Below are 72,089 nucleotides of genomic sequence, written 5' to 3' on the forward strand. Positions count from 1 at the left end.
TGCAATATATGAATTTCTCAAAAGGTAATAAAATCTGCCCCATTGTGGTTTAAAGAGACAGACCATACTGTACTTTAAGACTTACAGTTTATGAGTAGTTAACAATTAACAAATATTAAAGGATTTTTTTTCATTCTTAGTTTTATTTTAGGATATGTAAAAGTATAGTATTTTTTTTTAATTTTCAAACTTAAAATGCCCATTATAAATAGATTTTTTTTATTGTGTGATGGTATTGGGGGACATGTATCTTTATTTTTGCTTGCTTTTCTTTCTTTTTCTGTTTTTGTGACTTTTCACTGCAACTTTTGCTCTCGTTTTCAATTACATGTGCAGTGTGCCTTGTGTGTCTTTATTTTTCAAGTATGACTTTTCACTTGTGTATCACTTTTTTGATAATTGTTTCAACTTTTTAGGTGCAGAGGAGGGATTCTTTTTCTTGGACCCTGTTTTAACATGTAAATTGGAGTTAGTTCACATGCTTTAAGGCTTTGTTGACACAAGGCTTTTACATTGTGTTTTTAAACATTAAATGCATTAAATGGCAATTTTACATTTTACTATGCATTTGGCTGGTTAGAGAGTGTTTTTCGTTATTGCTGGAAGTGTAATCAGCTGTAAAAATGTTAACACAGGTGCTTACACTTCCAATGCATGTTAACATGGAAAATGCATGTGTTTCTGTGATGCTTTGAAAACGCAATGGGGCAGATTTATCAAGCTGTCTGAAAGTCAGAATATTTCTATTTCTATTTGGTTGCCATGCAACTAGACAGCTTGATAAATCTGCCCCAATGTGTGACTGCACCCTCATATGTCGTCATCTCCCTGGGGTGTGACTAGAGTGCTTAAAAATGCAGGCCTTGGCCTCAAATCCAAAATTTAAAGTAGTGTCCTCCCCATCACATGTCTTGTATACAGGTACGTTTGCAACAAAAAGTCTTTTTAAAAAAAGGCACAAAAAAGATCTTCCAAATGTCTCAATTATACACCAAAAAAAAAAAAATAACGTACATGTCCCCCATTTGGTTATATTGTATATTTTGTCTCAGACAAAATGGAGGTTTTGGTGATGTTTTACTATTTGATTTGGATACATGTGTACAGTGGCGTAACTAGGAGAGGCTGGGCCCCATAGCAGATTTCTGCATGGGGCCCCCCCTTCCCCCCCAAAAAAATAGACATATGTAGGCTGCATTCACATAAACGTGTACACGCCAGGCTAGAGCCTGGCAGGCACACATCAGATGCGCTTGGTCGGTGATCACGGCTCACCCCTCCCCTCTCCATAGAGTATAGAGCCGCATGGTCATTCATGCGGCCACGGCTCGAAACAGTGAGTACTCGTTGTGCTCACTGTACCGAGCCGAGGCACTATAGTCGCCTATGAGGGATGTATATCCGTCAGCAAATTGCAGCCAGATATACGTCCCCCATACGTTCTTGTGAATTGCCCCTACACAGACATATTTCTACAATTACACAAATTTATACACACCTTTATATACTTATATACACACACATAAAGTTCTACACGTGTATAGTTGCACCCATATACATACAAGTATACACACACATTTGTGCACTAATACAGAGTGTATACAAACTCACAGTATATACACTGACCATATATACACATGCAGTATAAAAAGACCAAATACACACATACTGCATATACATACAGAATATACACACATACAACAAATACACACACATTCAGTATATACAGCATATACATACATACTATATGCACAGCATATACAAAAACACACATACATATACATATATTTATATATATACACACAATAAATACAGCATTTGCATCTATGCATATATACACGCTATATTAATATAAACAATATACACAGTATATACATATATACAATATACACAGTATGTACATATATACAATATACACAGTATGTACATATATACAATATACACAGTATGTACATATATACAATATACACAGTATACACATATATACAATATACACAGTATACACATATATACAATATACACAGTATGTACATATATACAATATACACAGTATGTACATATATACCATATACACAGTATGTACATATATACCATATACACAGTATACACATATATACCATATACACAGTATACACATATATACCATATACACAGTATACACATATATACCATATACACAGTATGTACATATATACAATATACACAGTATACACATATATACAATATACACAGTATACACATATATACAATATACACAGTATACACATATATACAATATACACAGTATACACAAATATACACAATATACACAGTATATACACAATATATACATATATACAATATACACAGTATATACATATATATATACACACAATATACACAGTATATACACAATATACAGAGTATATACATATATACAATATACAGGGAATATACATATATACAATATACACAGTATATACATAAATACAATATACACAGTATATGCATATATACAATATACACAGTATATACATATATATATACAATATACACAGCATATACATATATATATACAATATACACAGCATATACATATATATTTATACAATATACATATACAGACCGATAAATACATATGTATTTACTTACCTTTTAGGATGTGTAGGTGACCACCCGGCCGTGGCGTCAGGCGGTTGTTCCGGCGGGTGTTCGGGCAGGAGGGGGGGGGGGTTATGGTTGTGCGCTCGGGCGGGGGAGGGGGTGCGTTCGCCGGGCGGGAGGGAGAGGGCGATGCGTTCGCTGGGGCGGGAGGGAGAGGGCGATGCATTCGCTGGGGCGGGAGGGAGAGGGCGATGCGTTGGCTGGAGCGGGAGGGAGAGGGGGGTGCGTTCGCTGGGGCGGGGGGCGTGGTCATCAACTGTGCCTCGCTATGCAGGGGGTAGGCGGGCCGCGGTTACCTGTGCCGGCGGACGGGGAAGGGACTGGGCGATCCAGGAGTGGAGGGTGGGCCAGGAGAGAGGTGGGCGGTAGCCGGAACACAGAGGGAGGGGCCCGGGGACACGATGTGCCAGGCACCTGGCAGTGCACTGCCGGACCACTTGGCAAAGCACTGACCACAGGGTCCGTGCATCCCCGGGCCCCTGAACCTCATGGGCCCCGTAGCAGCTGCTACGGCTGCTACGGCGGTAGTTACGCCACTGCATGTGTATTTCTCTGTATTTATATTAATATTCTGTGTGTGCGTTTTATACTTTATATGTCATGAAAGACCCCTGGGGTACATTCTTACAGTTTTTTCTTTCTTTACAAGTTTTCCGCTGTAACTGGGGCATCTAAATGAGCCCCAGTTACTTGAGGGGGGGGGGGGGGGTGACAGCCTGTATTGGCATGTATATTGAGCAGAGCTGTACTGTGTCAGATAAGACAATCAGCTTTGATTAACACTTTCAGACTTGGTTATCATGTGACATCAGGGTAGACAAAGGCAGTTTCAATGGCGCCTCCACTATTCACTATATAGATCCAAATAGGCAGTCGGATGAGAGTTAATACAGTTATTACAGTTGGTAATGGAGAAAGAATGGAAGGGAGAATGATGGGAGGGTATGGGATGTCAGCATCGGCTGGAAAATGGAACCAAATGTAATTGGAGAGGCTCAGGTGTCAGGGTCAGGAACTAAGGGGACTCTTGGAGCCATGTAGAGAAGGAAGGGGAATTCCTAAACTGTATCCATTTGGATCGTATTGTGGTACGTATACAGCTGGTTACTGTCTAGAGTTCTAAGTTCCTCCATACGGCGGATACAGTCTACTTTCTGTACCCACATTAACTTTGTGGTTGGAATCCTGGTTTTCTAAAGCCTGGGGATCACCAGACTCGTAGCCACCAAGAAATGTTGGAGCAGACCTCTTGTGATGTCTCTAAGGTGGCCTCGGAACAGTAATGCAACGACTTGGGACAAATCCCTGGTAGCATTGCATACATCTCTATAGAGGTTACAGCTAGCAGTCCAGATGGTGGCAATCCCATAAGACCTGAAGCATAGAACCCCAGACCAACATCACCAACAGATAGAAGATACAGAGGGACACATTCGATTCAATCCAACAGGGGTCCTATACCAGCAGGTGAGGATTTTCCTGGATCTTGCCAGACACTGATATTTTATGAGTTAGAACAAGGGATTCATCCCAAAGCTCTTTCATGAGACTCTCTCCCAATTCTTCCTCCCATGCTCACATATAAGGTAATGACATCCTCCCCATTACACCCCGAGAGCATCCACCCCAAGAGGTGGGACCAACCATCTCATACACTTTTAACAGTTTTAAGAGTAGACTTATTCTAATATGATCGGACCCTATTACATTTTCTGCTTTGGGAAATTATAATACAATTTGCACATTGCAAAAATAAGTCGATCTGAGAGTTCATAGAAGCTTTAACCTTCTGTAATAGAATTCTATAATAAGTAGAGAAGAATCATACGATAGAAAACAAATGAGATCAGCAATAATTAGTCATTGTAATACGGGAAGAATCTTCACGGCAAATATCATTTGATTTGGCTGTTCTTGCGAGAGGAAAGAGCCAAGATAGATGAAACACTAAATCTAAATTTACAACCAAACGCTTTGACACGGTTACTACTTAACAATATGAATAGTCTAAACAGGAAAACAAACGAATTAATACAAACAGCATTCAATGCCACCAGGATGCGAGATGCAGATTCATGGGAACATTTGCAAATTGATTTTAATCATATTATGAGTAAAGGATCTGTTTTCGTCGGAGGGGATGTCGGAGCTTGACTGCATTAAACATTGAAATGTATTGCTATATCAATGTCATAAAAATGTCACCACTATATAAGTGAGGCAAATCATGAATACAGCCCTGATGTAACAGACAATGAGAGAAATACTCCTCATTATATTGTTTTTCTATCTGTACAAGTAAATATGGGTTATTATATGTCAGTTTTCTAAAACATACGGCCATAGAAAGGGAAATCTACAAAGAAGAGTCTTTGGGGCACATTTACTAAGGGTCCGCGGAGAGCTTTTCCATCGGGTTTCCCGACTATTTCCGATTTGCGCCATATTTAACAGGGGTTTTTGGCGCATGCAAACGGATTTTGGATCATTTGTGACAACTTTCATGTGACACAAATCGGGGGGCGTGACTGCCAGACAACCCGACTGATTCGGACTAAGCGTGGGATTTAAAATTCCAATTGTGCCCCAAGCCATGCACTCACATACACAGAGAACAAGAAGGTGAACTCCGGTGGACCTCAGCGGGGAAGCGACACATGCAGGATATCGGGCGCACGATCTTGGTGAATCGCGCTGGACTTCACCCTTGTGGGACAGTCCGGATCGAGGATCACGACAGGACCGGGTAAGTAAATGTGCCCCTTTATCTTTTAGAGAACAGTTAACCCCTTGCTGCAAACCAACGTAATAGTACATCATCGTGCGCCAAGTTGTGTATTGATAGGCCCACTGGTTGAGTTCACTCCATACAGACCGGGTGTATATTCCACACCTGCCTAGAACCTTTTCACAGTATTGTAAGTGGCTTTATTTCAAGTAATTCACTGGGGGATGTATAGCTGTTTTTGTCTATATACGGCATTGTTTTGGTGCAGTTGTGTGCAGTCTATTGGGTCATAATGAACGTAGGACAATTCATAGTCACGTTGACATAGACCCTGCTTACACCTAATTCATTATCTGCATAGGAGAGTTTTCACATTAGGACATATTTCATGGACTACAGCTTTCCATTTGGGCACAAGTTTTGGTGCAGATTGATGCCAGTTCCCACCCTGGTCTATGTGCTGTTACTTTTTAGGTGACTGTCGCAAGCAAGCATAGTATAAGACACTGTCAGCAGATTTATCAAGGGTTAAATCCACTTTAATAAATCTGAGCACTAGCGCTCCAAAGACACACATAGAACCCAAGGAGCAGGTCTAATGATGTATTACTCCCTCTGGATGTATGATGGACAGTCATATTTAGCCATTCTCAATCGTAGCTGAAAATTATTGTAAGGGTTCTTACTTGTTGGAGAAATAAGCGCAGCCGGCAAATTTTCATGTATGAAAAGTAGCCAGCTGTAGCGAGTGTGACGGCGTGGGTACAGGAACGTCCCACGCCGGCCCACTCCCCCATCGATCAAGCCCCTTTCATGTCCCTTCATGCCCCCTGGCGTCCATATGGTGGAAAGGGGAAAAAAATTGCAAGTGCTAACAATAAGCTAGCAATTGCAATTATTTTAGAGCTTCTATGCTGTTCTCCTGCTGCCTGATATTTACTCCCCTTTGTCTCTTTTTGTTTTAGAGGAAATCTACCATCAAAATCCATGATATACCAGGGACCCTTACTCATCCAGGCATCATGACTGTGGTAATTTACTTATATTTATTATCCATGACCATCTTCCTTCCTAAAATCAAAGTTTAAAATTATGCTAATGAGTCACAAGGGCTCTGGGGGTGTTACCAGAGTCCTCCCCATGCTCTGGCTTTATAGGCTGATACACTGTCTGAACCTCCCCCTGCTCTCTCAGCACTATATGCTTCCTCTGCCTGCTGTAACTCCACATGGTGGGATGAGTAAGTGCTACTGCACGATGCTTGTAAAGCTGCAGCAAATATTTGGCTGATTGGCATAATTTTAAAAATTGATTTTTGAAGGAATGTGCCCATGGATAACAAATATAAAAAAGATCATCACGGTCACAGTGCCTGGACCTATGAGTAAGTGTCCCTGGTTTATCCTGATGGATTTTGATGGTAGATTCCTTATGGTAGGTTTCCTTTAACACACTAATTTCCTGTTTGACAGGAAGTACAATGAGAAAAAGAATTAATATGGAAACATTTAATCTAATCTCAAGTTGGAAATCTATAGAGCAAGAAGTGGCCTTCTCCCTTGTACTCCTAGAACAGGTGTCTGGAACAAGTAATGAAGATGAAGACATCAGAAATAGTTACCAGAATGGATAATAAATCCAAATATCCCTCACGGATTGTTAAAATCTTGTAAATATATGAGTTTATGCACCTGTCCACTTATATATAACGCGTGTCCATGCGTTACAAGCCGTAATAGCTTTCCCACACTAGAAGGTGAGCGTGTGCCACCAGGCTACACGCGCTACTGAATCAATGGCATGTATCGCTGAGCGGAACAGGCGCCTGACATTGCTATTCATTCCAATACCAATAAATGTGCACAATTGTTGACTAATAAAGTGCAAGAAATGAACAATAAAATGTCTGGTCTCTGCCATCACTAAAATTTGGACACTGTGTTACGCGGTTCGGCACTTGGTTGGACAGGACCACATGGTTACGACAGCTGGTGTCAGTCATGCACAGCCAGTCAGACGTCAGAGGCAAGTGTTATTTCGGATGGCTGTCCTGACCAGCACCTGGTATCTGCAGTGGTATGAGGGGAATGTCAAACAACTGTATGATATAGACTGTGCAAATCATTTATTAAAACATGTACCAAGGTTAACGGGGGAGGGTAGACAGAATAATATAGAAATGACCAGATTTGTAAATGTAGAACTTTTATAGAAACAGTTGCTGATGTTCTAGAAAAACTGAGGACTGGAAACTGCTTGAAACTACTGATCAATAGGAGAGGAGTCCGATATACAAGTTCCAGAGAAGCTTGAATGGAGCTATGGTCATGGGCCCAGACACTCCTTTAGATCCCGATCAGGGCTAGATTAAGACTTCCATTGCCCCCCCCCACATGTCTAATTATATTATAATGTACCAGCTACAAGGGAAAGAAGAGGCAGTTCCTGACCACGGCCTTTATTTCAGCAATTGATAGTGAGTAGAGTGTTCAGCCATTCTGCATATATCACTAGGTGAGCCGACCTTATTGCAAAGTTCATTAGAAGTCTGGGTTCGGGTCCGGCTCAACCCCTCCCACTGGTAATTGCCACGATCAGTGCTGGCACTGATTGTGGGCATTAACTGTTTAAATGCCACAATGCGTCAATTTTTGAATGGATCAGCCCTCCCCTATGATGTCATGTGGAGCGCCCATCTTCCACATAATGGCAAAGTGTGGCATGCTGACACGATAGACTTTGCCAGCACTGATGTCAGGCATTACTGGAGGGTGTGTTCTTGGTTCAGTAAAGAAACCCATGCCCAAACAGGATTTTTAAGTTCGAGTCTGGCTGAACTTGGCTAGTAGAGACAGCAGAGACTATACTGATCCCTGGTATCGTCTCCTTACACGTCAGAGGTGGGATAGAGATGGCAAAGTGCTCTAGCCTGAATAACTCACTAAACAACTCATACAACTGTAATATAACTGATGTGACTGTACTAGGAATTGCACCTTGACCATGTGACCAATGAAGCTCGATATTATTTTGGTTAGCAATAAAACTCTAAGTCACTTAAAATTCCCCTTAACTATGTGTTTCTACTTGTGTCGTAAAAAGGGTGTAAACGGGCGTGGCAGCTGGCAGAGTGGTCCAGTACAGGTTGTTCCTCTATTAGGTAGTAGAAAGGCACAAAAGACAAGACATAGCTCTTATAAAATAGTATTATCTGAATAAATGGTTGGTGCTCAAAAAAAAAAAAGGAGAGCGGCTCCCAAGATTAGACACAATTCTAATTTTCGCCAATCCATTATATTCTGCCTTTGAGGTTGATCATAAGGTCACAATGACCGAACTGGTCTTGATCCCCCACTAAATCTCCCTCTGTGACACTTAAAATGGCATTTGGGATTCTAAATATTGATGAGAGTACAACGACTAACCCCCAGATCTGAAACTATAACAGGAGGCAGACAGGACCCTTCTCTGCGTAGTGGCTGTATTAAGTCATTGCACCTTTGATCCCGTATTAATGCATAAAATCTGATCTGCAGTAATCCGGTCTGACCACAACAATAAGAACACCCCATTGAATAGTTGAGAATAAGTTTCTTATTTTTTATCAAATTTTTGTTAACTTTTTATATGATACATTAAACTGAGGTATTATTTACCTGCTAAGGATTACATAGGAGCTAATACTTTGTAGTACACCTAACCGTAGCTTTAAGACACACATACATTAAATTAGATTTAGCTCCCACAAGGGATCAATCTTTACACAGTCAGCGTGTGCTCTGGATTTTTGTATACAAGCACTGAACCTTGTACACAAAGCGCTCAGTCCATCTCCTGTACCCCAGCTCACTGCCCCACACATATGGGGCCAAGTCTCTTGACTTAGAACATCTGCTCCTTTTGTTCCCTGGCACAGTTATTCCGTGTTTTCTTGAAATAATTCTTCAGAGTATTGACGTATTGATCCGCTGTTCATACACAAACTGTAAACATGGCACTCCGGAAGAGAGGGAACGCTGGAGCTACCATTCTTAACCGTTGCTGTGCTGGAGAAATATAACTTTAGTCCCATACAAAGGATTTAGACTTCATGCACAAAACACAGACGTTCTACGTACTTCAGAAAACTATTGCTTTTGTTAGTAAATGTGTTTTTGTTACTCATGGAAATACTATGGTCAATATAAGTCTATAATGGTGGGGATTGTTAATTTTGATTTTTTTTTTTGTCTTTTGGCCAACTAAATTGCTACTTCTTGAAAACAATTAATTCTTAAACACAATAATTTTGTCACGGAGTCACAGGTGCTCCCACGATATTGCGGGTCGCTGGCTCACCCATGCCCCTCCTTGTTCGCAAGCGCGGTGCTCACGCTGCTCACCTCTCCGTGTGTCCCTGTCTCCTAGGGTGCGTGCACGTCAGCCTCAGGAAATTTAAAGGGCCAGCGCACAGTTAATTGGCACTGACCATTTCCCAGAATCCTATTTAAATCTGCCTCTCCCATAACACCCTGCCGGATCTTTGAGCCTATGCCATTGAGAAAGCTCCTCTGCGACATTCCTGAGTATTCCTGCACTCCTGTTCCTGAGTTCCCATGTTCCTGGGTTCCTGTGTTCCCGTTTTCCTGTGTTCCTGCGTTCCTGTTCCTGCGTACACACGTTCCTGCATTCCTGTGTTCCTTAGTTCCTGCTCCCGTGCCCCCGTGTGTTCCAGTCCGTTTCTGTGTTCCTGTTCCCCATCTGCCTGGACCTCCCGTTGCTGACCTCGGATTGGACTTAACCTTGCATCTCTGCCGTCTCGACCCTGTGTCTGAACCTCACCACGAGACTTGCAAAGGTACCTGCAAAGGTACCTCGACCTCGGCTGCCACCCCGGGCTAGTCACACCTGTGAAACAACCTGGTGGTACCCTGTCGCAGCAAGTCCAACCCGCTTTGCAGCGGACTCTGGGACCACTTAGATTCTAGTCCCAGGTGTCGGCTAGTACCACCTCCTGCAGTGGTCCAGAGGATCCACTTATTCTGAATCCAGACAAACTTACTGTTTGTAAAAAAGATAATCCGAGCTTGGTTGGCCCAGTAAAGAATTAAGGATCCTCTTCTGAACCCAGGCTTAAACATAATAATATTGGCTCAGAGTTTCAACTTATAAAACTAATTTTAGGGCTACTAGTATCTACATTTAAACGGTTGATGGACATAGCGACCCAAAAACTATTTCATCTGGTGGGCTAAACGCAGTCTGTTCATATCATTGGACTTCTGTGACAGCTTACATGATTGCAGATTTACCGATCCTCATTCTTCTATCCAAGCAATCAGATATGTATCCTGTAACCTGTGTATAGGAGATAGATGTAGTAAACGGGTATTCTGGAAAATCAAGTGTGGGCTAAGGTGCCAAAAAAAAAAAAAAGTGTATTTACCATCCATCTCCTGGATACCGGGTTATGATAGTCTTTTTGTTTCCAGCACTGATGGATTGGCCATGGCTTGATATAAGAGTACAGTGTCGGACTGGCCCACCAGAGTACCAGAGGATCCTCCGGTGGGCCCTGGCTCAACCCAATACTGAACCCCAGAGGTCCATAAGAAAACAACACAATTTGAAGGGTGCTAGAGAATATTTCCTGGGGGATAATGAAGAGTGGGCCCCCAGACACTGTAAGAGTGGGCCCCCCGACACTGTAAGAGTAAGTAACGTCTCATGGTCTGAGGAGGTTGCCGATTGGCAGAATCAGGCGCTTTGACTGGAAGCAACATGGTAACTGAAAGCCGGAGCAGCTTAAGAACACTTTTTTTTTTAATGCCACACGGCCCTGTGCCCCAATGCTTTTTGCAGGATCCTTTTTTATTTACAGACCTGTTTAAGGTCCAGTGTATTCTGAATTTATTTGCAGCTTTCCAATGCATCCTAGAAAATATTAAATGGAATCTGTCATTCAAATTATCCCCACCAACTTTACCCTGTGATGTATAATGCATTTCCTCCTGGTTGCCGGTTGCATTGCCAAAGCTTCCTTCGAATTCTATCCATTATATTTTTCAATGTCGAGATCTTGTACATGTACAGTGTGCCTGTGACCTTGGAGCCGGCACTGCGCGCACGATGCACACATGGCGCCACTGTGTATCTCGCCATTGAAGAAGACTGTACGAAAGTGTGTTATGCCGCACAGGCTGGCAGACATCATGCTTGGAGTGGGCAGAGCATACAATGGTCAAGAGATGAGGCTGCAGACTGCCTAGACTCCCACCTCCTTGACTGCATTTTATGTGAGAATAAAAGATGATTGTTCAGAAACCCAGCTTGAAGAAATGTGCAACAAGGACCTCGGGAAGGGGGGGGGGGATCCATTATATATCACAAGGTACTGTTGGTTGGCTTAGAGGGTATAAGGGGGATGACAGGTTTCCTTTAAATGTTGCTATTAGGAACTAAGAACAATCTTTCCTACAAAAAAAAAAAAAAAACCTTTTGTGCCTCAATAAATAGTAAAAAAAAGAAAAAGCAAAAATCGTTGATTTTAGAAAGTATATAAAAAACTGAAAGAAAACAAATATGGCTGTATCCTATATTTAAAATTAACTTTAGTTTGAACATTCACAATTTTGGACATTTATATTAACTTTATTACATAAAATTACTAAAAGCACCTACCTTCTTCCCAGGTTGTACATGTACTAGTCTCTTCAGCCCCAATCATGTGTAGAAAAAGCAAGTTTTTTTCATGGCTACTTTTGTACACCAAGGACAAAAATTTCCAAATTAGAGCACCTATAATTCCTCGGGTCCCAGAAGTCTTGATCATAAATAAGATCTTTTAGCAACTGACTTCCTAGTCAGTTATAAAGCCAAGGTGCTTTTGTATGACGGGTTTTTTGTTTTGTTTTTTTATTTCCTGTTTTGCAATAGTCAGTAATAATGTTATAATACCCCAGCACTGTCTATCATTATGAATATCATTTATTTATAGAGCATCATTACTTCCAAGGTGCAGTACATTCAATTAATTGCTCTGCGTACATTAAGTGGAAGGAGGACTGTGCCTGTGAGGGCTCATAGGCTCAATTTATGAAACACTGTATATAAATCAATCTAGCGGGGGTTGTATATGTTAGTTTATTCGAGGGGCATAGTACAGCTTGTAATAAGGTGGTCTTAATTATTCCACAGTGTATGTTTTATATTCACAGAACAGGGTAGTCAGTTGTGTTGTTAGGGGTATATAATATTTAGGAGCACAGTGTTGTTATACAGGTGTCATTATACTCTGAGTGACTGAGTAGATTTCTTTTAGGGGAGAAGTTTGGATATGTGCTACACAGAGCAGAAGACATCTGGGGAAAATTGAGCAGCCACAAGTCATGTCTGGGAGAAGTCATAAGGAAGGTTTGTTCCTGATGGAGAAGATCGTCACCTATAAGCTTCTAGATAACACTTCTGTCGGAGACAGATCAAAACTGTAGTCACTGACTCACCTTATAGTGTGTGAACAAACTACAGAGTGTCAGTAAATCTGTTGTTGACAAAGAGTAGGGGTATTATCAATAGTAAAGGAAAGGTGGTTAGTATTTTTTGAACACAGTGTGGGCACTTTTTAAGATGATACAGCAGGGGCTCATTGTTATAGCAGGGACTTAGGGATAGGACTTAGGGATGTATGTATATACTGTATGTAAGCTCAAGAGAGTTGTTAGTCATCATCTGCCACTACTGGTAGCCCTAAATACCACAGCTCCAGCTGACACCAAGGGACCAATAGGCATAAGCTGCCATATTTCCAAAATTTAACCCCTTTTATTAAAAAAAATCAACTATATGAAAATATGAAATTTAAAAAAAAATTTGGTATAGTTAGAATATGTTTGTGTTTGTCATCTACTTCATGTATTGAATTAAAAAAGAAAACAAAAAACTTTTTAATAGATTGAACATGAAGGTAAAACAATGGAAAAGTATACAATAAATCCATTTAAGAATTATTTCCGTCATTCCCTACCGCTGTCCATGAATGCTACCATTTTATATTGTGTTGTTCGAAAAGGCTATTTTGTTTTTCTTTGTATAAGGTGAAAAAACGAGTTGAAATGTCAGGCACCAAAAATCCAATAATATAAGATATATAATGCAATTTATTTAAAACGCCAAACATTTAGTCTGTAAACACCGGAGAGTCAAAGAAAAGTGATGTTTTTACCGTAATTGTACCACCGAAATGACATTACCCATAGAGAACGCTGATTGCTGTTTTTGACAGCATTTGTCAGGAGAGGTTTGAAACACAGGATATTCGGAGATGCAGAGAAAGCATCTAATTGGCTGTGAAAAGACCTTTTGAGACCTGTTTTCAAAATGTTAAATTTAATGGCAAAACTGGCCACCTACTGTGAACTTAAAAATAAAAAAATAAATGAAATAAGAAAAGGGAAGAATTTAGGAAAAATACTTGTGGTAAAATTATCTATATATAAGGCTACATTCAGACGGCCGTGTGGGGAACATATATATGGTCGACATATATATGGCCGATATACGTACCCGATAGACGGCAATGGGTGCCTGGTACCCTACAGGAGCGGTACGCCATATTTCCCTATGGAGAGGGGTGGGGGTGAGCAGCGCCTTCTTCTCTCCGCACGCTGCTGTGTGCCCACCGAGCTATGGTACGGCGGGCAGCGGCAGTGTGGATGTAGCCTAACAGTGGGGAATTACATAGGCCATGGGTCTCCTCAGTACAGTACAGCATATTTGCAAGTCCCGTAGTAGGGCAGTAAAACAAAAGTCAAATAAAGCTTAACAAAATTTTCAAAAGTATTTAATTAAAAGTAAACTAAATCACCAACTTTCCCTTATTAGTACATTTATTACATTAAAAAATCTAAAAGAAAATTTAAAAAGACTCACAAAAAGGGGCAAGAATAGTATGCTACTATTTTTCCTATATAGTGAATATAGTATTAAAATATTTCCATAAAAACAATGCCAAAACAGTAATGTTGTGCTTTTTAGTCTACCAAAACGTTAGATATAAAGTACTTTTCATATACAAAACAAAAATATGTTCTTAGCAAAACTAAATGTCCCCCTACAAATAAGTTTTTCCGCAAAAAAAGTTTTGTGGAAAAGTAATTGTTAGCGTGTTAATTATGTATAATGGTGAAAGGCACATTTCTTGTTTTATTCTTAAACAAGGTTGGTCACTCTTTTACAGAAGTTGCCCATGTGCCTTTACTTTTTTTTAATAATAATCTCTGAATGTTCATCACTTGATTCAGCAGTCCTTTCAATTACTTTAGTGCTGTCTGCAAACTCTTTGTGGATCTTTGTTTACATGTCGGCACACTGATGAACAGAAGGAGCTGTAGCAGGAGCTTATGACTCATCCTGCTCCCTCCTCCTCCCCTCTTCCTGTTTCTGGTAGAGAAAGAGGAACAGTGGGTGACACCATTAGGGTGGACTGAAGGAGTCAGAAACAAGAAGTTCTGTATAATTGCAGCATGATGAGAACAGGGAAAGACATAAGCTCTTAAAGGAGGTAGATGTACATATACATGCAGAGGCGTGTCTAATGGAATATATTTATTAAAAAGTGGCCAACCCCTTTAAAGCCTAAACAGGTCGGATCATTAAGGGGTTTGGGGCAGACACATCTATACCTTTGAGTAAATAGCATTTTTTGCACTCCGAAGAGGCAAAAACCATATTTTATTAATTTTTATAACGGACATTTATCAATTTCTATAGAGATCCTATTCCTCCATATTTATGTTTCTAATGTCAATTTCTAATTTCAATTTCTAATAGCCACAGATTGTTTAGAAACCTGAAATGCTAAATGTACTGTGTTTTTTTGAACTTGCATCACTTGCAGTGACCCCTCTGATAAAACAAAAAATGGTCTCATTAGATGAAAAAGCAAGACAACTCCTTGACTATGGCTGGCATTAGACCATAACCCATGCAATGTAACATATCAGCCGAAGCTGCATTACCATAGGCTGCAAGCGATTGCAGCGGTTTTCTGGGTTACCATAAATCTACCATTTTGATCTTCATATAGAAGAAAATTCTGTTGTCCTTCATGACGACTGATCCTGAGATTTAGAATTCTGCACCCCGCTTTAGCCACGTTCATTACAGACTGGTAAAAAGCCAAATTCTTCGTTGCTACAACATATCTGCTTCAAGTCCCATGTGATGCCTCCGACTTTTCTTTTTATACTGTTTACAGTTTTATTTCATTTTGCTTTACTAATAGGAATCATAAATCCTGCCTTGATATGTGTGAAGCGGTTATCATAACTTATTCTCACATCGGGTAGCATTCTGCACAAGCACATGCCAAGTTTTATAAGGAAGGAGGACTATGGGCTTATTCACAACATCCTGTTTTGTGTGTTACACTTACATCTATGATTTCCATACCTTTTAATGTCTATGTGCCCAATCAACATGCAGTATTTTTTTATGTTTTATGACCACAGACTTCAATAGAAGCCAATGGAACCAGAAAAAAAACACATCAAATTACTGAATTCCCTAGATGATGCTGGGGAACCATGGGACATGTTTATCCCATGTTGGAGCTAAGTGTGTAAAATGCTGCCCCCGTCGTGCAATGGATTTATCATGAGGCTCTGGCCTTGCAGTGCTGGGGTCCCAGGTTCACGTCCCATGCAGGTCAACATCTGCAAAGAGTTTGTATGTTCTCTCCATGTTTGTGTGGGTTTCCTCCGGGTCCTCCAGTTTCCTCCCATACTCCAAAACATGGTGGTAGGTGGATTAGATTGTGAGCCCCATTGGGGACAGGGACTGGTTTGGCAACATCTGTGCAGCGCTGCATAATCTGTGTGCGCTTTATAAATAAAGGAATTACTATTTATTATTATTATGGTGGTCATCAGCACAGAGAAACAATGTGCTGCAACAGCGGAGCACTTCTATGTTAGGTCTGATCTGACGTTCTGTCTGCTCACCGTTCAGGTCGGACGTACCAGCCATCACACGATGCAAGTGTGATACGAGATGGACACATCACACTCACTAGTGTGTTAGGAACCTTACCTTCACCAGCTAACTCCTTGCAGTGTTGTGGTCACGTGGACTTCTATAACCGCCTATAAACTTTTGGACATAAGTTATGATGGAGTGTGGCTTACAGAGTGGCAACTAACCCATGCTGCCTGTCTGGAGTAGCGTACCTGTGGAGATGACCAGAGGCCAAATTGCTGCCACAGAGACTATCCTGCCCAAAGTTGCAAATGTCAGGGTCATGTTTCCCCAGTCTCTTTTTCCATAACTGAACATGTGACTTTACAATTGACATTATGCAGAGTGTGGAAGAAAAATATTTCCCTATATTATAGCCTCCTGTCTGACCTGATCAGACACATTGTCAGTTCTCTATCGATGCACTCTGCTGTAAATCTCATGATGTCTCCACACTCTCAGTTTCATTTTGCCATCTGCACCTTTTCTATCGTCTCTGTATGTGCCCTTCACATCATAACGGTGTGACAGGAGCCTGTCGTATCACTAGTTGTGATAGGAGTTTGTGTTGTCCAGGCATTTTCATTGTATAGAAAACAAGTCATAATCTCGTTCGGCTGCGTGAATAAATTAATTGTAGCCAGGTCGACCCCAATATCATTCAGACTGCCAGTGACGTCACCCTGCAGTCTGTAAATCTCGTAGCAGCACTCTGTCTCTCATGGAAAGTCTCTGCCTGTACAGGGCACAGGGTTTACATACACTTTTATTTAGCTTCTAAACAGTCTACTAGTATCTGACACATAGGAAAAGAGATGAGAGATGATGGAATCCATGAGATGCATATAGCACACAATGACACTCTCAGCTCTGCTCACTCACCTATAACACACATTGTCAGCTCCATTATATATGCCTCCCTCCTGGATAAAAACATCATCTGTCGAGAGTAGCATAAGTCTCTTCACACTGCTGCTTGCTGTCAGGAAGTGCCTGTGTCTGAGCTGGTCTTGTAATGCAGGGAGGGGCAGGAGGCAGAGAGCACTGTGGTGTGCAGACAAGAGAAGCTATTCATGAGAAGAATCCAACCATAGTCAGAAGATTTACGGATCCAAGGGCAACCAAAATTGTATATACCATGTCTGATTGAGTCAGGTTAGAATTATATCCGTGAAATGCTGTATTTTTGTTAATAACAGTGAATTAGAGAATGTGTTATTTTGTTATCCTGTGTATATTTAAGAATCTTGTCTTCATTATTATGCCTTAAAGGAGTTTTTGCACTTAGCTATTTAGGGCAAAATTCAAAATACAACTCAATGGGGCAGATTAACTTACCGCGGAGCGTTGTCTGATGTGGGGTCTGCCGGGATTCACTAAGATCGTGCGCCCGATATCCAGTAGGTGCGCCGAGGTCCGCCGGAGTTTACCTGCTTCTTCCCGGTGCATGTGAGTGCTTGATCTTGCGACACATTTCGTTTTTTATATTCCGTGACTTTTCAGAATCCGTCAGGTTGTCCGTCGGCCACGCTCCCCGATTTCTGTCGCGTGAAAGCCGACGCGATTGTGCCAGAATCCGATCGCGTGCGCCAAAATCCCAGGGGAATTCGGCCCAAAACTGAAACATTTGGGAAAGTGCGGCCATGGAGCCCTTAGTAAATGAGCCCCAATGTTTACAGAACAGAGAATGAAAGGTCAAAATAAAAGATTAAAAATGTTTAAAAAGAATAGAAACAAGAGAAATGAGCCCATTACCAAATCCATGTGTTCAGGTCCAGCAAGAAAATATTGATTCAAAATAATGTCATGAAAACATTGGAACTCCGGAGATGTATATGTGTTAGATTTCTGCAATGTCACATCTAGTTTACACTCAATTACAAAGGTAAAAACACTCTCAGTAAAATATCCCCACACTGTGAATGTGACTATACAGCATATGGTATGAGGAAGAGGCGGAATGATACAGATGTAGGGATAATAGAACCCTATGGCTGATCAGTGTTGTAACGGAGCGAGGTCACATCGCCAGAATACTTACTATGCTGGACTTTGGGAAATTCATAGAATTTTTGTGATTCTATACAAACCGATTGCCAGCAGTAGATGTGTTTGCACATTCCATGGGCACAAAATGGCATTTTGCTTTTAACTGTCCATTATACCAATTTACAAACACTCCTCTTGTATTTCAATGTCAACAGCTAAGAGTCATGGAGGGGGTTTGTTAGGAATTGTCAAGTCCAGTTCATCTATCTGCCTGATGTTTTAATTAGACAAACAATATTCAGCATTAATAACTGGTTAATTTTTTTTACATAACCATCCTTTCCAGAAAGATGTCATATTGTTTTTTTTGAACATGGCTCCAGTACTAGGTTTTAGCTGTCCATTATCAAAGATATATCCAATAATAGACCATTTACCCCTTAGATGCCATGGCAGAAATTTTATTACATTATCTGAGGGGTTACTTTAATTTTTTAGTTCCAGTTATAAAGCGGCTTTCCTGCATGGTGATCATGACAGCCATTTGGATGCAGACCCCATGACCATTCTGATATTCATCCACTATCCTCAAAATACAAAAAAAAATTCAGGAGAACAATTAATTCCATGCTCCACCAAATCATGAAAAAGAATCCTAAAGTTTACAATCCAAGTTGCTTATCACAAAGTTAAGGGCATGAACTTCTAGACGAAGATCAAGGTTGACCTCTTATAATGTCCAGTGTAGGGTATTTTTATTAGACTAGATGATAATTGACGACCAAATCATGGCTGCTTCCATAAAAGACAATTTAATTGACAATAAGCATTTGCAGTAAGGATCTGGACTATCATGATGCAGACAGATAAATGCTCTTCGGTAGCAAGAGACTAAAACTGGCGCGGTTGCAAAATCAATGGGCCTTCTAGTAGCCGAGCCCCAACCAATCAGAGTTTATGACCTTTACGTCCTATTGACATTTGCAATATAAATAGTATAAGATGACAGTATCCGATTCAGGAGAAGCTTCATTAGTCCAACATCTTCATATACTGCAACGTTTCATCTGGAGAAGCAATGAGCCTTCTACCAGGAACTAGCAGTGCGGATGTGCAGAAATCTAAACATAGGAAAACTAGAAAATCAGTGAATCACACCTCAAATATCCAGGAGAAGAATTAATTTGTAAGTAATAATATCGGAGGCACAGCTAGTGGAAGGCAGAGGATGATAATTGGTGGTTTCACTTTCTAGGGGCACTTGGCTGCCCATCTTGAAGCCTTAAAGGTGAAACATTATATCTCCTCCGTTCTTCCCTTTTTACCCTAAATAATTCTCCTTAGACTTTTTTCACACTTTTTGGCTTTTTGCACATGAAAAGTTAAGGAGTGTATTTTAATATTTAAGCTTACATTTTTGTGCCATGCTCCTATTTTGAAAATGTCATGTTTTGGAAATACTGTACCTAAAAGGGTTTTCTTGAACCTTAATGTTAATGACTTGTGCTTAAAGAGACATTGGGACAGATTTACTTACTTGATTCACTAACATTGTGCGTCCGAGTTCCTGCATGTGTCGTTCCTGCGCCGAGGTCCGCCGGAGTTCACCTGCTTCTTCCTGGTGCATGTAAGTGCTGATCTTGCGACACAAATCCTTTTTTAAATTCCGCAGTTTGTCTGAATCCGTCCGGTTGTCCGACGGCCACGCCTCCCCATTTCTGTCGCGTGCAAGCTGGCACCGATGCGACACAATCCGATCGCGTGCGCCAAAATCCTGGGGCAATTTGGTGCAAAATGGAAATATTCGGGAAACCCGATGAAAGTGTGGCGTTCGGACCCTTACTAAATGAGCCCCATTATCCCTAGGACTACTCATGGAGGTTGTGGCAGGAGCAAGGAAAAAGTGAAAAAGTTTTACCCAACCTGGTTTCCATGAATGGCTGGAGTTTATACAACGTGCCGGGGGAAGCTAGTGCAAGTCCAGTAGGGATTAAATTTATAAATAGTTTAATCCCTACATCGTGCAGAGCCATACTTATGACAGTAAGTAGCCTGGCATGTTAGCTTCATAGATTCACTTGAGTAGCAATAGGTTGCTGAAAGGTCATGTGACTAATGTGACAACACAACCCCTTATTTTAACACAAATTCAGGTGAATAATTGGGGAACTGTATGTCTAACATTCAAAAGATTTTGGAGGAACTTTCTCAAGTGTGACTCTATTGAGTCCAGAGATATTTTTTTTATTCCATACATTTTTTTCTTGGCTTAAGTCCCCCAAGATATGCAGGATAATAGGACTTGTCTTTCAAAAAACTAGTCATCTCACTGTTATGTCATTTCAATACATTGTCGTCAGATGTCTATCCTTTATGCAGTTACATGTGGCCATCCCCTTGTTGTGTTGTGCATTGCAGCCCATTACAGATTTGGTTTGCATGTAGCCATGAAGTATTTAATTGGTTTCATGAGTCCTTAAACCAGCATGTTGTCTAGCAGCTTTATACCTTCCAGATCATGTTCCTTTCAAGCCCCCCTTTGTTCCATTATCCACAAAATCAACTTTAAAGGGAAAATGTCACCAGGAGACCCATTTTTAGCACTCCCCCAGTCCCCACAGAGCATAGTACATACACTGCCAAAGTGTTTTTGTATAAAAAATAGGTTTTACAGAAAAAAAGATATGTTATATTGTACCTGTCATTAGCATCTGCTGTGTGACTAGGCAGTTGCCAATTAGGAGGGGCTGGAAATGAGCAGATCCCCCCACCCTTGGGAAACATGTGACCTTTTGAAATGTATGAATAACTCCCCTCACTCGGGATTGGCTGTAGAGGAGCAGGGGGCGTCGCTAAGCCCAGTGATGGGTGTTTTCATATATTTGAAAAGGTCACATGGAGAAGCAATTTCCCAAGGGTGGGGGGGAACTGCTCCTTTCCAGCCCCTCCCAATAGGCAACTGCCTAGTCACACAGCAGATGCTAATGAGAGGTGCAATATAACATATCTTTTTTTCTGTAAAACCAATTTTTAATACAAAAACACTTTGGCAGCGTATGTACTATCCTCTGTGGGGACTGGGGGAGTGCTAAAAATGGGTCTCCTGGTGACAGGTTCCCTTTAAATCAAGATTTAAATTGGTTGTATGAAGTGAACAAGGTGGAGAGTTTAACACTGAAGTCAAGCTCTCCTTACCTCCTCAACTGCAATTGACATCATGCACAGGACTTCTGGAGATTCGGTTAATGATTTAATGAAGGTGGCATTCTGAGAAAAAAGAGTTTGAATTCAGTGTTAAAATATTTGCCTCCTTGACTTTATACAACCAATTTATACTCACTTCAAAGTTGATTTCACCACACTGGACAATAAAAGAAACTTGATCTGGAAGCTGTTCAGCTGCTTGACAACAAACCGGTAGTGGCTTATCAGGTCAATTTCTGCTGTCAGGTTCCCTTTAAAGGGTTTTTTTCAGTTCATTTATAATATTATTTATACTAATGACTAAGTTCAATACTCGAGACCTCTACCATTTAGCTGTCTTGAGAACTGGAAACAACAGAAAGAATGAGCAAGAAGCACAGCTAAGTAGTGGCCCGCCATCATGTTGATTCAACTGGAAAGAGGGGAAAGGGGAGATTGTCAGACCCCCACCATGGATAGGTCATCATTATATAGCTGGGCTACAAGTATTACAACAAAGGTTGTTTTACCCTTCACTAACATAGATGACCTGAATAACATTCTGCGTTATGAAGTTAAACCAAATATAACTTCTGATTGCAAAAAGAAAATAAAGTAGAGCTGAATTTTGCAAAATTTGTGTTCACTCAATGGGTGTAGCCATCAAAGTTGCTGTGTAGCCTCTGTCTAAATAAGTTGGAAATCCCCTCTAATCTATGTGAGCGTCTGATGAGTGGACACATCTGTACCTACATGTATATCTTGGTACAATTTTCTTGGCCTACGAAGTTGTTGTGACCCACAAATGATCCCGACCTAACATTTTTATTTGACTGACATATCTTGGCTGCCATAACAATCATTCCTTGTGTCAAATCAAATTCCGCACAATATTTCATCTAAATAATTCCACAGTTTTATCCTCAGTTATCTCAATCCGACAATCTATTTATAGTTATGAAATGACACGTGTCGTACATCGAGAACGTATGAATCTCTGTTTCTGGAAGATGAAGCTTGTTGTGTGCATTACCAGAAATCTTTTCTTAAACCTCTTTTTTAATATATATTTTATTAGGAGATATTACTATATTTCCGATGAGTAAGGGGAAAGCTGGGTGACCAAGATATTGTAAATGATTGAAACTGAAATATTTTATCGTCAATGCTCTACTCCCATTCCTATTCCTCAGGAGAACATCCATAGCTATAAACACCATGGGGTGTAGAGTTTTTTTAAGTGAGCTTCCAAAGAGATTGTAAAAACCCAAATAACTCAAAATATGTCCTGCATTGGCATTTCATGCTTAATAATCATTAGAAATATAGAGAATTTCTATCATAGTTATCACAATGGGAAGGTGGTTTCTCATCTTAGACAACATTACAGGTAAATAAGTTCTACTCTAGAATGGAAACCATGAACATGGCATTTTACAGGCCTCGAATCAAATTCAAATATTTGCTAATTCTCTTTGGACAAATGTTTTAACATCTTGGCTAGCTAATACTTTAATTTATTCCATAGCATTGGGTGGGGAAATGAGCGAGGGCTAGAGGGGGTTCTATACCAATTTCCAGGGCAATCGGAGCAACATCAGTTTAGACCGATTCCGTTGTGACTTGAACTAAGTCTATTTAAAAGAGTTTGTTACTGAATTTTGAATGATTTGCTTATCTCTACCAGCTAGCCTGTATGTCTGTGTTAGATCCCGAAAAAAGTCTTGAAAACTAATAAATACCGGATAATATCCTCAGAAAATCTTTTGGGGATGCTGCGAATGGTGATCGCAGATTTTTATTGGTAACAAAACAACGACAAAAAAGTGATGACCCTAATAAACCAAGGGTGATTGGTGCATTCAATGAAGCGCAAGTGGAAATTCGGAATATGCTAACACACCACTGGGACATCATCATTTAGGATGATGATCTAAGGGAATTGCTGGTACCTAGACCCCTTACTACTTTATGGAAAGGGAGAGGCCTCAGAGTCCGCTTGTTGAAGGGACCCCCTCCTCCGGCCACATCGCTATCTAACAGACCACAGGGCACTTTCCAGTGTAGTTCATTTGTGGCATGTGACCAGGTATGGGTCACAAAAGAGTTTGTGGGTATGGCTAAAGGTGAGCTCATAAAGATTTGTGACTTCATCAATTGTAAAACTAGTGGTGTTGTGCATTTGCCAAGATGTGATTCAGATGTAGAACACTATAATGACATAAAACCACAAAAAGAACACAATCATTTCCAAATATGCACATGAGTGTCACGGGAGAAACCCCAATGCAATGTGGGAATATAAATTTCTCCCCCACCTATAAGAGGAGGGAATTGGAAAAGATGTTACAGGTCACTGGATTTATAGATTTAAGTTGGTGGCCCCCAAGGAACTTAATCAAATGTTAAGTTATGTTGGTTCCTATAGAGTTGGTGTTAACTACAAGGGAATAGTGGTATATGCATTTTCAAATCTTTTCATGTTGTCTTATGTCATCGAGTATACTGTATATGACCTAGGCAGTCTATATGGGTTTTGGAACAGCCTTTGGGATACTTTACTATTTTGAATATGCAACGTACAGGCAGCCTATATGGCTGGACTATGTCATATAGGGGTGTGCTTTATACATACATTAAACTGAGCCTCTAGGCATTACCACTTACCCAGTTAGTGGAAACTGCGATCAGGTGACTGCTTTGTACAATGTCACCACAACATCATAGTTTAGTAAAGCTCGCTGGGGAGGCATTGCTAGATCCTCATAGTTACATGATCTCACATCCGCCCAAAGTCACAGAACACTGCAAATTTACTTCCGGCTCTGGCTCAGAGATGTTTACTCCATCCCAGAAGTTTGCAAACAACGTACCCATAGAGCTTTGCCTACATACCACAGATGAATGTTTTCTATTAGAACCATGTCCTTCTAAAGACTAAAATGTGGAAAGAAAAATATACATCTATATAGCGGTAGGCATAACACATTCATTGTCAAATTGTTTCTTTTACGTATGGCCCATTTTCCGCCCTTTACTTATGTAGTGGTATAACTTCAAGACACTCATCCATTACAGCTATCTCCCTGATCTAGACTAGATCTAGAATTGTGCACTCAACCCGGACACTTATCTCCAATCCAGTGCATAAGTCTTTAGTGCCACCTTATCCCTCAAACAAAGGAGAAAATGCTAATTACCTGTCTTTTTAGTGGCACCTAAAAACTCTACCCTGTCCATCAATGCCCGACCCATTACCAGGCCTACTATGTCATTTAGCTAGACCAAAGATATTCCGATTTCTATCTTTGGGGTATTGATTTTTAGCTTTGATGTGTCAGAATCCCTAAAAACAATACCCTGAAATGTATGTATGATTACTGCTCTGCCTTGCGTCTATGTGTTACTGAGAGATCGGCTTTGTTAGAGTGAGGAATAGAGTAACTCTGCTGTAGCTTAACTCATAACCTTCTCTCATAAGTGTTGGGGGAAAAGTGAATATTATTTAAACTGGTCTCCTGTTCCCTCAAGTGGCAGGCAGCAGAAAATGCACAGTCACTTAATAAGTGCTGGTGACAAGGGTTACCAGCGCACAATACACGTACCGACAATACAGAAACACAGGCAACGGCAATGACTGCATTAGTGAAACATGGAGATCTTAGTACAACAAGGTAAAGGTGACCTGATATTGTGATTTCTTTTATGACTGTCCACATTTGTCCAAACCTTCATAGGTGTCCAGTAAATCATGTAACTGTGTTATGCTATTTTAGAGTTATTTATGATCTATGGGATTCATCCATCCATGGTGTTCTACTAAAAGGGGTATTATGTCATTGACCAATTAGTATTGCTGGCCTAATGTAAGATTTACTACAATTTACTACTAGAATACTTTTGTGCTGTTTATAATGGGAAACACGATGAGTAGCAGGAGATATTGCATTTAATTGATATAATGAGAAATTGACTATAATGGAATTCAGTCTAAGGTACTGTAAGGGTGGACATGTCTATAGGGACAGGTGAAGAAAATAACAATGATTATCTGGTGAACACTGAGTAAATAGTTTGTTTGGAGTTTTTGGGTTAGAAGCAGGAAAGTGAGCAAAACTAAAGATCTTAGCATCCATGACAATGGACAATTTATGATGACTAGTTGACCTTGCTCAATGAGCACCATAGCTCACTGGAATGTGTGGAGAATGAAGGCTAACCTGTATTGTTTGGTGGCTAAATGACTATTTCAGTGGTTCCCTCGAAGGACAGATCTTCCAGGTATGCTATTTTTGAATCAACCAAAATTAACCAAAGTATGACAACTGGTGAACCAGTGACACCATCATGGGCACCAAAACTCAGTGGTGGATGTGGAGAATGAAGGCAAACCTGTCTTTATTTGATGCCTAGTTGACTACATCATAGGTTATCCTCTATGGCAGGTCTTGTGGTATATAAGTGGTATGCTTTTTTTGGAAACAAAGATTGCTCGGAATCAATCAAAACCATCCAAAATAGGGCAGTCGGTGAATTAGTGACACCACAATGGGCACCAAAACTGCTGGAGAATGTGGAGAAGGAAGGTAAACCAATTATGCAATTATGTATCAGAGGTTTTCCTGAATGGCAGGCACTGAGGGATGTTACTGGCATGTTGTTTGTGGAACCAACTCAAAAATATTGAGGAAATGACAACCGTTAACTAGTGACACCATCATGGGCACCAAAGCGTATTTGTCCATGTAGAGAAAGAAGACAAATTCATCTAATTTGAAAGCTAGTTGACTGCATCAGATGTTCTCCTAAATGTCTCTAGGGACTTTCCTGGTGTTTTTTTTTGGAACCAACCAAAACTCATCCAAAAAACTATTATTTGAGCATCTTCACCTTACCTCTTGACATATCTAGATATGTTTGACATGTCTTTAATACTATCAGTATTTCAGTGTCAACTTAGGTCGCCATCTTTGATTTAAGTTGCCATATTGAATCTAGCTTCTTTTATAGGATTACTAGCAATTAACTAGCTTTACTTAAGTTTTGATGAATACAGGGTTAAAATAGAGTGATGTCACATGAAGAACTACAGATATTGATAAGAGAATGTTACTAAAGGGTGGCGTGGTAATGATAGGAGAGAGTGTCACAGGAGATGATGTATGCAGAATAATTATGGTGCTTTGAGCAGATATTGATGATGTATGAAGAAAAAGTGGTCTCAGTGCATCTGGCCAAACCACGCAGCTTATGACGCATGTTCCTTGCTTTTCACATCTTGGAGTCAGGGGAATGTTTGAGTGGGCCAACCATTTGGGCAGCATGTCTAACCGAATAAACTGATAACTCCTTGCATAAATTATGCAGAACTTAATAATACTATAAAAGGGGGCTTTAGAACATGTGGGGCTTTAGAACATGGGACCCATGGGCTACCAAAGTGTGTTCCTGACATCGCTGTGCCATATGTATGTCTCGGCCGTGTTGTGTTCAGCCATATGCATGCTGGGTAGGTGAACTAACTGCTATTAGAGAGCAGTATGTAGTCATGTCAGAGTAATTGAATCTGAAGGATATAAAATACATTTTAGATAGTCTAGACATGATATATGGAGTGAGTAATCTTAATTCAGGTAAAGTTAACAAGTTGTATTACTTTCTTTTGGGTGGAAATTTGGGTGCCCAATCAGTGATGTGTACTCCCTGACCCATCTTTGATTGGCAAAGCATATTTCCTAATGGGTCGTAGCTTTTTCGAAGGCAGTAGACAGACCTATGTTATATGAGGCCTGCTAAATTTAGTTGGATACTTCCAGGTGTAGCGGATGAACATGAATGTAGGTTTTTATATTACAAAATAGTGACACGGCAGTGATGGCTTCGGTTTTGATTTACCAAGTAACTTGCAGTCTTGCATAATGGGCACAAGAAAGAAGTAATTACTTCTAAAGACTGCATAATGCCTAAGCATTAAAAGAGCTTGGATGTATAAATGATAAGACTAATAAAATAGATGAAGTATTTACTACCATGAAACACAAATAATTGACCTGCATTGATAAAACATTGATGGGATCGCTGTCTGACTGCTAAAGTAATATACATCATCTTATAACATTAGGAGGTAGTGCATGATCCCAGTTAAAAATGCTAAGACCTTTACAATTCAATGTTCTATAGTGTATTCTTTATTCCGGGAGTAGAACGGCACATGTAGAATTCAGCAAAATTCTGAATTTAATTCTTGTGCTAGGGGTGAATTGTGTAAGAGGTCATATAACCAATATGTAGGGGAGACTCATCATAGCTTCCTTGCCAGTTCTCTGGCAGATTGGCAGTATTGGCCATTCTCCACATCTCACGCCACGATGGGCTTGTCGGGAAGAGAGCGACCGGGAAAAGGGGCAGGTGGAGCACTGGGCGGGCGTAAATCCCCCCGTACGTAACATTTACTATAGTCTCCGCCAGACAAAACATGGAAAGTATAGTGAAAAACTCCTCCAAATTCGATCTGGTCTACAGGACAGTACTGGCAGAGTTTTTGGACATTTTGATTAAGCGGCCGGAGCCGTGGATGCCATGCTTAAGGAATCCCTCCCAATTTTTGGGGGGGAAAATCTCAGTATGTGAAAGATAGCAGTGCAATCACACTGAAGGAAGAGAGGGACAATAAATGAATTTCAGATATTGTAATAATGAAAATATATATTCACCAAATTATATTCACCAAAAAAATTCCCAAATCTTAGGCTGCTATAACTATATAGTTAATTCTGCAAGTGCCAAACTGGTGCGAGATAATAGCCAGGCTTTGTGCAATGACTAAAAGGGAATCTAATACATCCCCAGGCATAATAACCTGTTGGCAAATGTTGTAGAGAAATCTATCACAATTGAAAAATTCTTTAATTATTTCTGTCCATAATGCACTTCTAAGAAATTCCCATTATAATCTGTATGCTAAGAGCCAGTTGGTGAACCCAGGTCATGTCCACAGCGCTGCTAATGCTGCCAGGACCAACACCCACTCCATCAGATACACTGGAGATGTGTGATGAGCAAGAGGTGACGCTGGAAGAAGAGAGAATTGATTTAGATGGGAATAACAGAGTAATGGCTGCCAAGGACATGATCTTGGAGAACTAACTGCCTCATTATCATATGGAATTTCTCAGAAATCACACATTTCTCAGAAATGGACAGAAGTTATAAAGTTTCACATCAGTGAAGCTGTAAAACTGCCTGTAGTTAAATGTCCCTAACTGAGCTCTTACTGCTCTATAACATACTGCATATACAAAGGACACAATCTACAATATTTTCAGTTCCTCTTGCTCTAAAACATACTGGGGCACATTAACTTACCCATCCTGTTGCGATCCCCGCTGTGCATTGTCCGACGATCATGGACTCCGGCGCGATTCACTAAGATCGTGAGCCCAACATCCTGCATGTGTCGCTTTCCCGCTCAGGTCCGCCAGAGTTCACCTTCTTCTTCCTGGTGCATGTAAATGCATTGTCTTGCAACACAATTTAAATGTTAAATCACACGCTCAGTCCGAATCTGTCGGATCGCCCTCCAATTTCTGTTGCATTAAAGCCGGCAGCGATGCGCCAAAATCTGACCGCGTATGACAGAATACCCTTATAAATGTCCCGGCAGAAATGCGGCCATGGGACCCTTAGTAAATAAGCCCCACTACTTGCAGATGGGACACCATGTGCAATCTGCTCAGGTCCTCCTGCTCTATAAACATATTGGGGGTCATTTACTAAGGGCCCGATTCACGTTTTCCCGACGTGTTACCCGAATATTTCCGATTTGCGCCGATTTCCCCTGAATTGCCCCGGGATTTTGGCGCACGCGATCAATTTGATGCCGCATCGGGGCCGGCATGCGCGCGACGGAAATCGGGGGGCGTGGCCGAACAAAAACCCGACGTATTCGGAAAAACCGCCGCATTTAAAAACCGAAAAAGTGTCGCTTGGGGACCGATTACCTTCACCTGGTCCGAGGTGGTGCATTCCGGCGCGATGAGATGACTTTCAGCGCAGCAGCGCCACCTGGTGGACGGCAGAAGAACTACCTTCTTAAATCCCGTCCGGACCCGAATCCAGAGCAGAGAACGCGCCGCTGGATCGCGAATGGGCCGGGTAAGTAAATCTGCCCCAATGAGTGAGAAACAAGATGTTGTGCATGTATGCAGAGGTCAGCATGTAGAGTACTGGGAAAGACTGAAGCTCTCAAAGTAGGCAAATATACAGGTACAAATACTGTACATGATGAGATATGTCTAATGGAAGAGATTTATTGAATGTGTCCAACTCCTTGAAGAATTCACCCTAATAGTACAGAGATCTGCCAGCAGAGCAGCACTGTGGGGCACCCGGCTATGGTTCTCCTGGAAAACACTTGACTGAAGGACCACCCTGCAGGGCAGGAGTGGGAAGGAGCCCCAGTGTTAGTGTTCAGGCTCAGTGATTGATCACCCATGTATAATAGGTGCTGTCAAATACTTACAATATCCCATCACTTAAATAGATAGTAAAACCTCAGCCTCACCTTGTTATAAAGCATTAACAAGGCCCGGATTACATTGTCAAGCTACATAAATAGAGTTAAATATATCCATCTTTACCGCAGCATTGACATTGTGCTTCTCCGTTTTTGTTTGCATGCATTTGCACATCAGTCGCAGCAGTTAAGCACCGGTCTGTACATTGGATTACGTTAGGAGATGCCAATCAAATCCTTTGTATTCTTTCGTTAGATACCATATGCCAGTGATAATAAATGGAAAACGCAAGTCAAATTGGTAATTGCATACAGAATATTCAACAGTTTTTACCTTCTCCTCCATCCCGCAGCATTATTATCTCTACAGGTGGTCTCCTACCTGTATATATGTAGGATTTCTCTATGCCTTTTAACTCTAGATTTATATTATAAAATTCCCTTTCCTAACCCGGCAGCGTGCGATTGTCTGTGTAACTTGCACACATTAATGTCCGCCTTCCCTCGCAGCTGATTCATCCCCCCCAGCCGCCTCGCGCACTGCTGCAATTAATTCTCCCATGAAAGATTTACTTAAAAATGAAATTTCACAAGCGTAATGCCGCCATTCTTCTCATGAACCCGCTTGTGATACGCTACTAATTACACGTTAAATCTTCAAGCTTAAATCTGCAATTCCGTTTTTCCAAAGAAAATCAAATCCATTTAACTTTCGGCACCCGTTCGCTGCCAAAGGAGAGAAGCTGCTTAGCATTTCATTTCCTGTGGAACCAATGGGAAAGCCGATGCCGTATTTTTCGTAAACGGGAGAGAGGGTGAAGATGATTGTGAAGAAGTCACTGAATGGAAGACTGTACAGTGAAGTATTAATACAGAGGGAAGGATGATACATTGTGCGGAGCTAAAGACAGAGAAACAAAGAATAAATTGAGTTTTTAGAGGATTTTGAAAGAGCCTTGGGAGCAGAAGATGCTCGGGGAGTGTACAGTGCCATAATGTGACAGAGAGAAGGGACTGGAGTGTTAGCAAGAACAGGCGGAAATGTCTGCAGAGGGAGGTGTAAGTGGAAGATAGAGAATTGTAGAATGGTTGGAGAATTTTAACACATAAAACAAACAAAAAACAAACAAAAAAAATTATATATATATAATCATACATCTCCCTGGTTCCCCAAACCAGCAGTCATTTAAAAACGTGTCGGAGAACCTACATTCCACCACTTTGTGATGTCCTGATTGATGGTTCCCAGAACCTCCATTGAATGCCTTGTGGCCAAATCAGCATTGATCTCAAGTGGCACAAAAAGTCTGCCAGTATAAAAAAGCACTATGGGAGACATTTAACATACACTGGTGTTCCTGTGCTGGTGCTGTCGGATACATCCAGAGACCCTGGCAGAGTATTTTTTTGAGCCAGGTCCTACCAGGTGTAGAAATGTGCAATTAATTAACAACCATCCGTTATTTGTATTGAGTGTGCAGGCCCACTCTGCACCGTCCGCAGCCCTCTTAAACTCCATGCACGCCTACTTGACGTGCAGATGGCATGAAGGGGGAAATAATAGCAATTGCTGGTGGTTTACTAGCAACTGCTATTTTACAGCTTCTTACGCCAGTTTTCTGGCGTAGAAGCCTGGATAAAATGTCACCCCATGCAACTTATATCTTCAAGAAGTGATTTTGCATTGGATGCCCTAGGCCTCAAAGCATATTGGCCCCCAAGTATAATGTATTGTTTATGTTATTGGTCCCTTCCTTTCTGGGAAAAGATACAGGCAGTCCCCGGGTTATGTACAAGATAGTTTCTTTAGTACTTAAGTACTACTTAAGTCCTACTCAGTAGGTATTTGAGTTACATTTTTAGGTCCCAACAGGTATATTTTATCATTGTAACTTCACAAAATATATTTGTATCCCAGTGACAATTGGGTTTAAAAAAAAATTTCTGTCATGGGAACAGGGATTATGAATACAGCTTCATTACAGCCAACTTACAGTTGATCATTGCAGTCTGGGACTAAAGTAAAGCATCCAAAGACATCACCAGAGGTCACAGTGGGCAGAGAGGTCTGTCTGTAACTAGGGGTCATCTGTAAGTCAGGTGCAGCCTGTACTGGTCCCTAAGCCAGCTCTGCACTTCCTCATTTAAAGTGTAGTGGAATAACCAATTCCAAAACTGTTATTATTTTGATCCGTGGATCAAAAAATATTCCCTTGGCCGCCATTTGGACATAACATAGCATTGTGGAAGTGTTTAACTTATGATGTGAAAGTTTTTCTTGTAGGCAAAAGATAAATGTATGTAGAGTTGAGTAGATATGTTGAAACTAAGTTTGACGGACCTTAATTATTACTTATAATTGAAAAATTTGTGACTATTGCTTTTATTTTGGATCTTTTGGTGCTTATTATAATAGCATTGAAAGTTGTATTGTGGAAATAATTAATATTACGTAATGACTAGAGATGAGCGAACACTAAAATGCTCGGGTACTCGTTATTCGAGACGAACTTTTCCCGATGCTCGAGTGCTCGTCTCGAATAACGAACCCCATTGAAGTCAATGGGAGACTCGAGCATTTTTCAAGGGGACCAAGGCTCTGCACAGGGAAGCTTGGCCAAACACCTGGGAACCTCAGAAAAGGATGGAAACACCACGGAAATGGACAGGAAACAGCAGGGGCAGCATGCATGGATGCCTCTGAGGCTGCTTAATCGCACCATTATGCCAAAATTATGGGCAACAGCATGGCCATGACAGAGTGACAGAATGAAGCTAGATAGCATGTAAAACATCCAATAATTGACCCTGACACTATAGGGGACGGCATGCAGAGGCAGAGGCAGCGGCAGCAGGCTAGAGAGTGGCATGGCGACATACCCTAATTGGACTCAGGCTTCAAACCAATGGGTGTCAGAGAGGAACCAAAGGAGGTGAGCAAGAAGCGCTCAAATAATATCGGTACATGATAAAAGTTTGCCAGTATATTTTGTGGATTACACAGCAGGGTGGCGACAAAGTTAACATGGAAGCCATGAAAACAACCCAAAATTCTGCCTGACACAGCTCGTTTGATAAGGGGACCATGTATGCTTACAGTTCATGCCAGTCGCTGCACTGGCTGCCAGTCTCCTTTCGAATACAGTTTAAAATAATAATAACCCTCATCCATAAAGCTCTGTATAATGCTGCACCCCCCTACCTCTCCTCTCTTATCTCAGTCTATCGCCCAACCCGTGCTCTTAGATCCGCCAGTGATCTTAGATTAACCTCTACCCTAGTGCGGACCTCCCACTCGCGTCTCCAAGACTTCTCTAGAGCTGCACCAATTCTATGGAATGCTCTGCTCCGGACTATCAGACTAATACCTAACCTCCAAAGTTTCAAACGTGCTCTTAAAACCCATTTCTTTAGGCAAGCCTATAACACTCATTAACTGCATGAAGTTTTAACTCTTCTACTAACCCGTCCTGTGTCGTCCTCCCATCTGTTATCCAGCAACCAACAGGCACCAGACTTCTCTGCAGTCCCATTCACCCTGGACCTGGTATATAAGATGACGGCTGAGTGGTTCAAGCGACAGCAATTCCATTTATTATATTTTTTTCTATTCCCTAAGAAGAATGGCTTGACCATTAAATATTCTTTTACCTCGTGTTACCCCATCATCTTCATAAACCGTAAGCTCTGGCGAGCAGGGACCTCACTCCTGTTGTTCCATACAAATGTTGTGCTCTGTTACATTACATTTGTATTTGTTTCCTATGATTTGTAAAGCGCTACAGAATATGATGACGCTATATAAATAAAGATTATTATTATTATTATTATGGAGGCAGTGAACTAGTAGTAGATTAAAGGTGCTGCAACTATGTTAGTTGGATCTTGGGATGGAGCTGGCGCTCTGCAGCCAGGCGAGCTTTTGCCAATCCAAGCCCCTGTCTCTAGGCTACTCCCCAAACAGCACTTCTAAGAACCTTTCGTATAAGATCAAGTGTAGTAGCGTTCTTATAAGTTTAGGATATGGCGGGTGAGGGGAATGTAAACAGATGCGCAAGAAGCGCTGAAATAATATCCCTAAATGGTAAAAGTTTGCAAGTATATTTTGTGGATTACACAGCAGGGTGGCGACAAAGTTAACAACTTTGATGTGGAATGCCCTGTAATAGCTCTTGGGCGGTGTGCCTTTTATCGCCTAGGCTCAGCAGTTTCAGCACCGCCTGCTGTCGCTTAGCGACGGCACTGCTGCTGTGCCTAGAGCTACCGACTGATGGCGCCATGCCCACGGATGGTAATTCGGAGGAGGAGGAGGTGGAGGAGGGGTGGGAGGAGGTATAGTAGGCCTTTGAGACCTGGACCGAGGTAGGCCCCGCAATTCTCTGCGTTGGCAGTATATGACCAGCCCCAGGGTCAGACTCGGTCCCAGCCTGCACCAAGTTAAGTGTAGTAGCGTTCTTATAAGTTTGGGATATGGCGGGTGAGGGGAATGTAAACAGATGCGCAAGAAGCGCATGATGCGCATGGAGCTGGCGCTCCGCTGCCAGGCGAGCTTTCGCCAATTCAAGCCCCTGTCTCTAGGCTACTCCCCAAACAGCACTTCTAAGAACCTTTTGTATAAGATCAAGTGTAGTACCGTTCTTATAAGTTTAGGATATGCCGGGTGAGGGGAATGTAAACAGATGCGCAAGAAGCGCTGAAATAATATCCCTAAATGGTAAAAGTTTGCCAGTATATTTTGTGGATAACACAGCAGGGTGGCGACAAAGTTAACAACTTTGATGTGGAATCCATGAAAACAACCCAAATTTCTGCCTGACACACCTCGTTTGATAAAGGGACGATGTATGGAGGCAGCTATATGGACGACTTTTGGAGGTAGCAATGGAGACAACGTGTGGAGGCTGCTATGGAGACAATTTAATTTGGATAGTGCCTGTATGTGGCAGTCCCAAACATTTTTCAAACCAGAGGAGCAGGTAGGTGGCCCTGCAGTAAAATGGAATAGATTGAGTGCCTGTATGTGGCAGTCCCAAAAATGTTTCAAACCAGAGGAGCAGGTAGGTGGCCCTCCAGTAAAATGGAATAGATTGAGTGCCTGTATGTGGCAGTCCCAAAAATGTTTCAAACCAGAGGAGCAGGTAGGTGGCCCTGCAGTAAAATGGAATAGATTGAGTGCCTGTATGTGGCAGTCCCAAACATTTTTCAAACCAGAGGAGCAGGTAGGTGGCCCTCCAGTAAAATGGAATAGATTGAGTGCCTGTATGTGGCAGTCCCAAAAATGTTTCAAACCAGAGGAGCAGGTAGGTGGCCCTGCAGTAAAATGGAATAGATTGAGTGCCTGTATGTGGCAGTCCCAAACATTTTTCAAACCAGAGGAGCAGGTAGGTGGCCCTCCAGTAAAATGGAATAGATTGAGTGCCTGTATGTGGCAGTCCCAAAAATGTTTCAAACCAGAGGAGCAGGTAGGTGGCCCTGCAGTAAAATGGAATAGATTGAGTGCCTGTATGTGGCACTCACAAAAATTGTTTCAAACAGAGGACCGGGTAGGTGGCCCTCCAGAAAAATTAAATGCATGAAGTACTATAGCAAGAGCCAGTGGGCCCTGTCAAAAAATAGCCATTTTCCTCTGCTTTACTGTACAAAGAGGAGGAGAAGGAGGAAAATGAGGAGGAGGAGGAGTGGATCAATTATTCAGGTTGAGCTTCCTTCACCTGGTGGAGATTGGAAATTCTGAGAAATCCAGCCTTTATTCATTTTAATAAGCGTCAGCCTGTCAGCGCTGTCAGTCGACAGGCGTGTACGCTTATCGGTGATGATGCCACCAGCTGCACTGAAAACCCGCTCGGACAAGACGCTAGCGGCAGGGCAGGCAAGAACCTCCAAGGCGTACAGCGCCAGTTCGTGCCACATGTCCAGCTTTGAAACCCAGTAGTTGTAGGGAGCTGTGTGATCATTTAGGACGATGGTATGGTCAGCTACGTACTCCCTCACCATCTTTCTGTAAAGATCAGCCCTACTCTGCCGAGACTGGGGACAGGTGACAGTGTCTTGCTGGGGTGACATAAAGCTGGCAAAAGCCTTGTAAAGCGTACCCTTGCCAGTGCTGGACAAGCTGCCTGCTCGCCTACTCTCCCTCGCTACTTGTCCCGCAGAACTACGCACTCTGCCGCTAGCGCTGTCAGAAGGGAAATACTGTTTCAGCTTGTGCACCAGGGCCTGCTGGTATTCATGCATTCTCACACTCCTTTCCTCTGCAGGGATGAGAGTGGAAAGATTTTGCTTGTACCGTGGGTCCAGGAGAGTGAACACCCAGTAATCGGTGCTGGAATAAATTCTTTGAACGCGAGGGTCACGGGATAGGCAGCCTAGCATGAAATCTGCCATATGCGCCAGAGTACCAACGCGTAAGAATTCACTCCCCTCACTGGCCTGACTGTCCATTTCCTCCTCCTCCAACTCCTCCAACTCCTCTTCTTCTGCCCATACACGCTGAACAGTAAAGGACTCAACAATGGTCCCCTCTTGTGTCTCGCCAACATTCTCCTCCTCTTCCTCCTCATCCTCCTCCACCTCCACCTCCTCCGATATGCGCTGAGAAACAGACCTGAGGGTGCTTTGGCTATCAACAAGGGAATATTCTTCCCCTGTCTCTTGTGACGAGCGCAAAGCTTCCGACTTCATGCTGACCAGAGAGTTTTTCAACAGGCCAAGCAGCGGGATGGTGAGGCTGATGATGGCGGCATCGCCACTGACCATCTGTGTTGACTCCTCAAAGTTACTCAGCACCTGACAGATATCAGACATCCACGTCCACTCCTCATTGTAGACTTGAGGAAGCTGACTGACCTGACTACCAGTTCTGGTGGAAGTTGACATCTGGCAGTCTACAATCGCTCTGCGCTGCTGGTAAACTCTGGATAACATGGTCAGTGTTGAATTCCACCTCGTGGGCACGTCGCACAACAGTCGGTGAGCGGGCAGTTGGAGGCGGCGCTGCGCTGCCCTGAGAGTGGCAGCATCTGGGCTGGACTTCCTGAAATGCGCACAGATGCGGCGCACCTTCGTGAGCAAATCAGACAGATTGGGGTATGTCTTGAGGAAACGCTGAACTATCAGATTTAACACATGGGCCAGGCATGGCACATGTGTCAGTCTGCCGAGTTGCAGAGCCGCCACCAGGTTACGGCCGTTGTCACACACAACCATTCCCGGCTTGAGGTTCAGCGGTGCCAGCCACAGATCAGTCTGCGCCGTGATGCCCTGTAATAGCTCTTGGGCGGTGTGCCTTTTGTCGTCTAGGCTCAGCAGTTTGAGCACCGCCTGCTGTCGCTTAGCGACGGCACTGCTGCTGTGCCTAGAGCTACCGACTGATGGCGCCGTGCCCACGGATGGTAGTTCGGAGGAGGAGGTGGAGGAGGGGTGGGAGGAGGAGGAGGCATAGTAGGCCTGAAACACCTGGACCGAGGTAGGCCCCGCAATCCTCGGCGTCGGCAGTATATGAGCAGCCCCAGGGTCAGACTCGGTCCCAGCCTCCACCAAGTTAACCCAATGTGCCGTCAGAGATATATAGTGGCCCTGCCCGGCAGCACTCGTCCACGTGTCCGTGGTCAGGTGGACCTTGTCAGAAACGGCGTTGGTCAGGGCACGGATTATGTTGTCTGACACGTGCTGGTGCAGGGCTGGGACAGCACATCGGGAAAAGTAGTGGCGGCTGGGGACCGAATACCGAGGGGCGGCCGCCGCCATGAGGCTGCGAAAGGCCTCGGTCTCTACTAGCCTATAGGGCAGCATCTCCAGGCTTAGCAATCTGGAAATGTGCACATTAAGGGCTTGGGCGTGCGGGTGGGTTGCACTATATTTGCGTTTCCGCTCCAGCGTCTGGGGTATGGAGAGCTGAACGCTGGTGGATGCTGTGGAGGATCGTGGAGGCGACGATGGGGTTTTTGTGGCAGGGTCCTGGGCAGGGGGCTGACTAGCAGCTGACACAGGGGAAGGAGCAGTGGTGTGCACGGCCGGAGGTGAACGGGCTTGTTGCCACTGAGTGGGGTGTTTAGCATTCATATGCCTGCGCATACTGGTGGTAGTTAAGCTAGTAGTGGTGGAACCCCTGCTGAGCCTGGTTTGGCAAATGTTGCACACCACAGTCCGTCGGTCATCCGGTGTTTCCTTAAAGAACCTCCAGACTTCTGAAGATCTAGCCCTCGCCGCAAGAGCCCTCGCCACGGGAGCTTCACTAGTTGACACATTTGGCGCTGATGCACCAGCTCTGGCCCTGCCTCTCCGTCTGGCCCCACCACTGCCTCTTCCAACCTGTTCTGGTCGAGGACTCTCCTCCGTCTCAGAAGCACTGTGTTCACCCGGCCTCTCAACCCAGCTTGGGTCTGTCACCTCATCATCCTCCGATCCCTCAGTCTGCTCCCCCCTCGGACTTCCTGCCCTGACAACAACTTCCCCACTGTCTGACAACCGTGTCTCCTCATCGTCGGACACCTCTTTACACACTTCCACTACGTCAAGAAGGTCATCATCACCCACAGACTGTGACTGGTGGAAAACCTGGGCATCGGAAAATAGCTCAGCAGCAACCGGACAAGTGGTTTGTGACTGTGGGAAGGGTCCAGAAAACAGTTCCTCAGAGTATGCCGGTTCAAATGCCAAATTTTCCTGGGAGGGGGCTGGAGGAGTGGCGATTTCGGTGACATGGGTGGACTGCGTGGAAGACTGACTGGCGGTGGACAAATTGCTCGAAGCATTGTCAGCAATCCACGACATCACCTGTTCGCACTGTTCTGGCCTCAACAGTGCTCTACCACGAGTCCCAGTAACTTCAGACATGAACCTAGGGAGTGTAGCTCTGCGGCGTTCCCCTGCTCCCTCATCAGCGGGTGGTGTCTCACCCCGCCCAGGACCACGGCCTCTGACCCCTGCAGTAGTTGGACGCCCACGTCCCCGCCCTCGTCCTCTACCCCTAGCCCTCGGGTTAAACATTTTTAAAATGAGAGTTATAACTTTATTTTTTTTTTAATTTTTTTTTGTTTTTATTTGTGTTTTTTGTTTTTTTTTGTGTTTTTTGTTTTTTTTTGAGTTTTTAAAACCAAACAATGCTATCCTATTGCTATGGCTATTTTCTAGCCAAGTATCAAAGCACACTACTATGCCAGATGAGATGACACTGAGTTAGTGCCTAATTGAAATCCAACCCCTACTAAATTTTCCCACTTCGGTCTATGCTATGGATATGTGCGTCACTAAGCGCAGAACACAGCGGTCGCAAGTCTCACTACAAATTGCTCAGAATTGGCTAGTACATGCACTGCAGAAAGTACAGCCACCAGCAGATCAACCAGAAATCAAATATATAGAACGCTACTGTAGGCGTAAGTAAGCTCTTTGTATTCTCCTATGGCTATTTTCTAGCCAAGTATCAAAGCACACTACTATGCCAGATGAGATGACACTGAGTTAGTGCCTAATTGAAATCCAACCCCTACTAAATTTTCCCACTTCGGTCTTTGCTATGGATATGTGCGTCACTAAGCGCAGAACACAGCGGTCGCAAGTCTCACTACAAATTGCTCAGAATTGGCTAGTACATGCACTGCAGAAAGTACAGCCACCAGCAGATCAACCAGAAATCAAATATATAGAACGCTACTGTATGCGTAAGTAAGCTCTTTGTATTCTCCTATGGCTATTTTCTAGCCAAGTATCAAAGCACACTACTATGCCAGATGAGATGACACTGAGTTAGTGCCTAATTGAAATCCAACCCCTACTAAATTTTCCCACTTCGGTCTTTGCTATGGATATGTGCGTCACTAAGCGCAGAACACAGCGGTCGCAAGTCTCACTACAAATTGCTCAGAATTGGCTAGTACATGCACTGCAGAAAGTACAGCCACCAGCAGATCAACCAGAAATCAAATATATAGAACGCTACTGTATGCGTAAGTAAGCTCTTTGTATTCTCCTATGGCTATTTTCTAGCCAAGTATCAAAGCACACTACTATGCCAGATGAGATGACACTGAGTTAGTGCCTAATTGAAATCCAACCCCTACTAAATTTTCCCACTTCGGTCTTTGCTATGGATATGTGCGTCACTAAGCGCAGAACACAGCGGTCGCAAGTCTCACTACAAATTGCTCAGAATTGGCTAGTACATGCACCGCAGAAAGTACAGCCACCAGCAGATCAACCAGAAATCAAATATATAGAACGCTACTGTATGCGTAAGTAAGCTCTTTGTATTCTCCTATGGCTATTTTCTAGCCAAGTATCAAAGCACACTACTATGCCAGATGAGATGACACTGAGTTAGTGCCTAATTGAAATCCAACCCCTACTAAATTTTCCCACTTCGGTCTTTGCTATGGATATGTGCGTCACTAAGCGCAGAACACAGCGGTCGCAAGTCTCACTACAAATTGCTCAGAATTGGCTAGTACATGCACTGCAGAAAGTACAGCCACCAGCAGATCAACCAGAAATCAAATATATAGAACGCTACTGTATGCGTAAGTAAGCTCTTTGTATTCTCCTATGGCTATTTTCTAGCCAAGTATCAAAGCACACTACTATGCCAGATGAGATGACACTGAGTTAGTGCCTAATTGAAATCCAACCCCTACTAAATTTTCCCACTTCGGTCTTTGCTATGGATATGTGCGTCACTAAGCGCAGAACACAGCGGTCGCAAGTCTCACTACAAATTGCTCAGAATTGGCTAGTACATGCACTGCAGAAAGTACAGCCACCAGCAGATCAACCAGAAATCAAATATATAGAACGCTACTGTATGCGTAAGTAAGCTCTTTGTATTCTCCTATGGCTATTTTCTAGCCAAGTATCAAAGCACACTACTATGCCAGATGAGATGACACTGAGTTAGTGCCTAATTGAAATCCAACCCCTACTAAATTTTCCCACTTCGGTCTTTGCTATGGATATGTGTGCCACTAAGAGCTAAACACAACGGTAGCAAGTCCCCCTGCTAATTCCTCACAAAATGGTACTAGATGCAAATTAAAATAAAAAAAGTAGAACGTTATTGTAGCCCTAAGAAGGGCTGTTGGGTTCTTTGAGAATCACTCCTGCCTAACAGTAAGCTAATAGAACACCCTAACGCTTTCCCTGACCAGCAGCAGCTCTCTCCCTAGCGGCATCCAGACACAGAATGATCCGAGCAGCGCGGGCAGCGGCTAGTCTATCCCAGGGTCACCTGATCTGGCCAGCCAACCACTGCTATCGACGTGTAAGGGTACCACGTCATGCTGGGTGGAGTGCAGAGTCTCCTGGCTTGTGATTGGCTCTGTTTCTGGCCGCCAAAAAGCAAAACGGCGGGAGCTGCCATTTTCTCGAGCGGGCGAAGTATTCGTCCGAGCAACGAGCAGTTTCGAGTACCCTAATGCTCGACCGAGCATCAAGCTCGGACGAGCATGTTCGCTCATCTCTAGTAATGACCCTTAATACTTAATAATTCTATTCATGTTAATGGAACCAAGTTACAGCCAGATCATGTGTCCAATGACTCATGTGACATCTAAAAAAAAACAAAAATAGTGTTCAATGTTCAGTGTTCAACGGGTTTGGCCACTTATGGCAATCTTTTCCAGTCTAAGTATAAGACCCTAATGGGTTCACACATACTTACCTTGGTAAAGTTTGTTAGAAGCTTGCGGGAGCTGTGGGTCTTATAAAACCGCAAAAGTAGGACTCAGCACTTCCTGTGTCAACCTGTTTCCTTTTGGACTCCTGTAGATGAAGGGTACTGGGCAGTCAATACTGTATGCACCCTGTGATCACTACATCCAAATTACTAGTTGTAGGGGAGTGCAAAGGAGTTTCAAATATACCCCCCCCCAGAAACAGGATTCAAGACTTCCTGTGACATCCCATGTCCTTTTGGACTCTTGCAAATGAAGGGGACGGGCAGTCAATACTGTATGCACTCCCCGTTAACCAGACTATTTTCTCACCACACTATTTTCACTGGTTGTAGGGAAGTTCCAAGGACATCTAAATACCCCCACCCTCCCTGGAAGCAGGACTCAAGACTTACTGTGGCATCATAAATCCTGCTGCCGGGGTGCCACCTGATCCATGGCTATCCCAAGCTACCGAAAAACTCAGTTGACAGTTGACTCTATTAGGGTCTTACACTTATACATTTTTATTTAGGGGCAAACTCCTATAATTCTTTATCATTTAAATCTAAAAAAATGATGCCCCAGGCAACTGACTTCACTGCCTACCTCTCAGAAATGCCCACAACCTTGGTATATACACTCACCGGCCACTTTATTAGGAACACCACGCTAGTAACGGGTTGGACCCCCTTTTGCCTTCATAAGTGCCTCAATTCTTCATGGCATAGATTCAACAAGGTGCTGGAAGCATTCCTCAGAGATTTTGGATTCCATATTGACATGATGGCATCACACAGTTGCCGCAGATTTGTCGGCTGCACATCCATGATGCGAATCTCCCGTTCCACCACATCCCAAAGATGCTCTATTGGATTGAGATCTGGTAACTATGGGGGCCATTTGAGTACAGTGAACTCATTGTCATGTTCAAGAAACCAGTCTGAGATGATTCCAGCTTTATGACATGGTGCATTATCCTGCTGAAAGTAGCCATCAGATGTTGGGTACATTGTGGTCATAAAGGGATGGACATGGTCAGCAACAATACTCAGGTAGGCTGTGGCGTTGCAACGATGCTCAATTGGTACCAAAGGGCCCAAAGAGTGCCAAGAAAATATTCCCCACACCATGAGACCACCACCACCAGCCTGAACCATTGATACAAGGCAGGATGGATCCCTGCTTTCATGTTGTTGACGCCAAATTCTGACCCTACCATCCAAATGTTGCAGCAGAAATCGAGACTTATCAGACCAGGCAACGTTTTTCCAATCTTCTACTGTCCAATTTCGATGAGCTTGTGCAAATTGTAGCCTCAGTTTCCTGTTCTTAGCTGAAAGGAGTGGCACCCAGTGTGGTCTTCTGCTGCTGTAGCCCATCTGCCTCAAAGTTCGACGTACTGTGCGTTCAGAGATGCTCTTCTGCCTACCTTGGTTGTAACGGGTGGCGATTTGAGTCACTGTTGCCTTTCTATCAGCTCGAACCAGTCTGCCCACTCTCTTCTGACCTCTGGCATCAACAATGCATTTCCGCCCACAGAACTGCCGCTCACTGGATGTTTTTTCTATCTCGGACCATTCTCTGTAAACCCTAGAGATGGTTGTGCGTGAAAATCCCAGTAGATCAGCAGTTTCTGAAATACTCAGACCAGCCCTTCTGGCACCAACAACCATGCCACGTTCAAAGGCACTCAAATCACCTTTCTTCCCCATACTGATGCTCGGTTTGAACTGCAGGAGATTGTCTTGACCATGTCTACATGCCTAAATGCACTGAGTCGCCGCCATGTGATTGGCTGATTAGAAATTAAGTGTTAACGAGCAGTTGGACAGGTGTACCTAAAAAAGTGGCCGGTGAGTGTACATGAATCCTTAAAGGACACCTGTCATCAGGTCTCTGCCACTTGTCCTGTCACCTCTACCTGTTGGAGCAGCTCACAAGGATCCCATCCCAGCCTTTATCTAGTTATTTCATACATTATTCATTGTAAAATCATCTATTCTTTATTATGTAAATGAGGCTGGTCACATGGTCAGAGGCAGTGATGTCACCCCCGTTTCCCCTCCCCTCTCCTCCCTCTGCTCATGTCTGTGTGTAATGTATAGTAAAGCATTGCTGGTGTGTGCTGCATCTGCTGACATGCTGCATCCTCCTAATATACAGGTGAGAGACACAGACATCAGCTACACATGAATCTGACATGTTCTGCTGTAACATGGCTGCCTGGAGCTGCTGTATATCTCCTATACACACACAGGCTGCAGGAGGCGTGGCCACCAGCACAAGGAAGCACATCATTATACAGCCTCACATCATTATACAGGCTGTCAGTCATGCACTGGGGGTGTGGCTGTGCCTCCCACTCATGAATAGAGTAAACAGCTTGAATATGCTAATGCTTCATTGGACATTTCACAGGTCATTTGCATACAGCTTTAGGACCTCATTGCTTAGGTTTACAGGCATGTAGAGGGACAATGAAGGGATAGAGGCAATGCTCTCTAATGGCAGTTTATGAAAATATATTTAGTTTAGGGGGTTATTTTGCATGACGGGTTCTCTTTAAGATGTCAACAGAGGATATAGGAGTGATCTTAAAAAGAATTTGCTATACAGGAACAGCAGGATTTTAGGAACTCATTTGAAAATTTGCAGTTCCCTCACTGAAATAAATAATCTGTTTTTGGTTATTAATTCATAAATGTAAGTGCTGCTGTCATAATGTACCAATTAATTAACTGTACAACAAGATAAATTGCCATACAATATGATGAATTAATGTGTATTTTTGAGACATGACCGCATCTGAGAAATTACCGTACATTCTGATTTATCAAGTCACTTACAATCTCTATATCTTGTTAGGATGGCTGGGAAAAAACTTGGAAATCCAGAAATAAAATAATTTATGTTAATCATATCCTTGTCTATGAGAAAAGGTTTGTACCGTACAAAAAATGCACAAAGTTAAAGATTGGCAAAGATGTGAGACATCTACATGTCTTCCAAACATTATGATTTTAGGGGTCAGTCACTTGACCAGGGTCGGAATAAGGGTGGTGGGGGCCCTTGGGGAAAACTGGTGGGGGCCCACAATAAAGTAAACGTTGCTAGTAATATATATAGCCCAGTGATGAATATATACACAGCGCCAGCCCCAGTAACACGTATACATATTTATACAGTGTCACCCCCAGTTGTTTTAAACTGTGGGCCAAAAAAATATTTGGAGCAGGGACAATTTTCCAACTGACCATGCCCCCTTTTTCACATATCATGCTCCCTTAGTCGGACAAGTTAGAAAGTTCTTGAAAACAGGACTAAAAGCCTTGATAAATGTGGCGGAAAGCATTTTCTGGCACAAATTACACCAGAAGTGTGTGTGGGGTTTTAGGCATTTTTTATGGTATACTATAAATTTAGACTTTTTTATGTAAGCATTAGAGATGAGCGAGCACTAAAATGCTCGGGTGCTCGTTACTCGAGCCGAACATTTCCAGATGTTCGAGTGCTCGTTTCGAGTAACGAGCCCCATTGAAATCAATGGGAGACCCGAGCATTTTTCAGTAAAATTATAAACTTAACGAGCACAGTGAAAATACACAGTGCAGAACAGATTGCAGATGTTCGGGAACATCTGCAATCTGTTCCGGAGACACGCGTGCAGAACGGTGTTCTCCGCAATAGTATTTGAAGAACAATATGTGTGAAGAACAACTTGCAGATGTTTGGAAACATCTGCAATTTGTTCTTCACACATATTGTTCTTCAAATACTATTGCGGAGAACACCGTTCTGCACGCGTGTCTCCGGGACATCTGCGATCTGCTCCGGAGACACGCGTGCAGAACGGTGTTCTCCGCAATAGTATTTGAAGAACAATATGTGTAGAGAACAACTTGCAGATGTTGCCAAACATCTGTAATGTGTTCTTCACACATATTGTTCTTCAAATACTATTGCGGAGAACACCGTTCTGCACGCGTGTCTCCGGAACAGATTGCAGATGTTCCCGAACATCTGCAATCTGTTCTGCACTGTGTTCTTTCACTGTTTTCTTCAATTAAACAATTAAATTAAATGTTTTAATTGTATCTTTTTACTGTTCTTCACTTTTTTTTTTTTAAATTAAATGCTCGTTATCGAGCAGGGCAAATACTCGTCCGAGCAACGAGCCGGTCCGAGTATGCTAATACTCGACCGAGCATCAAGCTCGGACGAGTATACTCGCTCATCACTAGTAAGCATCATACTTACATGGGGCTGAGCTGCTGATGTTTGTTGATATTTTGTTGCCGGAATAGATAACAAATTTAGGGGGATATCTTTTGACTTCTAAATCCAAAATTTTAAGACCCTGGTAAGGAACTGGCTATAAGTTCTCAATCAAAGGATCATTGATCTTCTGAAAGATACTGATTGGCATAAGAAAAAGTTGTGTTGTGGCAAACTATTGCCCTTTGACCAATGAGCCTGTCCGTAATGGCCCTGGGTGTAAATTGAACTTTTGCCCCAAAGGCCCATTGCAGCCTCACAATTCAAGTTTCTTCATATTTCGGTATTTTGTCCCTTTAGTTGCGTTGAGTTGTTGAGGATACCCGCTTTCTCGTGCTCATTACAATCCTCATAACTGAGCGTAATAATAACGAATATCATTACATCATTTCTCATCACATATTTTTTACATTTCTACTTTCTGGTTGTCTTTTTAATCTTTTGTTATATCTTAATATAGAACGTTCCGTCGACAAGTGTGTAGCTTTAGGCAAGTTTTGCATGCAAAACAGAGCAAAGCAAGCAACGCTGCCAGAATTCGTAGGATATTCACAACTTTTTAATATGTGAAAATCAGTTTTTAAATGATTTGCAGACAACAGTATTTGAGAACTTGTCTAAATGAATTGTGATTCAGTAAATGTGTCATAGTTTTCAAGCAGATTGGATTTACACTTTACAATGGGCTCTAATCCGCTTCTCCTTCTTGAACTGCTTACCTTGTGTTTCTGTCCTGATGCATGTCTCCAAAAACCAACAGAAGTAATAGCGCCAATGCCTCTTTTTTTTAAAGCGAAAACTCGAGTCAGCCATTTAAAATAGGGAATAGGATGGCTGCGCTAGAATTACTCGGAATGGAAAACATTGATCTTTTCTTGAAGGATGGCTTAGTCCTTGGCTGCTTTCAAGAATTGCTTCTTCAAGTGCATAGATGGAAGATTTTTAAACAAGCTGACCCTGAAATGCTGCACAATATGAAGCCTTCAATAGCTATATCATAACTGATGCCCTCTTGTTTTTCGAGTTAAAGGTGGTTTAGAGTCCATGATCTACTTACAATACATAATGTTATTATTTTACTGATGTTATTTCACCTTAAAGGGGAATGAGAAATTTAGACCATACAAAGAATTAGGCAGGAGCATTTACATTCCAGGATTGTAGCTGAACTTGGACCACTAGAATCTCCTTACACTGTTTTTTTTATCTTTTGTAAAACGGGGATCTGAAACAGGAACACAGAAGAAAGTGAACCCTGTTAGAGAACCCAACAAAGGCCCTACCTACTTCCCTCATGTACCCTAGGCAGTACAGGACAGCTAGAAGGCAGGTCCTCCTTACATAATTGTGAAAAACACGGACACATGAACAAAACAAAACAAACAGATAAGAGGAGTCAACACAACTGGTCACAACAAATAGCAGATAGGGCAATGCAGTACCAAAACACTAGACAGGAGAGAGGTCAAGAATAGATAGCTGAAGTCATGATACCAGTAATAAAAGATACTAATATCAAGAGAGGAGGGTACAGGGTGTTCCTATTCTATTTTAGCTACCACTTCTGGTGCCTAAAGAGTATACAATGATCTCTTCAGATATTCCATGACTCCATTCCATGACATCTGAGACATTCAGGTAGAGGAGGAATTGCATTGCAGTTCGGAGGGAATATACATAAAAAGCGGAACCATCTTTAATTTAGCTTTCATGGAGTACTCTTCTCCTTCAGGAGATCAGTCAGTATGAATATTTACTTTTTTGTATTTGGGTCCTACCTGCATCTGTCTCTATACTAGATCGCTGTAGCCAATGACCTATACAGACCTTATAGCAAAACGTATGTCCCATAACTAAATTTACAGTAAAAGATTACATTCACATGGCTGGGTGGAAAAGGTAGAGGGAGTGAATGCTCCTCACCCTTCCTCTCTCCATTGAAAGACTACGGTGCAATGAGACACCATGTGCTCACCGCACCACCACCAGTTGCCACTCAAAGGTCTACTCAATGGGTGCCATGATCTGGCTAAAAATTGTGTGGTCAGATCACAGCCCCCATTACAGTAGAGTGAATGTGTCCTAAGCCACCAGCAATACCTCAGGATCACGTAGTGTCTGTTGTTCTTATAGTACATTATAAAGTTGGCCTTTAAAATGTTAATGCTGTAGATCCTGAAATTGTTATCTTTCCTTTGGAATTCCCCATAAATTTATAAAATGACTCATGTCCAGATGTAGTGACCTCTCCATTAGAGCTGAAGGCCCTTTCTGGGTAAATAATTGTATGACGTTGCCTGGGAGAGATATCCATCCATCTTCAGTACTGAAAGGTCTTCAGTCGTGTCAATTTGTTCCACTTGCCAATATATACTTACTGTACATTGCCGCACATTCATATTTCTATAAATTACGGCAATTTTGCTTAAAAGCTGGGAATTTTCCTTTTCCAAGCCTTTTAGACCCTTCTATGCATTTTTTTTCTCAAGCCACATATATTATAATAGTAAAACTATATGCATGTATCTTATCTATCACGAATCGAGAAGATCCAATCCCTTGTGATCCTAGAAGCCAAAATAAAAAAGAAGTCATATAGACTGATTTCTTGCCCAAAAGTGCAGGTGTGAATCGGTCCTAACACTGTCTAGTACATATTCAAGGTCGATAAGATCGGTAAGTCCTTCCTTTATATCTCTCATAAAAAAGAAACGAAACAGAAAAGAAGTAGTGTTTTCTAAAAAAAAAACTATTTTTGGGGCAAATTGATTTTAATAATTTATCAATGAAGAAAAAACAGCCTTGTGCTATATTTTTTGCGTTTGAGCATTGATTTAAAGCGTGTTTTATTTGCGTAAGTTTAAAGAGGACCTGCTACCAAGTACATCATGTGGAATAACGTATCTCATTTGGCGTTTGTTTCTCAAAATGCCATCCATTCAAGAGATGTGACCTACAGATGTTTATATACAAATGAACTCTTACTAGCCGAGAGGGTGGTAACCATTTTTTTTAACTCTGAGGGTGCGGCTTTTTATGCTGTATGAAAAAAGGGCACAGCCTCCTTGGCTACTATAAGCTAATTCACATATAAACTTCAGAAGGCAAATTCTTTTGTTCGAAGGGAAGAATTTAGGAAAAATAAATCAATCTGTAACACAGAGGTAATCATATTAATTTTGTACTTGATGTTAGGTTTTCCTTAAATCTGAATTTAAAGCAGATTTTCCCTGACGCAGATCTCTACAAGATGTGCTATGTGGCACATGCTCGGAGAGGCACTGCCTGCCCCATAGGTGGGTTGTCTTTATCAAAAAACTCAATATAGAGTACATTTTTTACCAATGATCTTGGTTATAGTTGGAATTGCTTACTGGCATCTCCATCATAGGCGAAAATTAAGCTTTGCATTAGGGGTCATGACATGAAGCCTGAAGTTCCTACCCACCTCTTTAGGTACTGAATACTAGGTGTGATTGCTATCTCACATTTGGCTTTATTTGGGGGATTTATCATACACATGATTAAACCACAAATAATTGTGATTATTTAATGGCTTGTACACCGGAAAGCTGATAAATCTCCCCCTCGTCTATTAGTACTTTATACAATTTGGTGCAGTACATTTCTCCACTTGTAGCAGTTTTCCCCAGTACTGAACACCATGCGCCATTCTCCTGCCAAGTGCGGCACGGCATACATTCCTCTCCTATGCTAATGACATCAGGTATGGCTCATTATACTGAAGGCTATGCCCCATGCCCATCTTATTACTATGTCTCCTCCGTATTGTATATAGAAATGTCCGGCTCTTGTGGGAAGGAGATAGCGGGTATTTATTTTGTACAGACATCGTTATTGTTCAGCATGATGGCGCTTTGTACGGCAATGGCGAGTATTTCCATAACCTGATAATAATACACACACTCTGTCTGTACACTGATAATGAAGATGCTACGCTGCATAATTATGCCGCGTCCGCGCTGACTGCTAATGAACGCATTGCCCTGTGTAATGACCGCAATGGAGAAGGGTGCAGCGTCTCCTATTGGTGCCCTCTTGCTCCCTTGATCTCTCTCTCTCCGGCACGGTCTCTCCTTCCCTCTCTCTTGATCTCTCTACCCCCTCTCCCTTCTCCTTGTTATTCTGATGCAGGCACACCAGTAAGAATGACTTATCGTTCCTGTTTTCAACCCTCAGCATTTATAAACAATGCTCATATTAAGCAGATTGGCACTTAGTCACTGTCTGCCACCAGAAATACTGACCTAGTTAGTGTTTGTGAAGGATGTATAGACCCTAATTACTGCTCCCGCAGCTGCCTGGACTCCCTCTGCATTCACAATGGGTCTGTAACTAAGGAGACCCCAAGACATGTGTTTGTGTGGGAGATGCCTGGAAGGACCTGGTTCAGATAAGACATTTTGTATATACATTCATTTAATAATACATAGTGACCTCTACATGGCCGAATATGAGAACTTCCTATTAGGTGTCCATATTTTTGTCAGTAAAATAATACTGTACATGATACCAGAGTCCATACATATAAGACAGAAGATGAATGCAGTTTACTATGTGACTACTTGATCATTTGTATGTCTTATTACCGTAATTTAAAGATGTACTCTATCATTTAAAGGGAACTTGTATTAAAACTTAAAGGAGTGTTCCCGTTGCAGCAAATCCATGTTGTTTGTTTGATAAAAAGTTATACAATTTTCTAATATACTGTATGTATAAATCCCTCACTCCTTTATATCTCTGCTTGCAGTCAATACATAGAAAGCTGCTATGTTTACTTCCAGTGGATACAAATGTGTCCCTGGTCATGTGATGTCACACAGGGGCACGGCTCATTATATTCCTGATCATGTGATGTCACACAGGTGAACGGCTCATTATATCCCTGGACGTGTGATGTCACACAGGTGCACGGCTCATTATATTCCTGATCATGTGATGTCATAAAGGTGCATGGCTCGTTATATTCCTGATCATGTGATGTCACACAGGTGCACAGCTCATTATATCCCTGGTCATGTGATGTCACAGAGGTGCACGGCTCATTAAATCCCTGGTCATGTGATGTCACACAGGTGCACGGCTCGTTATATCCCTGGTCATGGGATGTCACACAGGTGCACGGCTCATATCCCTGGTCATGTGATGTCACACAGGTGCACGGCTCGTTATATCACAGGGTGTAATCCAGGGGTGTATCCAAGTTTTCTGCTGCCTGAGGCAAGATATAGAACTGTGACTTCTCAACTCCATCCAATAGTAATATATCAGGTTATTGTTTTAGAGTCTCACACCCATGCTTTGTAGCAGATAACTGTTAAGAGGCAGCCCCATCTTCATCTTGCTGCAGGTTTTGCTGCCTGAGGCAAGAGGCTCAACTCGCCTCAACTCGCCTCATGGCTGGTGCACCCCTGGAGTATTCAGAACTATGTGTTATAATGGTTTGTGCACCTGTGTGACATCACATGACCAGCACACATTTCTATCCACTAGAAGTAAACAATGAAGCTTCCTATAGAATGACAGCAAGCAGAGATCTAGAAAACCATGATGAATTGATACTGAAAGTGCAAGGGGAAATTGTATAACATATAAGCAATGACATTTATTTGCTGAAACAGGACTGTGCCTTTAATGTACTGGTTTGAAAACAGAACTGGATTAACCAATAAACCATCCTTATCCAGTTTTCCATGCTGCAATTCATTAAAAGGCTTGCTCAGCTAATGTTTATATAAGTAAAAGTTCTACAATTTTCCGATAATCTTTCTCACGGCTTTCTAGATCTCTGCTTGCTGTCATTCTATAGGAAACTTCAATGTTTACTTCCTGTGAAAAGAAATGTGTACTGGTCATGTGATGTCACACAGGTGCACGACTTGTTATGTCTCTGGTCATGTGATGTCACACAGGTGCACGACTTGTTATAACACACAGCTCTTTGATACTAATGAGCAGTTCATGGTTGCGGCATCATAGAAATTATGGGGGATTTTTTAGGGCTTGAACGTCAGTTTTCTGGAATTATAAACAATGCATGGGGGGGACATTTATCAGGGGTTTTATGCTAGAATAAACATGTAGAAGCTCTGAGATAATCGCAATGGCTAACAAACTGCCACCAATTGCAATTGTTTTGCCCTTCATGCTATTTCCAAGCCAAGTAGGCATAGAGGAGCATGAAGGAGGTGTAGCCGTAGGTTGAGTGTGCTGGCACAGGGAGTGTAAGACCTACAGCTACAGCTCTCCATTCAGTCTAAGCAGTTGCTGATTATTTCCGCAATTGCCAGGTAGGACCCTGCATAGAAATATACACGATGTAGCCGCCACTGGATACATCAAGTTACTGGTCTTAAAGGGGTTGTCAGAGAATTTTCAAAAACTTCTATGTGGCCTGGAGGAGGCTGCTTAAAAAAATAAACCTCCTCCTTGGGCCCTCCCTTCGTCCAGTGCCGCCATCTCTCCAGATTGTTTACAGGGGCATGGAAGCTGCGCTGAGTTCAAAGACAGAAAAATACAAACTTCAAAGAGAATTTAGCAGATATGGTTCAGAACCAAGAGGACAATGCAGTACAGAATCAATAGGCAAAATGGATAGTCATAAATCAGGGAAATTCACGTCAAGATAAATGACAGCTTCCTTAAAATAAGACTCAGAGCAAGCACAGGGGATAAGGCATTCAAAACTTTTATTACATTTATGAGACCCTGTCAGGAAGTTGATTGAAACATTTCCTGACTTCCAGGCAAAGCAGACCTGCATGGGGGAAGTGTGAGTGGAATAAGGATCTGTTTGTCACCACTAGCTTAACTGTTAGCAACCCAGAGCAAAATCAATAGGAGACAGATGGATGTAGTGGAATTCAATGAAGGGATCCAGGGTAGAATGTAACAAAATCACACTCATCAGCCCATTTGTAGCCATACTGCGCAGATGGTGGATCCCTCTCGTCTTAACCCTACCCTCTCCATAGACTTCATTGTAAACCCATAAGTCTGTGTATATACTTCTGTATAGACAGCCTCAGTGAATAATAAGATATGTATTGATATAAAGGAATATATGATATTCTACCACAAATAATAATTTAATAAGCAAGGGAACCTTTTTTGGAGACTCATGAATAATGGATCTGGATTATGGTTGCCCTACATTTTTTTATCCGCTCCACATCCTTCTCACCAGTAGACCATGCATTTAAGAAATGCAGAATGTAGTGTAGGACATTGTTAAAGTGACGCAACATGAAACATTCATGAAAAGTATCCACTTCAGTGTCTTATTTACCTGGATCGTGTAATTACAATGAAATGGTCTGACGAGCGGATGCCGCAGAGAAAGTTCCTTCGCACATGGCATAATGAGAGCGCAGAGTGACAGGGACACGGGTTTGCAATGCTACAACATGAATATGCACTAGGAGTTCCAAACTCCCATCCCCCAACCAATAAATTAAATATAACTAAAGTGAAATAATTTCCTGTATGTGACTCATTTCATCTTGTCGGCTGCAAACCAGACCTCATGCATCTAACATCAGCAGTATTTTTAGGTATAATGGGGAGAAGGCAGGGATTGTGAGGATTGAAGTGAAGCAACAAACTGTCTATTTTGCGAAGCATTTCTGGGATATGAGGAGGCGGAATTGCAGTATGCGATGAGATAACATCAAAAGTTCTCTCATCTACTGATCCGTAGGGGAGATGAGGACAGTACACAGCGAGCGGCAAAGAGAGATCTTCTCATCGGCACATTCTTGGGGATAATACCTAGGTGTATTTAGGACTGTAACCCTCAGGGGACACACCATGATCCTGTTCTCAGGAAATATGTTATTATATATTTTTTCCTTTTCATTTTATCTTATTCTGGATGCAGTGATGGCTGCAAATACTATATCTAATGGGTTTTTATAAAACATTAAAATAAACATTAGTCTATGTGTACATGACTTCTATACACAGTTAAGCCTTCTGCCTCCATTGTACACATACTTGTATAAGCAAAGCTGGAAAACCACTATGACAACAGTATGATAACCACTGATCGCCAGCCTGAGATAAGAAGGAATGGCTAGTGAAATCACAGTCTGACCCTTCATTTGACCAAGGTTATCATAAACATAAGATAGTAAGGCGGTCTCATCAAAATTATCATGATGTGTATGGGAGCTCAAGTTAAACTTTTAGGCAAATCACTCCAAGGATATAACAAAATAAACATAGTACTTACCTGTCGCGCTCCCTGCAGCTCCTCTTTCCTCTCAGCTTCCTGTGTAGCAGCGTGGGTAGCAATGACTAGCAATGGTCCAATGCTTTGTCCATGCACACACTATGACATGGCAGTGTCGCCACCTGATGACATACATCATAGTGTCTGCGGGCAGAGAGCATGGAGTGGTGAGGAGCTGTGGGGAGCGCCAAAGGTAAGCACTGAGTTTATTTTTTTCTATTCTGAGGGGCCCTGTGTGGAAGGTTGCTATCTATCTCATTAGGAGGCTGCTGTGTATTTCATAAGTGAGTGGAGGCTGCTGTGCATTTCATTAGAGAGGGGAGACTGCTGGGAATTTCATTAGTGAGGGGAGGTTTCTGTGCATTTCACTAGAGATGGGAGACTGCTGGGCATTTTTATTAGTGAGGGAAGGCTGATGTGCATTTCATTAGTAAGGGGAGGCTGCCGTGCATTTCATTAGTGAGAGGAGGCTGCTGTGCATTTCATTAGTGAGGGGAGACTGCTGGGCATTTCATTAGTGAGGGGAGGTATCTGTGTATTTCACTAGAGATAGGAGACTGCTGGGCATTTTTATTAGTGAGGGAAGGCTGCTGTGCATTTCATTAGTGAGTGGGGGCTGCTATGCATTTCCTTAGTGAGGGGAGGCTGCTGTGCATTTCATTAGTGAGGGGAGGCTGCTCTGCATTTCATTAGTGAAAGGAGGCTGCTGTGCATTTCATTAATGAGGGAAGGCTGCTGTGCATTTCATTAGTGAAGGGAGGCTGCTGTGCATTTCATTAGTGAAGGGAGGCTGCTGTGCATTTCATTAGTGAGGGGAGGCTGCTGTGCATTTCATTAGTGAGGGGAGGCTGCTGTGCATTTCATTAGTGAGGGGAGGCTGCTGTGCATTTCGTAAGCAAGGGGATGCATTTCCCACCCTACGCCAGTTTTTTTGCAGTAAAATTAGGTGCCTTAGCTTATATTCAAATTGGCTTATACTCGAGTACATATATGGTACATATGATAGTTGGCTGTCCCTGCTAAAATCTATCAGTTAAGCTGACATTATTAGGCACCTTATATGCAGCTTCCCCAAAGATTTTCCTCTATATGAGGACAAGTATCCAAATGTGATCCACAGTCCATACTTGACTTTGGCATCATGACGTCTATGTGATTATTAGAGCTAGTTGTCCCTGAGGTCCCATAGAAGGGAACAGAAAGTTAGTCAGGCATATTCAACAGTCCAAATCATTTGAAGCTCTGAAGTGAAGATGGTGCCAGTAGATGGACCTGAAGGGATCAAACATTCCTCACCAATTTTGTTCATGGTAAAGTGACCGGCACTTTACATGAACACATTTAACAATATTTCTGGAAATCCCTGAGAACTCTTTTAACGTAACTTTAACAATGTATCCAGAGAAATAACAATGCACAAACAACTTGCTAATACATGTTCAGTTTTGCCGTTTACAGATTTCTTTAATAAAGTACATGGTTATGTAAAGCAGGAAATAGTGTAACTGGGCAACTTCCTATGACATCATGTCTCTGACATCATGTCTCCATATCACAATACATGGAATAATCCATTTTTTTTCCCCTTTTCATTCTTTTTGCATTAATATATAACTAAGGTTCAAGGTTCAGGTTTGTCCAATCTCAAAACTTAATACTCACCCCAACTGGTAATGCCTGTCACTGGTGCTTGCAGGTTTTAAAGAGTTAACACCCATTATCGGTGCCGACACCAATCGTCAGTGTTAATGGCGGGGTGGGGGAAGGTGAACTTCAAACCCGAACTTCATGCTGCCGGTTCAGAATCTGTCTATTACTAATTACAAGGAAGTGAGTTTGTCACCAAATTTTTTGATAAACATAAACATAAATTCTTTTCTAAGTTTATTATCTACAATGTATATACTATTAGTATCTTACATTATTATTTTAGTATCTTCTATATCTTACATTGACAAGCCAACAGTGGAATGGATAGACTTCTACAAGATGACGCTACGTGAAGATTCAATAGCCACTAGATATGAGTTTCTGCAGTTTCTTGATGTATTTCCCTGTACCTTTAAATCCAGGGCGTTTAGAGCAATCTAAACCTTCGGAATGAGCAGAGCCAATTCAAGGGACGGGAATCCAACGACACTTTTCAGATTCCTGCGTATTTTTCATTTATTTTTCAATCTGCTGGTGAGTGAGAATACTTCACAGGAGGTTATCAAATGTGTCAGGTTTACACATCAGTTCACTTTGGGTATAATAAATCAGAAGGAAATTCTCCGAGCAGCGAGTTAGATATCCGACCGACTGAGGAGAAAGAGAGTGAGGCAGTGGATGGAGAGACAATGTTTTATCTGTGGCATCTTAATATGTTACAAAAATAAAAGAGTATGACAGACCTTCTGGGCTTATATATAAGGTGGGGTGCTCTGCCAGTGATATATCAAGAGGGGTTTGCCACCGCCTACTGTGTATATATAGCTCAGTCACAATGCTTAGAGCTGTTTTCAGACACATCAATGAGGGACAAGTACAATCAGGCGTCAAGGCAAATCAGAGAGGTGAGTCTACTATGTATTGGTTTGCACTGTGAAAAATGTGCACATGTCATACAGTACTGTATAGAAATAGATTTCAATGCTTTGCAGCTGACACCTGGCATCAGTGTTGCAAATAAGCGTCAATTATCACATGGCGTGTGATTAACGGAAAGTAGAGCTACAGTTGAAATATAAAGCGAAGAATGAGACTTTAAAGAGGATGACCACCTTGGCGTCTTGTTACAAAAGTCCATAGTGATTGTAACACCTCTATCGATATCCTCCTCTGTCTGTGGTAAGTGGCTGAGGAGGGGCCGATATTACATCTTTCTGCCTCTTTTTCCAGAAGCATTAGCTCTGGTTCATAGCTAGATTAACCCATTGTGATGGATAGTTATTCACACCACTCACATGTTCTCTGTGTTGTGCCGATCTTTGAATCACTACAATCACTACTGAGGCCGGGGTATGAAATCAAGTAAGAGTCCTGCCCACCTCTCCTGTGTTGCTGACTATAAAGATCTTCCTAGTTAACTCCTTGTATTGCTCATTACTCTGATCACTATTTTCCTGATCCTCAGCTCTTTAGACTACTCTACTGTTATTATGATTTTGTACTTCCTTACTCTCTCTGCAATGACCCAGATGTTAGGACCTTTCTCATCTGTTTCTTATGTCTTATATTTGTCTACGTATTATTCACTTTGGCTCAAGAATGGGTTGTAGACGACTTAGGGTGGTTCAGAGTAAGCAGGAAGGGAGAAAATTAATGTTTTTCTGAATTAAGGTTCAATGTCTCGTCAATGATTAGCCGAAATATTCTCAGCACCAAATGAACAAATAAAACAAACAAAATAAATAGGGATTATGGCAAGAAACAGGCTCAATGTATTAGATTTGGTCACATATTTAGTGGTAAATATGCTTTAAAAGTGTTCTTACATTGAAGGGTTAATTGAATGGTTAACACTGATTGATACTGTGGCTTAAAGAAAATCTAATTTATTCATAAAAAGTCAATAAAAGATTTAAAAGCAAGAGGTTCTTTTCGCAACCCATAATTTCATGTTCTTTCTAAACTAGAGGAAGTAAATCTAAGGTATACACATCTTTTGGGTATGGGTAATGCTTATGCCCAATTACTCCTCTTTGCAGCATTGCCAGGTTCTTACTCCATAATTACTGACATTAATTTGATTAACCCTATACACATTTCTACTGACCCTGACCCAGAATAAGATTCAATTCCTCACAACTTGACTGTTTTCTGACAATGTCCCTGCTTGTAACTCCTGTGGTGTCCTCTATTGTATGCTGGATCATCTAGGTCAGACCTCATCAAATTTGTCCAGAATTGATACATTGTTCAAGAGGTGAAAACCATTGGACTGCTCAGATAATGTCCTCAGGATTTCTCCAACTTGAATCATTTTAGTCTTACAGACAATAGGGGATTATAATATATGCGGTTCGTACAGTAGCCCGGGAACCAAGCCTTCTACGGGGCTCAAGGCCACCCAACCACCAAGAAGAACCTTCACCCATGAAATTCTCACACAATTGTTCCTGCTCTTAACACATATGTACACAAGAGCCCTTTCGGGACCTTTGGAGGCCCTGCTCTCAATACACATGTATACACGAGCCAATTTCAGGACCTGGACACAAAAGGTCTACAGTTGAAGGTCAGTATCTGAGAGACTATGAGTAATATCAATGCAGGACACAATAGCCCAGAGTAAAGTTTTAGCAAACTATGTTACAATTGCCCGTGCAGTGTCATTAACCAAGTCCCTGGTCTTCATCCAGATCTGATAAATTGAGCTTGAGATACACTAGCCCAGGGGATGCAGGAAAGTGGTTACATTAGCAGTAACCTAAATAACATGCCAGCATAGATTGGCAGATCTCAGAACAAGTCTTGCCAGATTCTTTATGTGCCAATCTTGGCAATCTTGAGCTTTCTTTGGATGAGGAAGGTGTTGAGATATTTCTCTCATTTGTTTCCTGTTAGGTGACAGATATTTTCAAAAATATTCACAATCAAGAGTTTCAGGTGAAAGCAAAGACTTTAAAAAATAACCATAAACTTTTAAATACAGAGCTCATGTTTTGCATTGGGATTCAGAAGTAGTTGTCTTAATATCATCTTAATATTTAATATGTATCTTTTTACCAAAAATCTGGTTAGTCCAATATATCAGAAGACGTGGAATCTCTTTCCACTAACACTTTCCATAAATGAACAGTGAAGTGTATGACCAGTGTGACCCATTGACCGAACTTTCATGGAGGACAAAACTCTACCAGTTCTTTGATGTTAACAAAGTGATGGTCAAACATAACCGGCAGCTCTTTTAACACAAGCCTTTAGAATTACTGGAGAATGAACTGAAGTACGATCCCATAATATTAGAAGCTTGTTCCCTATAGTGAACCTATAGTAGGTGTCACTAGATGGAAAGTCTAGATTATTACAAAAAAATCAGTTCTGAAGTGCGTAGAGAGGAACAAAAAATAAATACAGCTCCGTTCTTTGTGTAGTGGTTAGATCTGGTTACTGCAGCTTAGCTTCCATTCACAAGAATGGTAGATGACCTACAACATCTTGTCTTGGCTGGATGGCCGCTTCCCTTTCCATTTATATTCTAAGACCCTCTGACAACAGCTCATCATTTGGGGTGCCTGGTGTCAAACCCCCACCAATCCAACATTGAAGACCTATCTCAAACAATATTTTGATTAAAACCCCTTTGAAAATACTTGAAAAATTGGTTTTCTATAAACAGTGCCTTTGTGTGAATGATATGCTCTCAGTTTTGGAAAACCTGAGAATTCTGTATGTATTTACACTCACTATACTGTTCACACGAGAATAATTCAATATCCAGCATGTCTTCTTCTTCGATCTCTCCACTGAAGTCTATGGAAGGTGAAAAAACCTTTAATCACCTTTATCATCTGCCTTTGAAGCTGGACTGATTGATCACACAATGGCCCAGAATTATCTGTTTTACAGACTTAAAAGCAGACAAAATAATGTAAAATAGCTAAGTAATTACCTAAAAAGGCAATGAAGATGTGAATGGAGACAAAATATGGAAATTTTAACATATTCCGAACCCCTAAAGTAAAAAGTAGAATTTGAAACAAGGCTCTTATTAATGGCAGAGACATAAGATTCATATTCCAAAATTCTAATATACTGCACCAAGCCAACTATTTCAGTAGTTGTATTTTTATACAAAAAAACATGCAATAAAGTTTTCCAGGATGGGATAAGGAAAACCACACATTTTTTAGCTAAGGCAGCTTCCTTGACATCAAGCATGACCTTCAGTAAGCCTTATGACTATTCCAGAAGGAACAGATTCCCACTTTTAGACAACACTGCATGTTTTCCCAGTATCCTCTAGTAAAGCGCCAATGGCTATAAGTCTTAAAACGTCTACATGGTGGCCTTAATTGGTTGTCTCCTTAAGGAGAACACTTACTTCCTGACCCTAGTCAAAAGCCACTCAGCCAAACCAGTTTCCTACACTGTACTGAGGAGACCCAACCAGGTAAAAACTGTGCTGTCTACTTTTGGGAGGCTGTTCATTCTGGAATAGATGGTTATACAGTTATACTAGTTTGAATATAATCCTGCATCATGGCATAAGGCTTCCTGAAGGTCATGCTTAATATATAGGTACCTGTCTCACAAGATAACAAAACAAAAGGCATGGTTTTCTTTATCCCATCCTGGAAAACATAATGCATGTTACAGAATCCCCAAGTAGAGCATCAATGGCTATAAGTCTCCACACACCTACAAGGCGGATTTAATTGGCAAAGTCTCAGTAAGGAGGACTCTTACTTCCCGGCCCTATTTTTGTATACACACAAAATAGATATCTCACTTTAGTCCCTTAATGTTGCAACCTATGCACATTTTTATTTACATTTTGAATCCCCGCACCCTTTAAGCCATACATTTAAAAAATTTCCTTTTACAGGGCTGTATAAAGGATTTCTTTCTGTGGGACAAACTGTGCTAACTATTGGCACAATCGAATATGTCATGCAATGTACTGGAAAGCTAAAATAATATTGAAAAAACTACTTTTTCAAGTTAAAGGATATCAACTATCAGTTTGGCTCATAGTAGATGTCCATCATTTGGTTTATACCCCGTTTCATTATTTAATAATAGGGACAGGTTTAGTGTATAAAGAAATGGCAAATTAGCTCAGAAAATAACCAAAAAATCTGTAAATGAGACAGAGACCCTCATGCTGACGTCACCTGAGCGTCTCTCTCCTTCCCATGGTTTTAATTAATACCTCCCCGGTGGTGTAAGCCTACTCCTGCTCCCGGAGCACCCCCCCCCCCCACACTCTCTCCACGACCAGACTCTAACGTCACCAGCCAGTTTCTAGCACCTCGGACAGGAGCAGGAGTCGGCTTACAGCAAGGGCGACAGAATAAATAAAAACCCAGGGGAAGCCGAGAGGCGCTCAGGATCAAGGTTGCCTGGCTCATTTGCATATTTTTAAAAGTTATTTTCTTAGCTATTATGCTGTTACTTTATACACTAAAACTGTTCCAATTAGTACATAAGGAAATGGGCATCTAACACTCTACCATTATTCAAAATTGAGGTCAATGTCCTTTCAAGTTTTACTCCATCTTCAATTCAGACCCCATACCAGACCCTTAGACCATAACCCATATCTCTTCACTAAATTAGTCATCATTTCAACCTGTTAAGCCAAGCCTCATGGCAGACTTTATAATAAAACCGCAAATCGAACTAAAAACCTAACTTCACTTCTGTGGAGACTTTATCTACAGTTTTTCAAAAAGAGGGACGGTTCCAAATAAAATTGTTAACTTCATATAAAAAGGAACATAAAGTACAATATATATTGATTTTAAAAGTTTCTGCTTCAGTTCCCAGTGCTTAATGTAATCTCCAATGTGAATGAAACTGATACTGTACAGAAGTCTGGAAGATAAATCCAAGAACGCAGAATACAAGTTGCGATATACAAGTGACCAAAATATAATAAAATTGAAATAAGTCATATTTAACAGCAAATGCTATGAAATGGTAATTAACCCCGTCTGCCGACTTTTTCCATTTTCCATTTCTGTTTTTCTCTCTACCCTTACAAAAATTCTTAATATTTTTATTTTTCCATGTATGGAGCTGCATAACATGTACTTCCTAGTGGCAGCATTTATAGTTCATGCTGTGCACTGGAAAGCATAAAAAAAAATTGAATTTTTCCAACTTCTAAATGTAAAATTGAGTAAAAAAATAATCATTTGCTCCATTTTCTTGTGGGCTTTGTTTTTACAGCTTTCACTGTAGGCTCCAAATCAGAATTCTACTTTATTCTTCGAGTCAGTACATTTAAAGAGTCTGCCAAACCACCCATACGCAATGGTCCTTTTTTTCCCCATTCGATTGGAGTTTGAATCAAAATAAGAACTTTTACCACATTAATCTACAATATATAAATAACTCATCTGTATTTGCACCAAAAAGGGATTGCAGTAGCAGTGGAAAACATAAACCCTCCATTTTTAGGTCTGGAGTATATTTTACAATAATGATAGAAAGTTAAAGTTGTTGGAGTTCTCAAAGAGTAGAAATAAATATCTTTTGGTAAAGGACTGGCCTGGTCTTCATGGGGTTAAATAAAAGAGATTATTAACACAGTCCCAGATACATAGTGCCCAGGGGCAATAAACACAGTTAAGTGGAACTGAGTGTTGAAATCAATAGACAAGATGAAAGTGTGCCCCGTGTCCGACATTCACTGATATGAAGGGAAAGACGTGCATGAGTGGGCACTATTGGCGAGTTCCGAGAAGAAACTTGCAAGCATCTGCTATCAAGACTCCTTTCAGAAGAGGTTTCTAAAGAAAGGTCTGACTCTTAAGAAGATTGATTATAGGACAGTGTTAAGAGTTTTATGCACTGTCAATTTCCAGAGGCCGGAAAGGAGTTAGGGACAAACTGAAATAGAAAAGAAGTAAGGTAAAAAAAAAGTGTGTATATGACAAAGCAACAAAAAAGAGGGACACACAAGTAATTGTCAGCACACTAGTGACATGGCTACGGGGGCTTCCAGGTCATTAGTTTGCAAATCGTGGTTGATTATATTGTCATATTTAGTAAAAATATTAAAACTGAATGACAGAGTATACTTTATAACATATATACAAATAAAAAATGTGAGGGGCAAGATGTTATAAATATATGTCGTATTTGTAGATATTTTTGTAGAAATACAGTTTATCTTCTGCTTCTCATTATTAGCATCTATAGCTATGTAAGTCTGTATTTTCACGGGTGCCCCTGCGATCCATATCTCGGAACGCAGGCACACCCGTGCCTCTCTCCGTGGTGGCACCCTGGTCCGGGCTCACTTACCTTTCCATGTTCCTGCTCTCGTCCCGGCTGGCCAGCGCATACATCCCTGTTCCCTAGGGCACGCGTGCGCCGGCAGTGAACAGTGGTGGACAGTGAATTAGAGAATGTGTTATTTTGTTATCCTGAGTACATAGAAGAAACCTGTCTTTGTGTGAATACCCTTTTAAAGGGCATCTACCTAAGATTTGCTGATGGTAAATGTGTAGCACTTACATTCACGTTCCTTTATGCACTAAGTCAGTGATGGCGAACCTTTTAGAGGCCGAGTGCCCAAACTACAACAAAGACCCACTTATTTATCGCAAAGTGCCATCACAGAAATTTAATTTGTGATTTATACTTAATTCTCTGTCACAGTTTTCATTGATACCAGCACCTGAGGATACCAATAAAGCAGAAAATAGTCCCAGGTACAGCTGTCACTTTAAAATAGCTCTGTGCACAGCAAGTCCTGGGATGTCTGAGACTGCAGGAAGATACCCTGAGTAGAGATGAGCGGGTAAACTCGTCCGAGTATACTGCTCGGTCGAGTATTAGCATACTCGGACCGGCTCGTTACTCGGACGAGTATCTTGCCGGCTCGAGATCGAGCAGTAAATTAATAAAATAAATTGAATAAAAGTATTTTTATTGTAAAAAAAAATATTACACATGTTTCCATATGTTTTACTTGTAAGAACACATTGAAATAACACTATTCTTCACTTTCCAGGTGTTCGCGCGTGTCTCCCGCTAATTTAGGAGATGTTCGGAACATCTGGAATGTGAAGAATAGTGTTCTTTCAATGTGTTCTGCACTTAAATGGTCCTGTATTCACTGTTTTTAATGTTTTAATTCTATTCTTCACTTTGCAGATGTGCGCGCGTATCTCCGAACCTATCGGGAGACACGCGCGCACAGCTGCAATGTAAAGAATAGAATTAAGACATTAAAAACAGTGAAAACAGGAGCATTTAAGTGCAGAACACATTGAAAGAACAATATTCTTCACATTCCAGATGTTCGTGCACATCTCCTAACTTAGTGGGAGACACGCGCGAACACCTGCAAAGTGAAGAATAGTGTTATTTCAATGTGTTCTTACAAGTAAAACATCTGCAAACATCTGGAATTTTTTTTTTGCACTGTTCTTTTACTGTTCAGTTTTATTAAAAAAATGCTTGGGTCTCCCATTGACTTCAATGGGGCTCGTTATTCGAGACGAGCACTCGAGCATCTGGAAAAGTTTGTCTCGAATAACGAGCACCCGAGCATTTTAGTGCTCGCTCATCTCTAACCCTGAGTCATCTCTGGTGATGGCCTGAGTGCCCACAGAAAGGGCTCTGAGTGCCACCTCTGGTTAGCCATCACTGCACTAAGTGAAACTGTTCTTAGTGAGCAAAGAAATTGCACAATTTGTGAAAAAAGGAGTTTTAAAAAATATGTAAATTAAGCTGAAGCCCTCAAGCTGTTGTCAGCTGTGCGCCTCTCGACATGGCTGGCTTTTAATTTACTCATGACCTGCACTTCTAGTAATGCCTGCTCCCACAAGAGGGGGTAGGAGAGAACAGGCAGGAGCAGCAGTGTCGTATGAGAATAAATTAAATGCCGGCAATGCCAAGAGTCGCCAAGGTGACGTCATTCTGAGCACCTCTTCAGCTCCTTTCTTTTCCTTTTTCTGGGAGAGGGAGGTGACGTCACGCGAGGGATGTGAATTCTCGTCTCTTCTGACGTCAGCATGGGAGAAGGAGGTGTGGGGGCATGCATAATTACTGGCCCGGAGCCCCGACATCTTACTTTTCTAGGTGATCTTGGCGAGGCAAGACAAATGAAAGACTGTGCCGAGATCAGAATGAAGAGGAGCGGAGGTGAGTATTTCTAGGTTTTTTTTTTTTGTTTTTTTAACTGGTTGATTTCGTTTAACTATATTTATTATGAACTTTTTACTGCACCATGATCAAAGACCTTATCAACATCATATGTGAATATCTCTCCATTTAAGTCAACACAATCTATGGATCTATACTCACAACAGGCCCACATGATATATCTATAAAATAATTTTAGAAATAAAAATTCTGTTGCTTGAACCAGCCATCAGCCGCCATCTTATATACAAAGTCTTAGGCCAATGGGATTGCAGAGAAGCCTGGAGCGTGGTATTTGTTGTCTAGAAGATAACAGACGGGAGGAGGACATGGGATGGATTAGCAAAAAGAGAGTTGAAGATTCATGCATTTAAGGGGCACTTGTTATCACATTTTCACAAATACAGCGAGTGACAACTGACACCCTTCTTGAAGCTAAAAATTGTTTCCCATACATCCCCTATATATCAACTTTAACTTATTTTACAAGAGATGGTTTGTCTTGCTTGTACCACACCTCCCATCCACCCCCCATGTCCCATGCTTCTTTTAAGCATGTCATATAACCAGAGTGATGTCATCTTAGGTCCTGTGACATTTGGAATCTCTGCCCCATGCATGTATCTGATCACATGAAATCCTCCATGGAGGACTCACTTAGTGTCAATGAACTAACACCAGTTGAGTTGCATATAAGTTTACAAACTGATCTTTTAACATCACAGCCATGGAAAGGTAACATTTATGGCTATGGATTTATAGATATGACATTGTTTTTAATTAAGTATTTATTTTGAGTGAATTAATTTAAATGGCAGGTTCTCTTTCAAGAATGTGATGGACCTGCCTAAAGAAATGGGTTTTAAAAGCAAGAGGTTGGGTATTAGTCTGATAGTCCAGGGTAGGGCATTCCAAAGAATTGGTGCAGCTTGGGTGAAGTCCTGGAGAATGAAGTAGGAGAATCGAATTAAAAAAGAGAATAATATAAATTCCCTGGCAGATCGAAGAGCACAGGTTGAGCTGATAGACTGAGACAAGAGAGGAGAGGTAGGGAGGCGCAGCATCATGCAGAGCTTTGTGGATGAGGATTATTATTTTAAATTGTATTTGGAAGAATAGATTGAAGATGAAAGAGTCTAGTAAGTGAAAGACCAATAAGTAGGGAGTTACAGTTGTCTAGACTAGAGTGAATCAGAGTAACAATAAGTTCTTTAGAGGTTTAAATTGTAAGAAAGGGGCATATGCTAAAGAAGATTTTGAGAAGCATGCATTACCATAAGGATTTTCATGAAGGACCCCATCCCTACCATAGAACGAGAGGAAAACTAAGAATAAACACCTAACTGCCCTAGACCACAAGAGATCCCAGAACTAAGAAGATCCTCTTGACCCAAAACATCTTTACCAACTTCACTACCATAGACCATCGGAAGCACTACCGATCACCCTCACACTACCCTAGACCACAATAGATGTTACGAACATCTCCTTTACCACACTAGACATTCCTAAATGTTAAGACTATAAAGACATGGGTGTTTTATAAGAATTTTGAACTACTAAAATTCAGATTGTGACCAACTTTGACTGTGGATTCTATTGATCACCATCAATATTAGATTGAGACCCATAACAAGAGGAGAACCAAGCCCAAGGTCGTATTGATGTAGTTATCATTCAGTACTTTGTATTCAATAGACAGATTAATGATCAATAGATGGCTTTAGGGACATCACATAAAGTATGGCTGCTTTACAGCCAAAAATAAAGTGAACAAGATCCAAAACCATCCATCAATAAGCGTCTCACGATCTCTTCATGAATACTGACAGAAGGTCTATGTAGCATAACATCAGTCATTGCCTATGGAACAGTAGTAGATACTGAATCTGTGCCTTTATAAGGTTCCTCCAGGAATAAAAGAAACTCATTATCTTTTTGACCCAGTGGACAGGGAACAGAACAAAAAGTTGAAAGAGCAGAAGCAGACAGAGATTAAATCGGAAAAGTCAGTTTAGGAAAAATAATTGCTCTGCCGAAATCATGCAGAGAGGGTATACCGGGAAACACAATGCAATTTTTGGGTTCAGCAGCCTTGTCTATGTACTATACCTCCTTTAATAAGATTTCATTTCATGTTAATGAGAAAATTTAAAAAAATATTTCTTACTACTGTTATTGGTTTTAGGAAGTAACAATACAACAATATTAGAATGAAAAAAAAAAAATTCTTCCAGTATCTTCTGGAACTTTGTTTTATTCCATCTGATGCATTTTATATTAAGCTAAATCTATTTTGTATGAAGCTAAATTTTCAGAGCTGATCTGGTAACTTCACCAATACATACATTTTTAACACATTTTTTTTCATTGAAAATCCCTTTTTATCAAAAACTACAAGTTCGATCTGTGATGTCCTCTACACTTTGAGCAGCGCACAGTCTCACTTTTCCAATGAAACTTAAGCACGTTGAAATATTCACCTTCACAAATAATTACTTCTGGCAGCTATCATTAATTATTGATTACACCGAGATGGATAAAACCTGTCATATGCTTCAAGTGTTATGGGTATTGTTGTTCTAGAGGCATCAGCAGTCAGTTCAATGTGCAATGATGACACGCAACAAAATTAGGGAAACAAAGCTCCCCAGAATCTTACAATAAGATAATGAGATGATTTGAGACATTCTTAAAGGGGAAGTACTATGCAACTATCCATGGACCTTTTAAAGAAGGTCTTCCAGCTTTCGAATAATACCTTAAGTAAAACCAATTTTTATAACTCAATTTTTATAATTATGCAAATTAGCTTAGATGGAAGCAATGATTGTAGCCATACTACTGGTGTACTTGGTTTTCCATCCGACAATCATTGTGTAAGGGGCTGGATAACAAGTGCACCCTTAAGATCAGCCACACTGATACATTGGGGGTCATTTACTAAGGGCCTGATTTGTGTTTTCCCGACGTGTTACCCGAATATTTCCGATTTGCTCTGATTTTCCCTGTATTGCCCCGGGATTTTGGCGCACGCAATCAGATTGTGGCGCATCGGCGCCGACATGCATGCGACGGAAATCTTGGGGCGTGGCCGAGCGAAAACCCGACGGATTCGGAAAAACCGCCGCATTTAAAACAAAAGAAGTGTCGCTTGGGACGCGCTTACCTTCGCATGGTCCGGCTCGGTGAATTCCAGTGCGTTCAGATGCTTTTCAGCGCAGCAACGCCACCAGGTGGACGGCGGAGGAACTGCCTTAGTGAATCCCGGCCGGACCCGAATCCACCGCAGAGAACGCGCCGCTGGATCGCGAACGGACCGGGTAAGTAAATCTGCCCCATTATATGCAAAAAGCTTTCTCCAAGGCTTCACACACAAGACCGTCTTTGGGGGCCAAAGACTAGCTGCAAAAATGGCATCTAATTCATGTATGTGAGGAAGCTGAATGGCCACGACGCAAATTATAGAATAAGTCCTATTCCTGCCTGTGTTGTAGTCAATTTCCTATGGACATCGGTGGGGTGAGTCCACACTCTGGAATCTTACACTGGCCATCACTGAGCTGAAACAGCAATAAAACTGAGTAAAATTGTTAAAAAAGGGGCTTAAAAGATCTTTATTGTGTAAACAGTATTAGAGTATTCAAATTTTAGAAATTTCATTGTGGGGAAACCCCTTTACGCTTATAATTCTGCACTTATTGGGGCAGATTTACTTACCCGGTCTGTTCGCGATCCAGCGGCGCGCGTTCTCTGCGGTGGATTTGGGTCCAGCCGGGATTCACTAAGGTAGTTCCTCCACCGTCCACCAGGTGGCGCTGCTGCGCTGAAGTTCCCCGGAGGCGCTCTGGAATGCCCTGAAATTCACCGGCCTATACCTGGTGAAGGTAAGTGTAATTTTCGCAACACATTTTTTGTTTTAAATGCGGTGGTTTTTCCGAATCCGTCGGTTTTTCGTTTGGCCACGCTCCCCGATTTCCGTCGCGTGCATGCCAGCGCCGATGCGCCACAATCCGATCGCGTGCGCCAAAATCCCGGGGCAATTCAGGAAAAATCGGCGCAAATCGGAAATATTCGGGTAACACGTCGGGAAAACACGAATCGGGCCCTTAGTAAATGACCCCCATTGTGTTATTTAGCTTAGTGGGGATAAGGACCATCTTTTTTTAGGGCTCTTTCAGACTGGCATTGTGAATCTGTGATTCTGTGATTTCACTAAACCCATACAGAACCATTCTTTTCTATGGTTGTTTTCACAATAGAGTTTTGTCCATAAAAATATAGTAGGACCTTGTCTTGCTTGTGAATCACGGAAAGCAATAGAAATCTATGGTTCCCCCCAAAAAAACTGATCACAGGTCATTTTTTTTCAGGCTGGGGAACCTGATATTATGTTTTCTAACCAATGTTAAAACTTCAGGTTTTTATTTGAGGATGTGAAAAAAAACGGAACAACAGAAACATTACGGACTTGAACAAAAATGGATGTGGGTGAACATTAACTTTATTTCCATATGCAAATTAGTATCATGGTGATGCTTCAGTCATGGTCCCGTTGGTCTCTGGACCATTTCCTTCTTCAAATTGTCTTCTGCTTAAGAGATACCCAGCCTAAAATATAGTGAAGCCATGGGACTAATGAAATCCCACGGATGTGCCATAGATCCCGGATGTAATGAGCAAAGGAGAGATAAACTAAAACTATCCAAAAATTTAAACAAAAAATAACTACTAAACAACCTTAAACTACAAAAATGTGTCAAAGTGTCCAGTTGTGGTATATCTTTCACAGAATAAGGCCTCATGCACAAGCCCATTATGAGCGATGGATTATGGCCCCCATAGAAGTCTATGGAAGACGGTCACCGCACTGCAACCTGCTTGAGTGGCTGCCATGCAGGATGTGGGACATATATTTTATATTTTACTCTTATGCGGTGGCGGCTAGGTTTCCTACCGAGAGAGGAGTGTTGAGAAGTGTTCACACATCCACTCTCCTGCACCCGGTGGCTCGCCACGGTTACAGCCCTGTGAGGCTTAAGTTCTTTACTCCTACTTTACAACTTCTAATTGTTTGTCTTAGTTTTACACCACACAATGCACCCAAAAAGTGCCTAAAGTAAAGTAATGCCAAAAAGTAACTAAAAAGTGTCTCAAAACATTTCCAAAATGTGATGCAAAGAATACATAGAAAGAGGAAGGTGAAATAAATTGTAAAAATAAACAAAAATATCATATATACTCATGTGTAAGCTGAAAATTTTGCTGAAAAAAATTCACCTTGGTTTATACACGAGTCAAGTAAAAAATAAAAAACGTAATCACCCTCCGCTGATGGTGTTTCGCCGCATCATAGTGTGCGCATGGATGCGACTCTGCCGGCGAGAGAAGAAAGAAGAGGAACCGCCGGGACCCATGCCGAAGGACGGGAACCTCGCGCTGAAGATGGGGACCCACACCAACGATCCGGGCACCGGAGGGAGAGAATTAAATTTTTTTTTTTGGCAGGGGGCTGGCTGTATACTACATGGGGGCTGGCTGTATACTACATGGGGGCTGGCTGTATATATACTACATGGGGGCTGTCTATCTGTATACTACAGATTGACTCGGCTTATACTCAAGTCAATAGGTTTTCCCAGTTTTTGGTGGTAAAATTAGGGGTCTCGGCTTATACTCGGGTCGACTTATACTTGAGTATATACGATAGATAATTTTACTAATAGTTATAGGTTCTATCAAAGACGTGAAATCTTTTATGAATCTTGCTTCTTGAGGAGATCATCTCCATGCTACGACGTGATGCCATATGGCGGCACGTTACACAGTACGACTGTCTAATAATCATCTATATTCTTACTGCTCTGTCAGGGTAAGACATGAAACATTAAGCTCAACATTCAATGGGAAGAAAAAAAAGTGAATTGATTTTGGTTTAATAAAACATGATTATTAGAGACGGTCGAATCGATTTACCAGGTTGTAGAGTTGTAGCTCCTTCAGAACATGAAGAATCAATGGTGGATATAATTCATAAAGATTTTCTCATATCTAATGATTATCACATGTAAAAAAAAAACTCAATGGGGGCCGCCGCGGGTATAGAGGGACCGAATATTTTAAGTATCTTTATTATTGTAATTAGTCGACACCTATGATACGTTTTTTCATCACGGTGATGTTCTTGACTTCGGTTCAGCAGCTCAAGTTGAGTCGTGGCCCAGAATGACAATAATTCACGGTTGGTTTGTTAAAGGTCAGGTTGAAATATTCAGTTTCAGTAATTGGGAAGCCTAATAGTGTAATGTCAAGAACTTGGGTCAGTTACTAAAACAGTAATTCACGTGTCCCTGTGCAGTCTGTGCATTGACGCCACACCTTGGAAGACAAATGATTTCCTCCGGACATGTCAACTGTGCTTGATGGAAGCGGTGGCAGAAATTTACTACACAGCGCTGTCAGGGCGCAGTCACAAATGACCTTAGCTCTTCCAGTGTTGGTTCGACAAAATGACACATTCTTGGCATGGGGTTGGAAATAAAAGCTTCAGGAGAAGTGAGTTTTATTTGCGTGTGTGAGTAACACATCCAAAGTGATTTATCGAAAAATTCATGTATTTGCCAAAATGTCATGGTGTATTTTCATATTTTATGTTTCTTAGTTATTCAGCTATTAAAAATCTTGTCAACTTGTAAAAATACAGTACATCTCTTCCACATCTCTTAAAGGGCACCTTACCTTTCACCAAATTTTGCAGGAATCTGTATTTCAGTATGTGTACATAAGGTATAACACTGGTTCTGGTCATTAGGTGACTTGTAATCTTAATTTTCTAGTTCGTATCTGTTGGTAACTTTGACTCACTGCTCCACCATCTTTTTTTTTATAAAGCTTATATGTAGGGGTGAGAAAACCCGAACCTGCAATGTATGGTACAGTGCCCATCAATGTGGATATGGGTCCCTGAACCCGAACTTCAGCCTGAACTTCTGATTTGAGCTAACCTCCATCTGTAAAATCTGGCAGCAAAGCCACCAGTAAATGGTGGTG

The sequence above is a fragment of the Engystomops pustulosus genome, chromosome 6 (genome assembly GCF_040894005.1).
Source record: "Engystomops pustulosus chromosome 6, aEngPut4.maternal, whole genome shotgun sequence".
NCBI lineage: Eukaryota > Metazoa > Chordata > Amphibia > Anura > Leptodactylidae > Engystomops > Engystomops pustulosus.